At 36.3% G+C, this 72,089-nt stretch overlaps 4 protein-coding genes across 6 annotated transcripts; 2 read left to right on the plus strand and 2 right to left on the minus strand.

Moving 5' to 3' along the window:
• The first annotated feature begins 11,627 nt into the window (after nucleotides 1-11,627).
• Nucleotides 11,628-13,441, plus strand: LOC140887980 (NAC domain-containing protein 1-like). Its single transcript, XM_073295635.1, has 3 exons — nucleotides 11,628-11,992; nucleotides 12,424-12,704; nucleotides 12,806-13,441. Exons 1-3 carry the CDS (start codon nucleotides 11,824-11,826, stop codon nucleotides 13,208-13,210), a joined length of 855 nt encoding a protein of 284 aa, XP_073151736.1. The 5' UTR covers nucleotides 11,628-11,823; the 3' UTR covers nucleotides 13,211-13,441.
• An 18,519-nt stretch (nucleotides 13,442-31,960) lies between these two features.
• On the plus strand, nucleotides 31,961-36,315 carry LOC140874270 (uncharacterized). Its single transcript, XM_073277545.1, has 4 exons — nucleotides 31,961-32,452; nucleotides 32,549-32,668; nucleotides 32,753-33,382; nucleotides 36,265-36,315. The coding sequence occupies exons 1-4, from the start codon at nucleotides 31,961-31,963 to the stop codon at nucleotides 36,313-36,315; spliced, it is 1,293 nt and encodes a 430-aa protein (XP_073133646.1).
• A 4,769-nt stretch (nucleotides 36,316-41,084) lies between these two features.
• Nucleotides 41,085-44,522, minus strand: LOC140875753 (casparian strip membrane protein 1). Of its 2 annotated transcripts, XM_073279539.1 has the most exons (4): nucleotides 43,541-44,522; nucleotides 43,209-43,443; nucleotides 42,981-43,104; nucleotides 41,085-41,369 (listed from the first exon to the last, which is right to left on the minus strand). In XM_073279539.1, exons 2-4 carry the CDS (start codon nucleotides 43,418-43,420, stop codon nucleotides 41,148-41,150), a joined length of 558 nt encoding a protein of 185 aa, XP_073135640.1. In that variant the 5' UTR covers nucleotides 43,421-43,443; nucleotides 43,541-44,522; the 3' UTR covers nucleotides 41,085-41,147. The 2 variants fall into 2 exon arrangements, with proteins under 2 accessions (XP_073135640.1, XP_073135639.1); XM_073279538.1 differs by having other exon boundaries at nucleotides 43,209-44,519.
• A 3,986-nt stretch (nucleotides 44,523-48,508) lies between these two features.
• LOC140888845 (RNA-binding KH domain-containing protein RCF3) lies at nucleotides 48,509-52,302 on the minus strand. Of its 2 annotated transcripts, none has more exons than XM_073296556.1 (7): nucleotides 52,183-52,302; nucleotides 51,119-51,689; nucleotides 50,313-50,708; nucleotides 49,976-50,230; nucleotides 49,539-49,805; nucleotides 49,218-49,279; nucleotides 48,509-48,756 (listed from the first exon to the last, which is right to left on the minus strand). In XM_073296556.1, exons 2-7 carry the CDS (start codon nucleotides 51,686-51,688, stop codon nucleotides 48,744-48,746), a joined length of 1,563 nt encoding a protein of 520 aa, XP_073152657.1. In that variant the 5' UTR covers nucleotide 51,689; nucleotides 52,183-52,302; the 3' UTR covers nucleotides 48,509-48,743. The 2 variants fall into 2 exon arrangements, with proteins under 2 accessions (XP_073152657.1, XP_073152653.1); XM_073296552.1 differs by having other exon boundaries at nucleotides 51,119-51,710.
• Nucleotides 52,303-72,089: the final 19,787 nt, after the last annotated feature.

Genomic DNA, 72,089 nt, shown 5'->3' on the forward strand with positions numbered 1-72,089 from the left:
AATGGTCCTATTCAAAATCTCCTCTCCCGAGTGCCAGATTTCAAATAAATATTACAAATCAATTATTGATCAGATAATTGAAAAGACAATCAATTCTAGAAAAAACAATTAATCTAGAAGAAACTCAATTCAATAAAATCAAAAATTCATGAAAGTGTCTACACCAGGTTCCATCCGACCTCTAGATTCTAAAAATTAGTTCATAACGAAATTCTGAATAAAACAATAATTCATAAATCGAGACATAAATTCAGAATTAAATAAATAAAAGATAAGAATCAAATCCGTCGTTGACGCCGTGTCCGGACTATCGATCTCCGTCTTCGTTCTTCAGATAAGCCCAGAATTCTTCCAAAATCTCCCGATCAATTCACAAATATTTCTCTGATACGTATTGTGTGTGTGGCGGCTTTCTTCTCTAATCTGATAAAAAAATCCTTTTTATATCTCTCTCAAAAGCCCAAGAATAAAGCCCAAGAAAAGAAAATAAAGACTTTCCTTCCCGATAAAAAATTCCCACAATTAAATCTAGCCACGCACAAGCGCTCCACAATTCAGGCGGGCGCGCATAGGGTTCTGGGATTTACTTTCTAGCCTTCACTAACTTAGCGCAATAGCGCTTTCTCAATCTCTTCTTTAGCACCAAAGATAGCGCTAAACTTTTGGCCCAAATAAGAAAAGTCCATCTCTGTTCCTTCTCTTCTTTGTCTGATCGTTTTTTTTCTTCTTTTTTTCTCCTTCTTTTTATTTTCTTCTACTAATTTCCCTTTTAAATTCTTATTTTCTTCTCTTCCACACATAAATTCAATAATTCTCTGCAACCACAAAAACAGCAATACACAGGAATAAATCTGCTCGAAACAAATATTTAACAATTAAAAACATATATAAATTAAGTGTATAAATTACACTTATCAAATACCCCCAAACTTAGACTTTTGCTAGTCCCGAGCAAACAATTCAAAACCAAAAAATTTCTAAAAACTAAATTGATCAACAACTCACAAGAATATTCAAAAAATATTATGGAGCAATGACATCATCAATGATTTCAAAGAATTTTCAAATCCAATCATATAACACCCAACTAACACTTGAAAATTTCAGCCAATAACAAAATAACCGCATAAACTCACAATCTCCGCAACTCATGTTCAAAACACCATTCTCCAAGTTCAATTCAAACATTCATAGATCATGAGGACTTTTCAAGGTAACAAGGGATCACATTCAAGAAGGATATTAATAAAAAACACTCACAAATAGGTAAATGCAAAGAATAATAGCGTGTGCGTGTTTCGATCAAAATTCATAATCATTAAAAGTATCAATCAACAGTCCATAGGCTAAATTCTCGCAACTCTTCTCCACTAGTATATTGGGCAACTGAGACTCGATCAATAGGACTTAATTAGCTTATAATGTAAGGTCTGGCTTATGGCTACAAATGAAGGATAAGAATTCAAAATAAGGAGTAATTCATATTCATGCTCAATTCTAACTTCAACTCCTTTTCAATCACAATATCACACTTTATTCTTTTTTTTTTTCACATCAGTGATTTTTCATATTCTCACAACTTCTTTCACAACCTTTTTCAACACAACTTTTTTTCTTTTTTCTACTACCTCTTTTCATCTTTTCAATTCATCCACCACACCATTCCATTTTTCACAAATAAAACTAGGAGCATATAAAATTTTAGCATTCAAATTACTCCCTTAAAGGTAGGAATTAGTGTTTAGGCTATTCAGGTAGTCAATGTAGGACCTTGAAATAATGACGAATGAGGGTTTAATCACACGTTTACACGCATGTCATTCGATTTTCAATAAAGCTCAAACGAGGTACTAGGGATAAAATAAATAATGGGTAGCTTGAAAGGCTCAAACGAATTCAGAAAAATTGCCTAAATCATTCTTAATCTCAGTTTTGCCCGTATTTCGCCTCGAAGAGTGTCCGAACTAGTTCTAGACAAGTCTCAATCCACAATTAAATTATAAAATTCAACCAGTGCCGAAAAGATAATCATAACGATGATTTTCACAAAACATTTCAGATCATGTACCTCAATGTACTCATATATGTGTAAGCTCAAATGGGCAACTAAAGATTAGGCCCAAAAATTCAAACAATGCCTCAATCATATTTATTTCTATATGTCTCAAAAATCAGATTCAAGTATTAATCACAGAGTATATAGGAAATTATTCATTCACTTGGTTTCATTTTTTTCAAAAATATTTGTCAGATAGGCAGACAATCATGGATTTCAGTTATAGCACAAAAAATATTTTTCATCATTGGCCATGCATCCATTTATTTCTTGACTTCTTTTCAAAACTCAACTCAACTCACTTAAACAATAAATAAACTCAACAAAAAATTTTTATCTATGAAGCACACAGTAAAACTCAACTACTCAACTATGAACTAACCAACTAATTCACCCCCCCCCCCCCCCCAAACTTAATGTAATCATTGTCCCTAATGATTAAAAAAACAATAAAAAAAACAAGGGACTCGTACCTTCGACACCGAGCATCAGGACTCGGCGTCATCATCATCATCTCCATATTCATGGTGAAACATAATTTGGCAGCCACAAGACCACGGTTAAGATGGTTGAAAATCACCACATGAACATCAAAATGATCCTGAAAAAATAATATATGCACACCATAACACACAAAAGTAAAATCATAGCAAGCAAGATCGCAAGCCGCTCGAAGTGCACTCGCGCAAGGTGGAGAAGCGCGTTAGCGCAATGAAGCTGCTCTCTTCTTTAGCGCGTTAGCGCTATGTGTAGCGCTATAAGGATGCGCGTTAGCGCATCAGGGCGTGCCAATGGAGAGTTGGTTGGGAGCGCGATAGCGCTAGGTAGTCACGCTAATGGTGTTGCTTGTTAGCGCAAGGTAGTGATGCGCGATAGTGCTTAAGTCTGCGCTCTTGGATTGCACGATAGCGCAAGGTGTAGCGCTGTTCGTGTATCAGTGAAGCAAAGGGGAAGCGCGGGCGCGCCTATTGCTCGCAAATTTCTTTAGGGTATGGCGCGGGCGCTCAGATTAATGGGGCGGGCACGCCGTCTCCTCGAATTGAGATTTCTGGAGCCTGAAAATTTTTGAAAATTAAGAAAAATTAAGCTCAAAAATTGAAAATAAAAATACTTAAAAACATCTAAATAAAAAAATTTAAATAAACTGAAAATAAAAGCAAATAAAATAAAAGAAAATAAAATGCTCGGGTTGCCTCCCAAGTAGTGCTTGGTTAAGAGTCGTCAGCCCGACTTTCACCGGTGTTAGATCTTCCCTTTCTCTTTAACTCGCCAAATCAATTCCAAGAACCGCCTTTTAAATTTTGCTTTCTTCTTCTTCGCGGTTTTCTTTGTCGATAAATTTGGCGCTTTACTATTGGATTCAACCTCAATATCGGCTCTTGGATAGCTCTCCAACTTCACAACCGGCTCAATCAAACACAATTCTTCTATGGTTTTCGTGAATAGATTGAAAATTACTCGTTCGCACTCCACACCCATCGACAATTCACCTTTCTTTACCTCTATCTTTGCATCCGCTGTAGCCAAAAACGATCGTCCAAAAATCAGCGGAGCACCATGATCCGCTTCAATATCCAAGATCACAAAATCCGATGGAAAGATAAATTTATCCACCTTGAATAGAACATCTTCAACAATTCCTAGGGGATATGTAATGCTTCGATCCGCCAATTGCAATGAAATATTAGTCGATTTCATGTCTCCCAACTCCAATTCCCTGTAAATAGATAATGGCATTAAATTAATATTGGCCCCTAAATCACAAAGTGCATTATTAAAATAAGAAGAGCCAATAGAACAAGAAATAGTAAAACTCCCTGGATCCTTAAGCTTTTGTGGCATCTTCTTTTGAAGTACCGCACTGCACTCTTCTGTCAGATTGACAACTTCATTCTCTAGCAGCTTCCTCTTCTTGGACATGACCTCCTTGATGAACTTCGCATAGTTCGGCATTTGCTCCAAAGCTTCAGCAAAGGGGATGTTGATGTGAATTTTCTTGAAAATCTCCAAGAATTTGGAGAATTGCTCATCCAACGCCTTCTTCTTGAACCTCTGTGGGTAGGGAAGAGGAGGCTTGTACATCGGTTTCGGCTCAGTTTTAAGCTCCTTCTCTTCGACTTTCTTCTCAAATTTCTCCTCTTCAATAGCAGGTTCTTGGACTCCAACTTCTGTTCCACTCCTCAACTCTATGGCATTGCACTGCTCCTTGGAATTTACCTCAGTGTTGCTCGGAAACTGGCCTCTGTTATTATCCCTCAGTGCGTTCGCCAACTGCCCTATGCTAGTTTCCATGGATTGAAGTACAGCACCCATGTTGTCCATGTGCATCTCCAAGCTGTCAAGGCGAGACTCAGTTCTCGCCATCCTCTTACCTGATTCCTGCACAAAGGTACTAACAACATCCTCCAAAGACTGCTTACCCTCATCCTTGTTTCCATTGAACCCCGGAGGATTCAACACATTTCTATTGTTAGCATACGAAAAATTTTCATGATTACGCAAGCTAGGATGATAAGTATTTGGGACAGGGTTATCTCGATAGCCTCCATAACCTCTCTGATTTATGTACTGGGCTTGTTCATGATAGTCTGCTGGTTCTATAACACACACTTTATTCAATGCAGCTACCTGTGTAGTCAGTGCAGATAATTGAGCAGTGATGAATGTGAGAGGATCCACTGCATACACTCGAGCTGGATTCTTTACTCCCATACGCTCAGATGGCCATTGAAAAATGTTGATCGTCATCTGTTCCAGCATCTCGTAGTCCTGTACATGGTCCTTTGCAAAAATAGTATCTCCAGCCGCAGAATCCACATTTATCCTCGTAGGCGCATTCAGTCCGTTGTAAAACCACTCGATCTGTTCCCAATCTGCAAAATTGTGGTTAGGACAACGTCTAATTAATTCTTTGTACCTTTTCCATGCCTCGTATAGCTGTTCAGAATCCATCTGCCTAAATGTGCTGATTTCTATCTTCAGTTGGGTGGATTTGGCAGGTGAAAAATATTTCGCAAGAAATTTTTCTGCCATCCCCTCCCAAGTAGTGATGCTTCCTAGCGGCAGCGTTTGCAACCAACTTTTGGCTTGATCCCTGAGAGAAAACGGAAACAAGCGTAAGCAAATAATATCCTCAGACACACCATTTATTTTTACCGTATCGGTTATTTCTAAGAAGGTGCGTAGGTGTAGGTGAGGATCAGCAGTGGTGCTCCCATTAAATTGGTTCTGTTGAACCATGTTGATCAACGGCGGCTTCAGTTCAAAATTGTTGGCATTGATAGTTCCTCGAGCGATTCCAGAATAGTGAGCCTGGATCGTCAGTCTGAAGTGATCTCTGATTGGCACCAAGGGAGCTTGTTGTGCTTCTTGTTCAGCCATTCTTTCAATTTCTTCTCTTCTAGCTCTTCTTAAAGCACGTGCATTTCGTTCGATCTCTGGATCAAAAATTAGAAAATTCGCACTTTGAGATCGTCGCATAGACTGCAATAAAAAATAAGAAGAAATTAATTAGTAAATTAAAATAAAATAAAAAAACTCTAAATTAAAATCTAGACTAATTGGTAACAAGAATAAAAAATAATCAAAATTTACTCTCCGGCAACGGCGCCAAAAACTTGTTGTGAAAAATACTCGCAAGCGTACGAGTGTCAAGTTTTAATATAGTGATAAAATCAGATATCGATCCCACATGGAGTAAATTGAAAATAATCAGTGCTTGTAATTAAAATAGTCCAAACTTTATCTAGAAAATCAAACTTTGAGAGATTTGCAAAAAAATAAAATAACACGCACACAACTTTCAGAAAACTCAATCAGAGAAAAATGGTCTAGAGGTTTAGATTTTACCTGGTTTCAACAACAGTCAATCCTAATTAATTTAGTTTCATGAATTCCAATCAATTAATAGCCAAGAATATTTAAGTTTATTATTTCCCTCTCCCGAGCAACAAATAATTTTTATCAACTACAATTCAATTTCAATATGCCTATTAAGAATTTATCGCAGTGATCTATCACAAAACAATGTTCTTTTTAAAAGCTCTGTTAAAATTATACACTCTCCCGAGCTGTATAAATAATTAATAGTGTATTTTCCAATGGTCCTATTCAAAATCTCCTCTTTCGAGTGCCATATTTCAAATAAATATTACAAATCAATTATTGATCAGATAATTGAAAAGACAATCAATTCTAAAAAAAACAATTAATCTAGAAGAAACTCAATTCAATAAAATCAAAAATTCATGAAAGCGTCTACACCAGGTTCCATCCGACCTCTAGACTCTAAAAATTAGTTCATAACGAAATTCTGAATAAAACAATAATTCATAAATCGAGACATAAATTCAGAATTAAATAAATAAAATATAAGAATCAAATCCGTCGTCGACGCCGTGTCCGGACTATCGATCTTCGTCTTCGTTCTTCAGATAAGCCCAGAATTCTTCCAAAATCTCCCGATCGATTCACAAATATTTCTCTGATACGTATTGTGTGTATGGCGGCTTTCTCCTCGAATTTGATAAAAAAAATCCTTTTTATATCTCTCTCAAAAGCCCAAGAATAAAGCCCAAGAAAACAGAGACTTTTCTTCCCGATAAAAAATTCTCACAATTAAATCTAGCCACGCGCGGGCGCTCCACAATTCAGGCGGGCGCGCATAGGGTTCTGGGATTTACTTTCTAGCCTTCACTAACTTAGCGCGATAGCGCTTTCTCAATCTCTTCTTTAGCGCCAAAGATAGCGCTAAACTTTTGGCCCAAATAAGAAAAGCCCATCTCTGTTCCTTCTCTTCTTTGTCTGATCGTTTCTTTTCTTCTTCTTTTCTCCTCCTTTTTATTTTCTTCTACTAATTTCCCTTTTAAATTTTTATTTTATTCTCTTTCACACATAAATTCAATAATTCTCTGCAACCACAAAAACAACAATACACAGGCATAAATCTTCTCGAAACAAACATTTAACAATTAACATCATATATAAATTAAGTGTATAAATTACACTTATCAGTTATGCCGTTTGGGCTCAAAAATGCTGGGTCCACTTATCAAAGATTAATGGACAAAGTATTCAGACAACAGATAGGCAAAAATATTGAAGTGTACGTGGATGATATTCTAGTCAAGACCCGAACCTCTGAGCAATTCATTGCCGACCTGACTAAGACATTTCAGACATTACGCGATTATCGATTAATGCTAAACCCGAGCAAGTGTACATTCGGAGTTCAGACAGGGAAATTCCTTGGTTACATGGTCACAAGGAGTGGAATTGAAGCTAACCCGGAAAAAGTCCAAGCCATTATCTCTATGGCATCACCTAAAAATATTCAAGAAGTATAGAGGTTGTCAGGGAGGATTGCTGCCCTGGCTCGGTTCATCTCGAGATCGGCAGATAAAAGTTTTCTTTTCTTTAAAGCACTCAAAAAAACTAATAATTTTGAGTGGGACGAACAAAGTGAACAAGCTTTCCAAGAATTGAAGACATATTTGAAAGGGTTACCGGTGTTAAATAAACCAGTACAGGGGGAAGAGCTCTTTGTGTATTTGGCCGTCACGCCTCGAGCTGCCAGCTCGGTTTTGGTTAGAAAGGATGGAACTCATTTGCCTGTCTATTTTGTCAGTCATGCCTTGAAGGGAGCAGAACTCAATTACATGACTCAGGAAAATTTAGCTCTGGCTCTCGTCATTACAGCCAGAAAACTGAGGCCTTACTTCCTATCTCACCCGATCACTGTTCTTACCAATAGTGCCTTGGGAAAAATCGCGGTCAACCCAGATACATCGGGGAGATTGATCAAGTGGATCACATAGTTAAGTGAGTATGACATAAAGTTCGAGCCCCGGACTGCTATCAAGGCTCAAGACCTAGCTGATAACTTGGCTTCTGTCTGTGCAGAACTCCGTCGTGCCCGACCTGACCCGATTTATTGAAGATTTGGAGATCCACTCTACCAGACCGAGCCCGATGGAAAAAATCGATATCATCAGAGACTATTGTCAGCAGGACCAGTTACCATGGCAGCTAGGACTCTAAACCGCCTTAATAATATAGTTTCAATCCCGAGTTTATCGGGATCTCCCTTTATCTTTTAGAGATCTATTAGTATTTCCAATATTCTCATGTACCGAAGCTTCCCTTGTTGGGTCAGGTCGGCCTTTTTCCCTTCCCAGTCACATGGCTCAGCCATAAATCTATCTTTTCGGATTAGTGTACCATTTGGGCCTTCATCAGACTTGGGCCTTAATGCAATGGGGTTTGGTAGATTTGGAAAAACTCTCCCGGATATGGGCTAATGGGTTCAGTCGGATCAAACCCTAATATTTTTAGGGGCATCATATATATATATATATATATATATATATATATATATATATATATAAATAGCATGCATAATATTATATAACATATATATATATATGTATGTATCGAATTATTATATTAGCATGCATAATATTATATAATATTATATATATATATATATATAAATATATATATATATATATATATATATTAGAGAGGATATATATATATATTATAATTAAGTGAACTTGGAAGTATAAAGACAAACCAATTAGACGAAACCAACGATTGAAATCCTCATTTGATGGAAAGAAAAAATTCGATGAATGACTCAATAAAGACAAACCCCCACTAACCAATACGCATGGCCAACCATAAAGATAATGTAATTAAAAGACATTTATGGAAACAACAGCCAATAATATTAAAAAGCTATACTTCGTTTATCTTGACTCCCATAAGTTTTTTCTTAAGAGCACAATTCAACCACGCCACGTGTTGATAAGATCATACCCAAAATATTTCTTTAATTAAACCTTTATAAGCATCATCATTAATCTTACATAATATCATAATTAAAACCTACTATTTAAGCTACTATATGCTTGTTTTCAAAAAAAAAAAATCTATTATATACTTGAAAATCTTGATTATTATACATTTAATAGCGTGCAAAGATTCCATTCAAAGATCGAAATGAAATGAATCCCCGGTTGGTGACCAATACCAATGAAAAATTCGATCCTATCTGTAGGGCATGTCGATCAGATGGTCCAAATTATTCAAGAAGATCTACGCATGTTTTTACACTCATATCAAAATATATAATATTAGATTGAAACTACACAAAAGTTCCTCTAATATATTCTTATGAGTCAATTTGGTGAAAATGATCTTCTATTCAAACTGATTGATCATGAACAAACATTAATTTTTTAGCCAAAAGAATTAATTTTTATTGTAAATATAAAATGAGTCATATATCTCAAAGATATAAATATATAAAATCGTCTCATAAAAGATTTACTATTACGTACAACTAATAGAAATCTAAGCGGTGAAGTGGCCAAATAAGAACCACAATATTGAAACCGATCCATCATTTTCCAATGTGCAGTATCATTCATGAAATTAAGGACACGAGTCATCATTCTATATAAAGTTTTCTTTGAAAAATTTATAACTTTTCCAGAATGATCGACAACAAATTTTGGTTCATAGTATTTAGCTTGCCGCGTCAAATATGCCTTGAAATTGTGGCAATACAATATATACATGTACTATCGAAAAATTTCATGCTGCTCTTAAGATAATACCTTTAATATATATCTAAATATGTACGTTTATATTTTTCACATGTGAAGTTCATTGAAAAATATGGATTCGATATATTGATAAATTTTTATAGTTAGATGATCTTTTAGAACAATATACAACTGAAACGATGAAAGGCCAAACCTATTTATTAAAATTGTCTTTTAGTTAATTAATAGCTAGCTGCTCTTGAATTAAAATACGTACAGGCCTGGTAGACACCAAAATTCAAAGGGACAAAATTGTATTTCCATAAGAAGTTCTTTTCATCTTTTGACTAGAAGAATTTAGAAGAGCCTAGCAAGAAAGTTTGTTAAAGAACCATAGAAATACAATAATATAAAATATATTATATATATATATATTAACTCTAATATTATCCACAACTAAAAAAAAGACAAAGAATTATGGCATGCATCAAACAAATTGCTGTGGGGTCAACATACTAGGTTGGCCATATCAATTATATATATAAATAAATTAAATAATTTATTTTTAAAATTCAGATTAAAGCAATCCGAGTCATCCAGGGAATATCTAGCTATCCTTTTTATTTTTTTTTATAAAAGGAATATCTATCTGTCTACCAATATTCATGTAGATATATAATTATTTAATAAAATTAATACTTGGTCATATAAACTACAAGTTATTTGCACCAAATGTACACCAAATGTACTGTGCGATATCGAAAATGCTTATTTTACTTTATAAAATTAAATAGCATTTAAATTCTTGATATTTTATAAAAATTACACGATTTATTTTTGTTAACGCATTTTTTGAACACATACTCTTGTGCGGCTAAGAAATCATTGTGAAGCTAATATTGAGTTGAGATTTCCTGTACAAGAAACCGTAAAATCATGTTCAAAGATTCCATGGTTTCACGTTAAAATATTTCATGGTTTTTCGCTCAACTTTTATGTGTTGATATGGAAAATTATATCTTCGATGGATGTATTAATATATATGGATCTAGAAAAAATTATATAAAAAAAACTATTTATATAAAAAAACTATTTTTGTACATTCAACGTAATATTATTTAATTTTTTTAAAGCTGAAATATGAGCGCATGTTCAAAAAATATAAGGTAAATCATACAGTTTTTATAATAAAAAAAATCAAGAGTTGAGACGTTTATTTAATTTTCATAGGGTGAAATATGCTATTTGATATTTCACATGAGATTTTTGTGCAAATAACTTATATATATGACCTTCATTTTTTACTTTATTTTTAGTTAACATACAATCTTACGTGAATAATTCACACATTTTTTTTGGTCCTTTTCATCACATCATAGCATGTCGATGTGACACCAAAAAAAATAACTATGTTATCAAAAAAATATTATGATATAATTGGCGTTTTTGATTTCACGTTCAGTGCACCAATTAAATTAGTAAGAACTTATAAATTCTAAAAAAGTGCAGATTAATTAATGTACAAAAATTGTAATTGGTCAACAACATAACTATTTTTTTTTTAAAGGTGCAAATTACATAACCAAAATTATTACTATATTTTTTGTCCATTCTCTAATGTAGTATAAACTTATTAATAATTCATATCCACACATAGCACATTCTCTAACGAAATTATAATATAATAGTAACGACTCATCCTTTAATATAGTGTAGTCTAAAGTTTGATTGGGTATTAATTTTCATACCATATATCAAACCATCGCCCATTCCCTAAAACAAAAATCTTTTGATTTCCAAGTTGATTAATTTGACCCAATCCCACCAAAGAAAACATGGCATGCATAGGTATCTCCGGTCATCCATTACGTAAACATACATATATAATACTAGCTAGGATATATATGATCGTAAAAACCATGATGTAATCATAATAATAATGCTTACATAATAAGACAAAAAACCCTCCAATATAAAAAAGCCAGCCCTCTCCTTGTAAACATTTCAAACACTCCCCTTCTCCTCCTCATCTTAGCATTCTTCTTCTTCTTCTTAATTCTTATCTCCAATATCCCACCCCACCACTTCCCTCCAACCAACCAAAGAACCCAAAAAATTATATTTTGAAACTCTATACTTTGTCATTTTTTGTGGGTTTTTTTTTTTTTTTTTCTATTACCAACTCATTTCACACAAAAGAAAGAAAGAAATTAGAAAATGGTAGGAAGAAATTGCAACGAGCTTCCTCCTGGATTTAGATTTCATCCCACTGATGAAGAATTAATTATGTGTTATCTCCGAAACCAAGCTACATCCAGGCCATGCCCTGTTTCCAATATCATTCCCGAAGTTGATATCTACAAATTTGATCCTTGGGAATTACCTGGTTAGTGTGTATTAATTAATTTGTAATATATATTCAAAACTCGATCGTACTTTAGTCTAAAACTTCAATCTTAAGGTATTTAAAGATATTTGTTAACATTAGTTATTGTAATATTTTTTTTTTTTGAGCCAGAGTTATTGTGAATATTATATTTGCCTTATAGTGTAAGCATTTAATGATTTTGGCCATACATATCATGTGGATTTTTTTATTGGTTAAAATAAATATTTTCCTATTTTGGGAATTGCGTCACTTATATTAACCAGATAATGGGCCGTTGAGACCAAGCAAATCTTGTGAGTTCATTTGAGGGGACGTTCCAAAATTATAATAAATAAAATTTAGAAATTCAAATATGTGCATGTATATAAAATGGTTAATTATGTTGATAGTAACATATATATTTAATTTTCACCTTCCATAATATGTAGAGAAAGCCGAAGTTGGAGAGAACGAATGGTACTTCTTCACCCCGCGAGACAGGAAGTATCCAAACGGAGTGCGCCCGAATCGAGCCGCGGTTTCCGGGTACTGGAAAGCCACAGGCACAGATAAAGCCATCTACAGTGGATCAAATTACGTTGGGATCAAGAAAGCCCTTGTGTTCTACAAGGGCAAGCCACCCAAAGGTATCAAGACTGATTGGATCATGCACGAGTATCGATTAAGCGACTCGAGATCGCTACCCCACAAGCAAAATGGATCTATGAGGGTAACCTAACAACTTCTTTCTGAGTTGTTTTAAACTTTAAATATATATACTAGCGGATCTTGACACGCAATTTGATCTTTTGTTTTTTTTAAATGTTTCAGCTGGATGATTGGGTGCTATGTAGGATCTACAAGAAGAAGAACTTGGGAAAAAACGATGATCAAAGAGTTGAGAACACATTGATCACTCAAATTCAAAGTAGCAATAATGAGCTTCAAATACCTCAAAAATTGTTTCCAAGAAACTTTTCGCTAACCGATCACTTGTGGGATTTCGATTACATAAATTCAATCTCCGAACTTATGCATGAAAACTCGTACAATTTGTCCTTCAATGTTCAAGAAACAACTAGCAACAACAACGTCGTCGCCGGGAATGTCGCGCATGAGGTCGACGTGAAGCCTCAAATGACGACACAAGTGCAACATCCATACACAAGTAGTGCAATGACTTATCAAGGGAATCAGCAGCCAATTTTTTTGAACCCGGTGTACGAATTCCAGTGAAAAAGAGATGGGAATTTGATTAGGATAAGCCCGCAACTGTGAAATTTGAAGGGGGGGAGAAATAAAAGGGTTGAATTTGAATGTAATATTTAATTTGTCAAGGCAGAAATGTTTTACTAGATAGATAGCTTGGTTGTAGAAATTAGTTTCATGTTTAAAAAATATATATATATATTAAGGATTGCTTGTAAATTGATTAAGGTTAATATTGTCTTGTTTTGAAATGATAAAGACGAAGTCCTTTTAATTAATTTGTGCCCAATACAAAGCATGTAGTGATGTTATATTATACTAATTAATTCGATTGACATTATAATTGTGATCAAAGTTAAACATCTTATAAAAACGAGAAATAAAATACTTTATAAAAAAAATTAATTATCATAAAGTAAAATTTGATTTTTGTAATCAATAAGTATTTGAAGAACTAATTTATCAAACTGAGACGTGAAGTAGTGAATTGGTCAGAGTGGGAGCTGTGTTTTTGGTTCATTAGTAGTTGGGGATGAGAAGAATAATATAGAATTTTTTTAAATATTTAGAGTTAAAAAAGAAAAATCAATGTAAAACATGAAGGATAATTGTGAAAAAATATTTTGGTATGTTCTTTGACCAAAGTAGTTTCCATAATACCCACAAATATTATAAAATAGAATAGATGTAATCATGACCACGGTCCCACAACACTGATAATTCACACTAAAGTTGCACTTGTAATTATAATTAGCCAGTACCCAAAATAAGTTGTACACAAAAATCGTATAAAAAATAATTTCACGAATCAATTTTGTGAAACAAATATTCGATACGACCTAATTCATAGAAAATTGTTATTTTTATGTTAAAAATAATACTTTTTACTATAGATATGGATCAAGTACTCGACCCGTCTCACATCGTTAGACCACTTACAATAGATCTACTCAATATTATAATGATATATTCGTTTTTACAATATATCTACTCAATATTGTAATGATATATATATATTCGTTTAGTTAGGTTGATGAGAACGTATAGATACATAATATCGATATCTTACTATATTATATTATAATAATAATATTTTTTTGACGGTATAATAATAATATTATTAAAGAATATCACAACTTAGTAATTAAATTAGAATTAATTTGATGAAAGACAAAGACGAAATATTTAAAATATTTTTAAAAACAAAAAGAAAAAAGAAAAAAAAATTTCTATCTTTATTTTAAATTTCATGTGTTCATAATTTTATCCTTTTTTTGTGCCTCCATTTTAATTTTAATTTTAAAAAATAAAAAATAAAAATATAAAACAACAAAAATAATAATAAATATTTATGTTTTTAACTTTTAAAAACACACGCATTGCTGGATGCGACTAGTCACTAGTATTAATATATTTAAGAAGGATTTAGACTTGTATTGAATTAATATATATGGTTTGTTTAATAAAATTTGAGATACCATGATAAATTACAATGTTGTCAATGATGAGATTGATATAGATAAATATTTAATAATTTGATTAATATTGGATAAATAAATAATCAAATACATGAATATTAACCAAATATTTGATTGGATTAGATTAGATTCGATTAGATTATTGAACATATCGATCCAATCAAACACAATAAAATATAATAATATTTTTTTATTAAAGCTAAGTATTAATCTTATTAAGTGAAATCCAACTTGCGCCGCCATATTTATTTATTTATTTTTTATTATTTTATTTTATTTTATTTTTTAAAAAAAAGCCATTTCTTACATAATAATTAGACATATAATTGGCGGTTAATTATAATTCAGTCCCCAAATTTAAACAAAAATTAGTGATCAGTCCATGTCAGAAAAAAACTTTGTTTAAACTCCCTGACCCACATGTTTTGTTTCGGATAAAATTCGGTACAAAACATGAAAAACATGGTACAAGTACATGATATTTGAGTATCGACTGTTTCAAATCTAGTACTAATATATGATTTTCGAGAACTAAAAAAATAGTGATATTAATAAAACATTTATCTTATTTGGACGGAAATCGGTACAAAACATTAAAAATATGATACACATATATGATATTTGAGTACCCAATATGTTAGATCTGGTACAAATATATGATTTTTGAGTACTCAAACATATGTTTCAAGTTTACATTAATAAAGATGTTTAGATTTTATATTCAAAATCTTATTTTTTTGTACTCGATCTTGAACAATTAGTGCTCAAATATCATATAATTGTACCATATTTTCAATGTTTTGTACTCAATTTTATCCCAAAAAAATAATGTGGGCCCAAGGAGTGCAAACAACTTTTTTCTGACAAGGGACTGATTTTTAATTTTATTTTTGGTTTAGAGACTGAATACCAATTCACCCTATAATTGGGGGATGGGCTGCAATTGTCTTGGATTAGCATCGATACGAATTCCTAAAAAAGGATATTCTGCTTGAGCAAGTCAACAAAAGTATATTATTTATGTGAAGAGAGAACAATAATTGGCAATCATGCATTCATACCCATCAAGTCTATAAATTTTTTATATACAAATTATTATTTTAACATGATAACAAATAAAATTAATTTATAAATATGTGTGCATTGCATGTCAAGTGTTATTAAATCTATTGTAAGACGATATCACATGAGCATTTAATATCTATAACAACATATATAAATAATAAAAAATAATATATATTTTTATAAATCGTATCGGATAAGATATCTGTAAACCGTAAAATTTTCGAGATCGAAGGATAAAAGGATGGGAATTGGTCCCCAAAACGTGGCGGTTTAGTGAATAGCTTATTAACTACGACAGAATACACGATTGGTTGGTCAAAGTATTTAAATTTAAAGTTGACCAAGTCAAAATCATAAGTCACGACTTTTATTTTCACGGCGGATCCAGCTAATGTAGACAACGTGTTAATAATACTGTAATAATCATATGTATGAAGATAATTATGATATTAAAATCATCTTAATTTTGTAACATTTCTCTGCTAATTATATATGTTTGGATCATGTGATATATAATTTAGAGATTAAAAATCTCAGATATCATGTGGCACTATTCTATTGGACCTAAAATTTATCACATCCAATAAAATAGTGTCACATCATTGGTGGGCATGGTGGTTGGCATGATAGGTGGGCACTTGAAAGAAATTATATATATATATATATATATACATATATATATATATATATGATACCCGAAGGAGGAAATCACCTCAGCTCCTCGATGACCCTAAGATGAAAGCTCGTCCCTAATCAACTAGGACCAGCTCAGGAGCTCGGGAGCCTCGGGAGCTCGGCCAAGCTCCCCCACTATAATTACCAGCTCGGGTCGGGAGCTCGACCTCGGGAGCTCGGCCAAGCTCCTTCACTATAATTACCAGCTCGGGTCGGGAGCTCAGCTCGGGAATTTGGGAGCTCAGCTCGGCCCTGATGTCAGTAGGGAGTTAGCTTGGTAGATTGGTTCGGCAACCTTGGCGAGCTAGCTAGGATGTTAGGATCAGTGTTTAAAGTGACTCCAAGGAGAGCAGCAATATAAAGTCCTAGTGATTACAGTTCAACTCGGATAAGATGTACAGATCAATAGTTCCTTTATCGAATGAGATTCAGACGAGATCTCCGCCTATATATTCGGGATCGTGATCCCGGGATTCTCGGGTTCTTGATTAGGAAGGTAAGCGCAATGTCCGGAGCCCTCTCCTATAAATATCAGGTTTATTTTCATTGTTGATCTTAATTCTTCACTCGTGTGCACACACTACTCTCTATATTTCGCTATCCTAGCATCTGACTTGAGCGTCGGAGGGGATATGCCGGAACACCTTCCGGCCCCCCCTTTACACTCTTGTTCGTGATTTCAGGCCAGGAGAATCTCATCATTCATTGGAGGAGTTTCGTTAGCTCATCCAAGAAGATCACATTATTGAGGTATATCAATTGGCGCCGTCTGTGGGAAGTTCGAGTTAAGGCGTAGATATGGCAGGAAGAGGAAGGGGAAGAGGGAATTGTTTGAAATCGGTGTTCAGATCAATTAGAATTGATACCCGGTGCAGCGGAAGTTTAAAAAATTTATTTTATTAATATGGAACGATTCCATATCTGGGTATCAAAACTTTCACGATTAAATTTGTGTAAGTAAAATAAATAATCACAATTAAATATTTTACCTTAAAATCTCGAAGCGAGATTATGGACACCAACATAATTTAATCTGCTCTTGTTTTATATCCCCGGAACTGATGAACGAACGTTTCTTCAATCAGGTCCACGAATAGAAAACAAAAACCCTCTGATTGACTGCACTAGAAATCAATCAAAAGTTTGCGTAGAGAATAAACAGATATGATCTGTTAATCCGGATTGTAATTTTTCACAAAAATCACAAGATCGAATTTTCTCCAAAAGGGACAAGGATTTTCGAAAAACCCTTAGAAAATAATATGTGTGTGTTCGAAAATTTGATGAATGAATTCTCTCCAATTTTCGAACCCACTACATGTATTTATAGATAATTTCTAGTTATAATTGTATCAAGACTCTAACTCCTTAAAGCCCACAATCCATAACTTAAGCCCAACAAGCCAAGCCCGTTGTTATAGAAATTAATATAAAATTCACCGTGACTCCGATTGATAAACTGATTTCACCAATGTGCACAGAAACCATTTCTGCATCTTTTAGAGTCAAGATAATTTTTCTGAATCCGAATTCAGTGATTTCCAAAAATGCCCATCCCTATGTCATTTTAGGAAATCCCACTCCCTTTAGTTAAGAAGTCCAACTTCTCTTTCATTAAATTTAACTCTTTAAATTTAACTATCTCTACGGGGTTTTAGTAATCCATTACTTGTGTAACCCTCAATGGTTCAGGAATACAGCTAGCCGTGGGCTCACAACTCCTTGTGACTCGGAACAACAATTTCCGACTTACCCATCGAATCATGGTAAGAGCGCCTAGCAACATCGCCCCATGATTCCCTAGGTATTACTGATAGTGCCTGCAAGAACCAGTAGATTTTGGTTAGCGTACAGTACGGTCCCTTCAACCATATATCCCGATCGAATCAACAACCATTGGTATATCGAGAGTCGTTCGAGATTCGATAACTATGCATAACATCTTGGAGATCAAATAGTGACATCGCATGTGTTACTAGGAAAACCCATTAACCTAAAACACATCATGTACTCTGGCCAAAGATTCGTCACACTAATATCTCCTCAGATCGCATAGGATATCCACACTCGCAAGTATGTGGTGAATCCTTGACAACAAAGCATCGACTCCTATATGTGTCGTAACTGTACCCAATCCCGACACCTGATGACCCCAATAGAGTTGGTAAATGAGTCAAAGTACAGTACTAGCATATAGAGTCTCAATGATGTTTCAAGTAATAAGGACTAATGGTGTACAACCAAAACCGCGGACTTTATCCACTCGATAAGTGATAACCACTTGGAAAGTCCGAATAGGGTAGTTCGATCATTCATCATATGAATATCTATTTGCATGCTTTGAACATCTCTATGTTCCATACCAATGAAACGTGGTACTCGGCATCGCAAATGCTAGTCTCAATCTCGAGCGATCCTTATCTTTATTTGCGGACGGCTCAATTGACTAGGAACAGTTTAGAATATACAGTGACTATAAGATGTGTTTCATGATAGCCATCCCCATGTGCTACCACATCGTATATACACTATAGTATATTCAAGGTCTTTATCAAAACAACAATATTATATCATAATATAATAATATGAAGAAAGATAAAGTCAATACCATTATAAAAGTGTAAATTATATTAAACAAAAGATTGTTTTACATAGAGTCATAAAAGCCCTTAGCCACAAGTTGGCTAACCGGGCACCTACTCTTTCAATCTCCCACTTGCCCTAAAGCCAACTAGTCATACTACGTAATCCCATTGCTTCGCGATGTTTGTCAAACAATGGTCCTGGCAAGGGCTTAGTAAGCGGATCAGCGATATTGTCTGTAGAGGCCACTCTCTCGACACTGATGTCTCCTCTTTCCACAATCTCCCGGATGATGTGGTATTTCCTCAGTACGTGTTTGGACTTCTGATGAGACCTTGGTTCCTTTGCCTGAGCAACGACACCCGTGTTGTCACAGTACACCGGGACTGGACCAACAGCTTCAGGAATTACACCCAACTCTTGGATGAATTTCCTTATCCAAACCGCCTCTTTAGCAGCAGCTGATGCTGCAATGTATTCTGCCTCAGTGGTGGAATCCGCTGTGGTGTCCTGCTTGGAACTCTTCCAAGAGACAGCACCGCCATTGAGCACGAATACAAATCCAGAGGTTGATTTCGAGTCATCCACGTCACATTGGAAGCTAGAGTCGGTATAGGCTTCCAACTTCAATTCTCTTCCTCCATAAACCATGAACACATTCTTAGTCCTTCGCAAGTACTTAAGAATATCCTTCACGGCTTTCCAATGCATTTGACCGGGATTGGCTTGATATCTGCTCGTGACGCTCAGAGCATAGGCCACATCCGGTCTGGTAGATATCATCCCATACATGATACTACCAATGGCTGACGCATATGGTATGTGTGTCATCTTCTCTATCTCTTCGTCAGTCTTGGGACACATAGACTTGGATAAAGAAACTCCATGACACATAGGTAGATGTCCTCTCTTGGACCCATCCATTAAAAACCTTTTCAATATGGTTTCGATGTAGGTTGATTGAGTAAATCCTATCATTCTCTTAGATCTATCTCTATAGATCTGTATTCCTAGAATATAGGATGCCTCACCTAAATCCTTCATCGAGAATCTACCTGATAACCATATCTTTGTTGACTGCAACATCCCTACATCATTCCCCATGAGTAGGATGTCATCAACATAAAGTACTAAGAATGTTATCGCATTCTTAACTACTTTCTTGTACACGCATGGTTCCTCCGGGTTCTTGATGAAACCAAAATCCTTTATTGTTTCATCAAATTTCTGGTTCCAACTTCTTGATGCTTGTTTGAGACCATAGATTGATCTCTGAAGCTTGCATACCTTATGCTCGCTTCCCATGGATGTGTATCCCTCAGGCTGCGTCATATAAATCTCTTACTTAATGTTTCCATTAAGAAATGCAGTCTTTACATCCATTTGCCATATCTCATAGTCATACCATGCTGCTATGGCAATAAGGATTCTTATGGACTTGAACATTGCGACTGGTGAAAAGGTTTCATCATAGTCAACTCCTTGTCTTTGAGTATAACCTTTTGCCACCAATCGTGCCTTGTAGGTCAATACCTTTCCATCAGGCCCAAGCTTTCTCTTGTAGATCCATTTGCACCCAATTGGAACAATTCCATCGGGAGGATCTACTAAAGACCAAACTTGGTTAGAATGCATCGAGTCTATTTTCGATTGCATAGCTTCAAGCCATAAATTCGAATCCGCATCAGAAATTGCTTCCTTGAAGTTTCTTGGATCACATCCAATGACGGGTTCACTTTGATCCCCTTCAAGAAGAAGACCATATATAATAGGAGGCCTAGAAGTCCTCTCGGATCTCCTAGTAATAGGCGTGTCTTGTGATGATTCTTGAGGTGTAGGATCGCTATTTTGTATCTCGGGTTCTTCTCGAATTTCTTCGAGTTCCATCATCTTGCCTTTCTTATCCAATAAGAACTCCTTCTCCAAGAAGGTGGCATTCCTTGAAACAAACACTTTTGTTTCAGCAGGATGATAGAAATAATATCCGATTGAATTCTTCGGATACCCTACAAAATAACATAAAGTGGATCGACTATCCAATTTATCTCCCACTGTCTGCTTCACGTAAGCAGGACATCCCCAAATCCTCAAGTACGAATACTTAGGAGCTTTGCCATTCCATAACTCATATGGTGTTTTATTTACTTCTTTAGTGTGGACGTTGTTTAACAACAATACCACCGTTTCAAGCGCGTAGCCCCAAAACGAAGGTGGGAGCTCAGTGAAGCTCATCATGGATCAAACCATGTCCAACAAAGTTCGATTGCGACGCTCCGAAACACCATTAAGCTGAGGTGTCATAGGAGGAGTCCACTGAGAGAGAATCCCATTCTCTTTTAGATAGTCCAAAAACTCGGTACTTAAGTATTCTCCACCTCGATCCGATCGAAGTGCCTTAATACTTTTACCTAGTTTGTTTTCTACTTCAGCCTTGAATTCTTTGAACTTTTCAAATGCTTCAGACTTATATTTCATTAAATATAAATACCCATACCTAGAATGATCATCAGTAAAGGTAATGAAGTAGGTGTTGCCACATTTAGTACCAATCCTAAATGGACCGCAAACATCTGTATGGATCAAATCCAACAGATTTTGACTATGCTCAGGTTTCCCTTTGAAAGGAGATTTAGTCATTTTTCCCTTCAGGCAGGACTCACAAGTAGGTAGAGAGTTAATATCAGACATATCAAACATGCCCTCTCCCACTAGCTTGTTCATCCTCCTTGAGGAAATATGACCTAGCCTAGCATGCCAAAGGTTTGCCTGGTTTTGACTATCGTCCTTCCTTTTAATTGTTGTTATCGGTTTATCAATATTATTAATTGGAACGTCTTTTAATTTTAAGCTATATAGATCATTTTCAAGTTGTCTATTTCCAATCAAACATTCATTCTTGTAAATATTGCAAATCACATTCACAAAATTGCAAGAAAAACCATCTCTATCAAGCATAGAAATAGATATAATGCTTTTGACCAAATCCGGAACATATAAAACATCTCTTAAAAATAACTTAAAATTATTCTGCAAAACTAAATAAATGTCTCCTATAGCTTTGGCTTCGACTCTAGAACCATTCCCGAGCCTTAGCTGGGTCTCACCCATCCTTAGCTTACGACTTCTTGTCATCACCTGCAAATCATTGCAAATGTGAGATCCACATCCGGTATCCAATACCCAAGAAGAAGTATTAAGCGAAACATTTATTTCAATGTAAAACATACCCTTTGCAGTTCGCAACTGTTCGAGGTATTCCTTGCAGTTACGTTTCCAATGACCGGGTTTCTTGCAGTAATGGCAAACGTTTTCATCTTTTATCTCAATTGAAGCCTTGGCCTTTCCCTTCTTATTTGGTACAATCTTCTTGGGCGGGGCAGAACGTTTCTTACCATTTCCACTTGGTCATTTCTTAGAGTTAGAAGATGAGCCAACCAAGAGTACCGGTTTATCCTTCTTTAGTGTGGCTTCATAAGTCACAAGCATATTGACCATCTCTTCAAGGGTGGCCTCTGAAAGAGTGGGTGCCCGGTGAGCCAACTTGTGGCTAAGGGCTTTGATGACTCTTTGTATAAACAATCTTTTGTTTAATATTATTTACACTTTTATTAATGGCAATGACTTTATCTTTCTTCATATTGTTATATTGTGATATACTATTGTTGTTTTGATAAAGACCTTGAATATACTATAGTGTATGTAAGATGTGGTAGAACATGGGGATGTCTATCATGAAATACATCTTATAGTCACTGTATATTCTAAACTGTTCCTAGTCGATTGAGCCGTCCGATAATAAGGATAAGGATCGCTCGAGTTTGAGACTAGCATTTGCGATGCGGAGTACCACGTTTCATTGGTAGGGAACATGGAGATGTTCGAAGCATGCAAATGGATATTCATAGGATGAATAATCGAACTACCCTATCCAGACTTTCCAAGTGGTTATCACTTATCGAGTGGATAAAGTCCGCGGTTTTGGTTGTACACCATTAGTCCTTACTACTTGAAACATCATGGAGACTCTATATGCTAGTACTGTGCTTTGACTCGTTTACCGACTCTATGGGGGTCATCAGGTGCCGGGATTGGGTACAGTTACAACACATATAGGAGTCGATGCATTGTTGTCAAGGATTCACCACATACTTGCGAGTGTGGATATCCTATGCGATCTGAGGAGATATTAGTGTGACGAATCTCTGGCCAGAGTACTTGATGTGATTTAAGAAATGGTTTCTTAGTAGCACATGCGATGTCACTAATTTGATCTTCAAGATGTATTGCATAGTTATCGAATCTTGAGCGACTCTCGATATACCAATGGTTGTTGATTCGATCGGGATATATGGATGAAGGGACCGTACTGTACGCTAACCAAAATCTATTGGTTCTTGTAGGCACTATCAGTGATACCTAGGGAATCATGGGGCGATGTTTCTAGGCGCTCTTACCATGATTCGATGGGCAAGTCGGAAATTGTTGTTCCGAGTCACAAGGAGTTGTGAGCCCACGGCTAGCTGTATCCCTGAACCATTGAGGGTCACACAGTGTAATGGATTTTTAATCCCCGTTGAGATAGTTAAATTTAAAGAGTTAAATTTAATGAACAAAGAAGTTGGACTTCTTAATTAAGAGTAGAGGAGTAAGATTTCCTAAAATGACATAGGGATGGACATTTTTGGAAATCACTGAATTCGGATTCAGAAAAATTTATCTTGACTTTAAAAGGTGCAGAAATGGTTTCTGTGCACATTGGTGAAATCGGTTTATCAATCGGAGTCACGATGAATTTTATATTAATTTCTTAACATGCGGGCTTTGCTTGTCGGGCTTGAACTTATGACTAATGGGCCCTAAGCTGTTAGTGGCCTACATTATAAATAAGTTATTGCAGTACAGAAATTACATACAACAGGTCACAATTTTCGAAAACCTAAGTATTTTCTATCAATAGTGGCCGCCGCCCCCCCCCCCCCCCTCCCTCTCTACTCGGTAAAATCCAGCCTGTGATTTTGAATTACAGTCTGGTTTAACGGATCAAATTCGTTAATCTCTTCGTAGAAACTTCTGATAGATTTTCTAGTGCAATCTATCAGAGGGATTAATTATCCGTTCGTGGGCCTGATTGAAGAACAGTACGTCCATCAGTTCCAGAGATATACAACAAGAGCAGAGAAATTTGTTGGTGTCCAAAATCTCGATTCGAGATTAAAGGTAAAAATTTTATAATCGTTATTTAATTTTTACACACACAATTTAATCGTAAGGTTGATACCCATTATGGAATCGTTCCATATAAAAATTTTAAACTTCCGCTGCACCGGGTATCAATCCTAATTGATCTGATCGCCGCGTTCTTCAACAGCCTCTATCTTGTTCATATTGAAGTTCATCACAAAGCCGTCAAACGACGAAGGAAGTGAAAGAAGCAACAAGTCCACATTGAGTTCATGCTCTAATGTCAGTTCGAGTTTTACCAACTTTTCAATGAGCCCAATCATGTGTACCCCATGCTCACGGACCGAAGTCCCATCTTGCATGCGGCATGTCATGAGCTCTTTGACAGTCGCAAATTTCTCGGCCCTTGACTGAGCTCCAAAAAGTTCCTTGAGTGCGCTGTGAATGTCAGCAGCATTCATCGGATCCTCAAATCGCCTATGGAGTTCATCAGACATTGATGCTAGCATATAACTCTTTGCCTTGACATCATGGTCCCACCAATCGTCAAGCTTTTTCAACTCTTCCGGACTAGTGTTAGCCGGGGTTTCCTTCGGAGGACGCTTCTCTAACACGTAGAAAGCCTTCTCCGAATTTAAAATGATTGTTAACTTACGGAACCATTCCGTATAGTTAGCGCCAGTCAACTTGTTTTGATCGAGAATTGAGAGTAGTGGATTACGCGAATTCATAGTAATGAAATACTGAAAAGGAAACAGACAATAATCAGTGATTTGTTTAATTAATTTACTAAGACATAAAATATGGCGAATTTCATTTTATGAATTACACTCCCACTATTTTGACGATTTCACTACCCTCTAGTGAAAACGAGAAACATTTTTTTTAGTGGGAACATGGAGTCCAATTGACAAACTATGGTCCCAAATAATATCAGTCAACCATAATTTTCAAAAGGTAGAGCCCAATTGCTTCCAAAGCAACCTCCATGTTTTTACCTCATGTCCAATAAGGTCCCAATAATATGACGCCGTTTATTGTGACATGTCAAGATGACCCATCAATATTAAGTTGTGATGGACGGTCGCCATGTGGATCCCCAATAATATGAGCCAATCCCATGGGAGTTCCACCCAACTTACAACATGTGTCGATCCAATGTACAGCTTTCCGACGAACGGGCCCCCCAATAATATGAGCCGGACCGTATCCGCGGGTAGCATCACATACATTGATCGTTGATGGAAGGTAGGAATATTTAAACAATATTTAAATTCCCTTTTGTTTATCTTGATATCAATTTTAAATCATATTTAAAATGAGGGATTTTATTTTTGAAAATTTGTCTCATCATGCAAATATATGTATGCTTGCGGGTTCATACAATTTTGTCTAAACATGCATACATCAATAATATCATATATTATTAAAGGATGATCGATCCCATTAACTATTCGACCCGTGGTTGCCAATCACGAGTCTAAGTCCAATCCTAGGTGATATGCAAGTATGCAATGCAATCCTATTACATTGTGCTTCCAATTTACATTTCTTCGGTCTTCATTGTCTGCTGGGCCCACCATTTCTTCAAATATTTGTCTCCCACTAAGTCTAATAAATTTACAATAAATTTCGATGACAAATATGAGATACATTTTTAGGGGTGGGAACGGGCCATAAACCAGACCCACTTTTATTACATATGACAATCATATTGGGCTATAAACCAAGCCCATTAATAAACACCAACAACAATAAGACAAATGTAAATCACCTAACATACACCTAAAATATTGGTCATGGCAATCGATCATCCTTTATCCATTAATTAATTCAATAATTAAATAATTGGATAAACATGCAATGACATCATAATTTAAAAGATAAAATCATATTTTATCTTATCCATCCATAAGATCATATCTTATCATCAATTGTACCAAAATAATTAATTTTATAAAATTTAATTTAACGGATAAAATTTATAAATTTTCCAAAAATTCAAATTTATCCAAAAATCAATTTTAAAAATTTCGAATTCGAACAATTCGATCCGATGCCTCGTGATCTAATCAAAAATAATTTTTGATCGAATCAAACACAAGAATTTCAAAAATTCAAAATTTTTTAAAAAATTAAAATTTTAATTTTCCGGGCTGCCCGGGACAATCCCGGGCAGCCCGTGCCCCGACCGGGGCTCGGGCTGGGCAGACGATCGCTGCCCATTGGGCAGCGACGATCGCTGCCCTTGGGCAGCGATCCAATCGCTGCCCGTGTTTTGCCCGTCAAAAATTTAATCTTAAAAAATTTGTTTTGTTTCAAAAACCGAGGCTTAAAAATTTTGTACAATCGATTAATTTAATCGTTTGATCTGAGCAACCTGGCTTTGATACCACTATTGGAAATCGGTGTTCAGATCAATTAGAATTGATACCCGGTGCAGCGGAAGTTTAAAAAATTTATTTTATTAATATGGAACGATTCCATATCTGGGTATCAAAACTTTCACGATTAAATTTGTGTAAGTAAAATAAATAATCACAATTAAATATTTTACCTTAAAATCTCGAAGCGAGATTATGGACACCAACAAAATTTAATCTGCTCTTGTTGTATATCCCCGGAACTGATGAACGAACGTTTCTTCAATCAGGTCCACGAATAGAAAACAAAAACCCTCTGATTGACTGCACTAGAAATCAATCAGAAGTTTGCGTAGAGAATAAACAGATATGATCTGTTAATTCGGATTGTAATTTTTCACAAAAATCACAAGATCGAATTTTCTCCGAAAGGGACAAGGATTTTCGAAAAACCCTTAGAAAATAATATGTGTGTGTTCGAAAATTTGATGAATGAATTCTCTCCAATTTTCGAACCCACTACATGTATTTATAGATAATTTCTAGTTATAATTGTATCAGGACTCTAACTCCTTAAAGCCCACAATCCATAACTTAAGCCCAACAAGCCAAGCCCGTTGTTATAGAAATTAATATAAAATTCATCGTGACTCCGATTGATAAACTGATTTCACCAATGTGCACAGAAACCATTTCTGCATCTTTTAGAGTCAAGATAATTTTTCTGAATCCGAATTCAGTGATTTCCAAAAATTCCCATCCCTATGTCATTTTAGGAAATCTCACTCCCTTTAGTTAAGAAGTCCAACTTCTCTTTCATTAAATTTAACTCTTTAAATTTAACTATCTCTACGGGGTTTTAGTAATCCATTACTTGTGTAACCCTCAATGGTTCAGGAATACAGCTAGCCGTGGGCTCACAACTCCTTGTGACTCGGAACAACAATTTCCGACTTACCCATCGAATCATGGTAAGAGCGCCTAGCAACATCGCCCCATGATTCCCTAGGTATTACTGATAGTGCCTGCAAGAACCAGTAGATTTTGGTTAGCGTACAGTACGGTCCCTTCAACCATATATCCCGATCGAATCAACAACCATTGGTATATCGAGAGTCGTTCGAGATTCGATAACTATGCATAACATCTTGGAGATCAAATAGTGACATCGCATGTGTTACTAGGAAAACCCATTAACCTAAAACACATCATGTACTCTGGCCAGAGATTCGTCACACTAATATCTCCTCAGATCGCATAGGATATCCACACTCGCAAGTATGTGGTGAATCCTTGACAACAAAGCATCGACTCCTATATGTGTCGTAACTGTACCCAATCCCGATATCTGATGACCCCAATAGAGTCGGTAAACGAGTCAAAGTACAGTACTAGCATATAGAGTCTCAATGATGTTTCAAGTAATAAGGACTAATGGTGTACAACCAAAACCGCGGACTTTATCCACTCGATAAGTGATAACCACTTGGAAAGTCCGAATAGGATAGTTCGATCATTCATCATATGAATATCCATTTGCATGCTTTGAACATCTCTATGTTCCATACCAATGAAACGTGGTACTCGGCATCGTAAATGCTAGTCTCAATCTCGAGCGATCCTTATCCTTATTTGCGAGCGGCTCAATTGACTAGGAACAATTTAGAATATACAGTGACTATAAGATGTGTTTCATGATAGCCATCCCCATGTGCTACCACATCGTACATACACTATAGTATATTCAAGGTCTTTATCAAAACAACAATATTATATCATAATATAACAATATGAAGAAAGATAAAGTCAATACCATTATAAAAGTGTAAATTATATTAAACAAAAGATTGTTTTACATAGAGTCATAAAAGCCCTTAGCCACAAGTTGGCTAACCGGGCACCTACTCTTTCAGGAATGTGGTGGACATGACTGTAGATCAGCTCAGCCAATTCATCACTCAAACGGTGCAAGCGGCCATGGGTCAGAATCCACCACCTCCACCCGTAGGTCAGCCAAACCCAATGGATGCGGTGTGGGAAGAGATCAGGAGACTGGGTCGTCAAGTCGGAGGTCGGCCTTGTCCTATACAGAGGGAAAGCCCTTTTGCTCGGGCTATTCTAGATGAAGAACTCCCTGCAAATTTTAAGCAGCCTACTTTAGGGGAGTATGATGGGAGCTCAGATCCGGAGGAGCATTTGGGAAGATTTGAAAATGCAGCTCTGTTACATAGATATTCGGATGCAATTAAATGTCGGGTTTTTCTCACTACTCTGGTAAGATCAGCTCAACAGTGGTTCAACCTCCTACAACCTGGTAGTATTCGGAGTTTTAATGACTTCAGTTCAACTTTTCTACACCAATATGCGAGTAGCAAGAAATATTTGAAGACTTCTCTCAGTTTGTTTAATCTAAAGCAAGCTGAGGTGGAACCCTTGCGTGAGTATGTTCAGCGCTTTAACACAGCAGCTCTGGAAGTACCTGCTGCCACTGCTGACACCTTGGTGAATTCTTTCACGCAAGGGTTGAGGGGAGGGGAGTTTTTTAAATCATTGGTTAAGAAGCCTCCTTTGACTTATGATGAGCTCCTTAGCCGAGCTGAGAAGTATGTGAATTTGGAGGATGCACAGAGACAAAGAAGGCAGAAAGGAACGTCTGGGAGTAAGTCTGGAAGTAAATCAGGAGTAAAGGCGGAAGGTAGAGTGGAAATTGGGAGAAAGAGGGCAGCGGAAGAATCAAGCAAAGGAAAAGGGCCTTATCCTTATGTACCTCTTTCAGTGAGCTAGGAAAAAGAGATGCAGGTATGTGAGGAAAGACAAGCGCTTGCGAGACCCCGGAATGCTGAAAGAGGCCCGCGGCTGCCAGAGGCTAGGGGAGGAGGTGCAAATAATTATTTCTGAAGATGCTCGAATCTGGGCTGAGCTGACTCGGAAGCAAACCCTCCTCGTCAAGGCCGAGCTCCTCAATGGAGGAACCAGGGAAATGAGGCAAGGGGAAACCAACCTGATCCTCAAAGAAGAGCTCCACAAAATGGTCAGGAAGATAGAGTTGAGAAAATTTCAAATCACCCTCATAGGGGCATGATCAATTTGATTTCAGGAGGCACTACGGATGGAGATTCAAGAAGGGCTCGCAAAGCCCATGGGCGCAGGTTGGAAAATTTTGAGGTAAGTGCTTAGCTCGGCTGTCCCGCTGATCCAAACATCAGTTTTGGAAGGGAAGGTTTAAAGGATGTGGTGATACCTCATAATGATCCTTTATTAGTCACATTGACCATAGCTAATTATGATGTGGCTCGCATCTTTGTGGATACTGGGAGCTCAGTGAACATTATCTTCAAAGAAACCCTTGACCAGATGAAATTGGAAGGATTTGAGTTGGACCCAATCACCACGGCATTGTATGGATTCACGGGCCATGCTTTGCAACCCCTGGGAAAAATTGTGCTCCCATTGTCTCTTGGAAGTGGAGAGCAGAGAGTAACCAAGATGGCTTGCTTCACAGTGACGGATGCACCATCCTCTTTCAATGGAATCTTGGGACGCCCTTCCCTAAGCGATTTTTGAGCTGTGGCTTCCACTTACCACCAGAAGTTGAAGGTTGATGCAAAGAGAAGTAGGAGGGAGGTAGGAATGGTTTCAATAGGCCGGGCACCAAGAGTGTTTGGTCAAAAAGTGTTTTTGGTGTCTGAAGAAGGTCATGAGAAGGTTGAGTTAAGTCCTGGAGCTCATATTGTGAAGTTAGCTGCAGATCTCAGCTCCTCAGTGAAGCAAAGCTTGGTCGATTGCTTGAAGAAGAACAAATATGTTTTTGCTTGGTCTGTTTCAGAGCTCCAAGGGGTTAGGGCAGACATTATGGTTCATCGACTCAACATTATTGCAGGAGCAAGGCCGATAAAGGAGAAGAAGAGACACTTTGGACCTGAAAAGGATAAAGTTATTAAGAAAGAGGTGGATGAGCTCCTTAGGGCAAGTCACATTAGGGAAGTGCAGTTCCCTACTTGGTTGTCGATTGTGGTCCTTTTCCCTAAGAGTTCAGGCAAGTGGAGGATGTGTGTTGATTTTCGAGACTTAAATAAGGCGTGCCCAAAAGATTGTTATCCACTTCCTCGAATTGATCAGTTGGTTGACTCTACGGCAGGTCATCAATATTTGTGTTTCATGGATGCATATCAAGGGTACCACCAAATTCCTTTGGTAGATTAAGATCAAGATGAAGTAAGTTTCACCACCTCTCATGAAAATTTCTGTTACAGAGTGATGTCTTTTGGTTTAAAGAATGCAGGGGCTACTTATCAGAGACTCATAGACAGAGTGTTTGCTTCCTAGGTAGGAGAAATGTGGAAGTCTATGTGGATGATATCCTGGTAAAGTCTCAAGATGATGAGGGTTTGATTACTGACTTGAGGGAAACCTTTGCCACGCTCAGGTCTTACGGAATAAAGCTCAATCCTGAGAAATGTGTGTTTGGAGTAAGAGGAGGCAAGTTTTTGAGATACATGGTTACTGAAAGGGGAATTGAGGCTAACCCAGAGAAAGTGCAAGCTATCCGATCCATGTATCATCCTAGAAATCTGCAGGAAGTTCAAAGGTTGGCAGGGAGGATAGCGGCTCTATCTTGGTTCATATCCAGATCAGCTCATAGAAGTTTACCTTTCTTCAGGGTTCTTCGGAGAGCTAAGAAGTTTGAGTGGGATGCTGAATGTGGGAAGGCGTTTGAGGAGCTAAAAAATTATTTAGCCGAACTTCCTGTGTTGGCTAAGGCAGTTCCGGGTGAACCATTGTACATCTACCTATCGGCTTTGGAAGGGGCTGTCAGCTCAGTCCTCATCAGACAGGAGGGTACAGTTCAGTACCCCATCTACTTCTTCTCACACGCTCTTAAGGGTGCTGAGCTCCGGTATTCAGAGGTCAAAAATTTGGCCCTTGCTCTTGTTATGACGGCCAGAAAGGTCAGACCTTATTTCCTATCACATCCTATTGTAGTGTTAACTAATAGTCCTATTGGAAGGATATTAACTCATGCTGACATTTTGGGACAATTGGTGAAGTGGACTACTGAACTCAGCAAATATGATATTCAATATGAACCAAGAGCAGCGATTAAAGCTCAAGCATTGGCTGATTTCTTAGCTGAAACAAAACACATGGAAGAACAGGGCTTATGGAAGGTGCATGTTGATGGTTCTTCTAACAGTGAAGGATGTGGAGTGGGGGTGCTGCTGATATCCCCTCATGGAGATGAGATCAGGTTAGCAGTTAGGTTGGATTTTCGAGCTTCTAATAATGAGGCAGAATATGAGGTCGTGTTAATTGGCCTCCGAGCAGCTAAGCAAGTTGGAGCAGCTAGGGTGCACCTCTAATCTGATTCACAATTAGTAGCTCAGCAGGTGAATGGAACGTACGAAGTTAAAAATGAAAAGTTGAAGGAATACATGAGAATGATAGAGGAAGTTCGGGGTCTCTTTGATGAGGTAATGTTTGAACAAATTCCGAGGGAAAGCAATGAAAAGGATGATTCTCTTGCCAAGATGGCTAGCTCACTTCATAACTGGAAAAACAGAGAGGTAGTCGTGCAAGTGGAATTAACACCCTCTGCTGAGCTCACACCATTAGCTCATGAGGGGAGTGACTGGAGAAAAGAGCTCTTGGAATACATGGAGAAGGGTGAATTACCAAAGGATCCAAAGAAGGCATACCGGTTGAATCAGAAGAGTTTCCGCTTTGTGAGGATGGAGGGAGTTCTTTATAAGAGGTCATTTTTTGGACCTCTTCTCAAATGTTTGAGCCCTAAGGAAGCTCATTATGTCCTGAAAGAGATACATGAGGGGTGTTGCGGTAATCACTTGGGTTCTTATTCTCTAGCCCGTAAAGTGCTCTTAGCAGGATATTTTTGGCCTACTATTCTAAAAGAGGCTCTATCCTTGGTGACTTCCTGTGATAGTTGTCAGTGACATAGCAGACTTCAGCACCAGCCAGCGGCATTAATGAAGGGGATAGTGGCAGCATGTCACTTTGATCAGTGGGGAATTGAAATTGTTGGTCCTTTCCCTCCAGCTCAGAAAAAATTCTTATTGGTTGCCATTGATTATTTCTCCAAGTGGGTAGAGACGGAGGCCTTGGCGCGAATTACTGAAGGAGAAGTTCTGAAGTTTCTTTGGAAAAATATCGTGTGCAGGTTTGGAGTACCTTGAAAGCTCATTTCTGACAATGGAAGACAATTTCAGGGAGCTCGGGTACAAGCCTGGTGTAAAGAGATGAAAATTCAACAGCACTTCACATCTGTCCATTATCCTCAAAGCAATGGTCAAGTGGAGGTGACTAACCGGTCTTTGGTGCAAAGCTTGAAGACGCGCTTGGGAAAAGCCCAAGGAAATTGGGTGGAAGAGCTCCCTAGTGTGTTATGGTCATATCGTACTACACCGAGAATTGGGACTAGAGAGACTCCATTTACTCTGGTGTATGGAAATGAGGCAGTCCTACCAGTAGAGATTGGAGAAGAGTCAGCTCGGATCATTTTCTATGATGAGAAAAATAGAGAAAGGAGAATGGAAAACTTAGAATTTCTGGAGGAAAAGAGAGAAGTTGCTGCCATCAGAATGGAGGCATACAAGAGCAGGATAGCTCGATCCTATAATCGTCGGGTGCACAAGAAGGGATTTCAGGTAGGAGATTTGGTACTCAGAAGAGTTCAAGATGCGGCTGTAGGGAAGCTTGACCCTAAATGGGAAGGACCATACAAGGTGGTGATGAGGCTCATTTCGGATGCTTACTACTTAGAAGATTCAAAGGAGAAGATGCTAAAGAGACCTTGGAGTGCTTACAATTTACGCAAATATTATTCTAAAGAGAATTTGGTTCAGCTCATCACCTTAGTCACGCCTCTTAGGCCCCTGACTTTGGTTCAGCTCATCACCTTAGTCATGCCTCTTAGGCCCCTGACTTTGGTTCAGCTCATCACCTTAGTCACGCCTTTTAGGCCCCTGACTTTGGTTCATCTCATCACCTTAGTCACGCCTTTTAAGCCCCTGACTTTGGTTCAACTCATCACCTTAGTCACGCCTTTTAGGCCCCTGACTTTGGTTCAGCTCATCACCTTAGTCACGCCTTTTAGGCCCCTGACTTTGGTTCAGCTCATCACCTTAGTCACGCCTTTTAACTGAAACACATCTAGTACTTGGAACATCAGACAGTACAGGTCGGGAGCTCATTCAAGCTTTCGGGTAACATAAGCCAGGTCAGGTCGGGAGCTCATTCAAGCTTTCGGGCAACATAAGCCAGGTCGGGTCGGAAGTTCATTCAAGCTCTCGGTAACATCAGTCAGGTCAGGTCGGGAGCTCATGCAAGCTCTCGGGCAACATCAGTCAGGTCAGGTCGGGAGCTCATTCAAGCTTTCGTGCAACATAAGCCAGGTCAGGTCAGGAGCTCATTCAAGCTTTCGGGCAACATAAGCCAGGTCAGGTCAGGAGTTCATTCAAGCTCTCGGGTAACATAAGTCAAGTCAGGTCGGGAGCTCGGCCAAGACTCCCTGGCATATTTGCCAGCTCGGCTCGGGAGCTCAGTTCGGCTCGGGAGCTCAGCTCAGCTTGGGAGTTCAGCTCGGTGCAGGAGCTCAGCTCACCTTCGGGAGTTAGCTTATTTTTGAAATTTTCATTTTACCTCCCTTCAGGGAGCTCAGCTCAGCTCACCCTCGAGTGTTAGCTTATTTTTGAAATGTTCATTTTACCTCCCTTCAGGGAGCTCAGCTCAGCTCAGCTCACCCTCGGGTATTAGCTTATTTTTTAAATGTTCATTTTGAAAGAGTAGGTGCCCTGTTAGCCAACTTGTGGCTAAGGACTTTTATGACTCTATGTATAAACAATCTTTATTTAATATAATTTACATTTTTATATTGGCATTTACTTTATATTTTATCATATTATTATGTTGTGACGTACTATACGATGTTTAGAGAAAGACCTTGAATATACTAGAGTGCATGTAAGATGTGATAGTATACTTGGATGACTATCATGAAACACATCTTATAAGCACTGTATATTCTAAAAAGTTCCTAGTCAATTGAGCCGTCCGCAAATAAGGATAAGGATCGCTCGAGATTGAGACTACCATTTGCGATGATGAGTACCACGTTTCATTGGTATGGAACATAGAGATATTCGAAGCATGCAAATGGATATTCATATGATGGATGATCGAACTACCCTATTCGAACTTTCCAAGTGGTTATCATTAATTGAGTGGATAAGTCCGCGGTTTTGGTTGTACACCATTAGTCCTTACTACTTGAAACATCATGGAGACTCTATATGCTAGTACTGTATTTTGACTCGTTTACCGACTCTATGAGGGTCATCAGGTGTCGAGATTGGGTACAGTTACGACACATATAGGAGTCAATGCTTTGTTGTCAAGGATTCACCACACGCTTGCGAGTGTGGATATCCTATGCGATCTGAGGAGATATTAGTGTGAAAAATCTCTGGCCAGAGTACATGATGTGCTTTAGGTTACTTGGTTTTCTAGTAGCACATGCGATGTCACTATTAGATCTTCAAGATGTATTGCATAGTTATCGAATCTCGAACGACTCTCGATGTACCAATGGCTGTTGATTTGATCGGGATATATGGATGAAGGGACCATACTGTATTCTAACCAAAACCTACTGGTTCTTGCAGGCACTATCAGTGATACCTAGGGAATCATGGGGCGATGTTGCTAGGCACTCTGACCATGATTCGATGGGTAAGTCGGAAATTGTTGTTCCGAGTCACAAGGAGTTGTGGGCCCACGGCTAGCTGTATCCCTGAACCATTGAGGGTTACACAAGTAATATATTTCTAATCCCCGTTGAGATAATTAAATTTAATAAGTTAAATTTAGCAAATGAGAAGTAGGACTTCTTATTAAAGAGTAGAGGGAGTGAGATTTTCTAAAATGACATAGGGATGCCATTTTTGGAAATCACTGAATTCGGATTCAGAAAATTTATCTTGACTTTAAAATATGCAGAAAAGGTTTCTGTACACATTGGTGAAATTGGTTTATCAATTTGAGTCACGATGAATTTTATATTAATTTCTGAACATGCGGGCTTTGCTTGTCAGGCTTGAACTTATGACTAATGGGCCCTAAGCTGTTAGCAGCCCATGTTATAAATAAGTTATTGCAGTACAGAAATTACACACAACAGCTCATAATTTCGAAAACCTAGAGTGCACTCTCCTAGGGTTGGCCGAAATTTTGTCTCCCAAAATTCAAAAATATCAGTCTGCAATTTTCGAAATTGCAGTCTGATTTTACATATCAAATCTGTTAATTCTCTTTGTAGAAAATTTCTGATAGAATTTCTAGTGCATTCTGTCAGAGGGATTAAGAATTCTGTTCGTGGACCTAATTCAGGAGTTGATCGAGCGAGTCATCAGTTCCTGAGATTTACAACAAGAGCAGATTTAATCTGTTGGAGTCCATAATCAAGCCATAGCTTGAAGAGGTAAAATTAAAATTGTTATTATTATTTTACTTGTTTAATTTGAATCGTAAGGATTTGATGCCCATGATCTGGAATCGTTCCAGATCAAAAAATAAAAATTTTTAAACTTCCGCTGCTCTGGGTATCAGATCTGACTGATCTGAAAACGTGTTCCAACACATTTTACCTCCCTTTAGGGAGCTCAACTCAACTCACCTTCGGCTGTTAGCTTATTTTTGAAATGTTAATTTTGCCTCCCTTCAGGGAGCTCAGCTCAGTTTACCTTCGGGTGTTAGCTTATCTTTGAAATGTTAATTTTGCCTCCCTTCAAGGAGCTCAGCTCAGTTTACCTTCGTGTATTAGATTATTTTGAAAAGTTAATTTTGCTCTCCTTAGGGAGATCAGCTAGGGCCCCCTTCGGGTGTTGGTTTATTTTTAAGTGTTTATGGTGTCTCGTATCATGGAGTTTAGCTAAGCTCGTCTCCAAGGACAATTATTTGGGAATACTTTGAGAATCCCTTTGGTGAGGTCAGCTCAGAAATAATAGTAATAATAAAACAAGGGCACTCATAATAGCAGAAGGAAATCAAAAGTGTTTACATCCACTAGTACAAAAAATTAATGTTCATTTTCACCCTCACCCTCGCCCCTCTCAGCCTCGCCCTCATCCTCCTTTGCTGCCTCTCCGGAAGTGACAGCCAGGGCAAACCCATCCAAGTCGAGGAAGTCTAAGGAGGTCCCTTAAGAAGGATAGTCAGCCGCCCTGAATTGGTCGGTGCAGCCCTGGAATCCTTTGGCCAGATAGCTGTAGGCTTGGACAGCCACTTCGTCCATATACTCATCTGACTTCAGGAAGATTTCCTTAAAACCCTCAATTCCTTTGGTCAGCTCAGTCCGGGACGTTTCCAATTCTTGAACGGCTTGGGCGAGCTGATCCTGTGATCCTTTGAGTTCCCCTTTGAGGACTTCCTTCTGCACTTCAGAGACTCGGAGGTCACTCTGATACTTCAGCCTCTCGGCCTGGAAACCCATCCTCATCTCCTCCAGCTGAGCTTGGAGATTGGCCACCTTCTTGTCATAAGAGAGGTTAGTGTCCTCCAGTTTTTGGGTCAGATCAGAAACATGAGCCTCGTAACTTTTGGTGTCCTTGATAAGTTGCTTCCGAGCAATAGAAGCTCGGAGGGACACTTCGGCATTCAAAGCGGCAGCCTGGCATAGGAAAAAGAGCAAATGTTATGAGCTGAGTATAAAGTACTAAACAAAGTGAATAAAGTATAAGTCACCTCAAAAGAAGCAGTATTGGAGCATTGTAAGAGCTCAGCCCAACCAAGGTTCTTTACATAGTCAGCATCGGCTTGAGAAAGCATGTCTCGAAGGACTGAGCCTGCTGTTGGGGTAGGGCCTACCCCCACTATCCGAAGTTCATCATGATACATGTCAAAGAAATTGGAGCCGCATCGGACCACGGGGGTTTGGGGCTTCTCCGACCTGAACTGTCGAAGAGGCGCTACCTCGGGAATAGTAGATTTTCCCAAATCCAGCTCTACTACTTCGGGGTGGGGGCTGGAGGTAGCACGCCTCTTGGAGCCTTTGGAAAGAAAATTGGAAGGCTAGGAGACATCAGCAGCAGCTCGAGAAGAGGCAGCTGTGGGTTTGGCAGAGCTTCCTTCAGCCTTTCTCCCTGGCTGAGCTGTTGTTTTCTTCTTCTCTATCATTCTCTTCATGGCAGCATCCATGACCCTTCTTTCTGAATAAAGAAAAGGGAAGGTCAGTAAAAATAACAATAATAACAGAAAGGGAGCCAGGGCAGGGGAAGGGCCGTACCTAAGTTTCCTCGAACCGAAACGTCGGCCGAGCTGAGCCCATGGTGGCAGAGCAGATCCTCCGCCAGCAGGGCAGCAGTATCAAAGCACCTTCCCCCGATAGCCCTTAGGGCTCCAGTGAACAGTTCCCCCTGCCAAAAGCCCGGGGCGGGGACAGGTAAGAGGGGGAGAGCATCCCTCCAGACCGAGCATATATCCCAGTCATCAGAGGGATGAACAAAGAAAAAGGAGTTCTTCAAGTTCTTGTTTGAGCTAGGAGAACCCTTGAAAAATTTACAATTGGGACGGCAGGAGAAATAAAAGAGGCCCTCTTCGGAATGTTTGGGGAGCAAAAAATTACAGATAGTAAAATAAGTTACTTCGAAGCCTAGTGTTCTAAAGAGAACTACAAAACTGCACAAGGTTCGGAAGGAGTTGGGGGTGAACTGCCCTAAGTGAAGCTCGTAGTAACGGCTGAGCTGTTGAAAGAGGAGGGGCAAGGGAAACCTCAGGCCGGCTTCTAACTGATCTACATAAAAGGTGTAGTATCCCTCTAGGGGATTATCAGCTCGATCATCGAGATCAGGGATAATGAACTCGTAGTCCGCAGGAGCATGGGAAAGAGCCCTTATTTTACCCTCGTCCGAGGCATCTAGCTCAGAAGGGTATAGCTCAAACCACGGCACCACGGGGACATCAGGGTAATTGCCCAAGTCATCATCCTGAGATGACATGGAGGGGTGAGCAGGGTCCTGGCCTAGGGGCTCTCCTGCGGGAGTAAGAGTGAGGGAATCAAATTGATCCACCTCACGGAACACTTCGTCTGAGCTCCCAAAGTGAGCTCGGGAAGAAGTAGCCATGAAAGGTATTTACTTACGTAGGAAGTTCGGAAGGTGGTGAGGAAAGGGTGGTAAGAGATTGAGGGAAGCTCGGAAGTAAAAGTTAGAAAGAGAAAATATGCAAAGGGAGCAAAAGCAGATGTGAAAATAATTTTTTTACAGCAAGGCCTATTTATAGAAAGCCCAAATCAATTTAGACCGTTGATTTTAGGACAGGTGGACGGCTCAGATTCTTTGGAATTCAAAAAGTTACCATTACATAGTACTTATCAGAATGACAGCTGGGCTCGGCGGGGCACTTCAGCTCGGCATTCGCTTGGGGTCATCTCAGAATAAGAATAACGAACTTCGAGTCTTTGACCTCAGTTTGACTTTTGAGGGGGGGACTTGTGATACCCGGAGGAAGAAATCACCTCAACTCCTCGATGACCCTAAGATGAAAGCTCGTCCCTAATCAACTAGGACCAGTTCAGGAGCTCGGGAGCCTCGGGAGCTCGGCCAAGCTCCCCCTCTATAATTACCAGCTCGGGTCGGGTGTTCGGCCTCGGGAGCTCGGGAGCTCAGCCAAGCTCCCCCACTATAATTACCAGCTCGGGTCGGGAGTTCGGCCTCGGGAGCTCGGGAGCTCGGCCAAGCTCCTCCACTATAATTACCAGCTCGAGTCGGGAGCTCGACCTCGGGAGCTCGGCCAATCTCCCCCACTATAATTACCAGCTCGGGTCGGGAGCTCAGCTCGGCCCTGATGTTAGTAGGGAGTTAGCTTGGTAGATTGGTTCGGCAACCTTGGCGAGCTAGCTAGGATGTTAGGATCAGTGTTTAAAGTGACTCCAAGAAGAGCAGCAATATAAAGTCCTAGTGATTACAGTTCAGCTCGGATAAGATGTACAGATCAATAGTTCCTTTATCGAATGAGATTCAAACGAGATCTCCGCCTATATATTCGGGATCGTGATCCCGGGATTCTCGGGTTCTTGATTAGGAAGGTAAGCGCAATGTCCGAAGCCCTCTCCTATAAATACCAGGTTTATTTTCATTGTTGATCTTAATTCTTCACTCGTGTGCACACACTACTCTCTATATTTCGATATCCTAGCATCTGACTTGAGCGTCGGAGGGGATACGCCGGAACACCTTCCGGCCCCCCCTTTACACTCTTGTTCGTGATTTCAGGCCAGCAGCAGCTCATCATTCATTGGAGGAGTTTCGTTAGCTCATCCAAGAAGATCACATTATTGAGGTATATCAATATATATCCTATTATATTAAATTGTTAGACCACACCAAATTGGTACGTTGGTGTTGCCTCTTTGTTCTTTTAAATTTTTTTAAAAATTATTTAATATTTTTTATAATTATTTAATAAAAAACGGATTGTACGTACAAGCACGCAACGTATGTACGTAAAAATGCAATGTATAAGCACGTAACGCGTGCAATTTGTTTTTTTCAATTTTTTTACAATTATTTAATATTTTTATGTTTTATTTACAATTATTTATTAAAAAAACGAATTGTACAAACACGTAATGTGTACGTAAAAACTAATTGTACTATCACGCAACATGTGCACGTAAAACAAATGCACTATTGCGTGCAATTCGATACTATTTATTATTATATAAGCTCAAAGCTTCTTTTAGATCGCCGAGGTTGAACCAAAACTTTTAACTTCATAAACTCGTTTGGATAGACTAAATTAAAGTGAAATTTCAAATTCAATATATATGTAGACTATTTTCAATAATAATTGTGTGATTCAAATAATAATAATAATAATAATTGTGATGGATTTCAAGTATGCACGAATTTTTTTAAATTCATCATGCCATATAACAAAATTACGGACGATAAACATTTAATATTATTTTATTGTACACGAGCTGCACTCAATCTGCGAGACAGAAAGGTTGGCTAAAGTTGCCCGCCCGAGCGGTAAAATTTTACCGCTCGAGCGCGACGTTTGTGTTCCGAAAAGGTACGTCTTTTTTTGGGCTTTTTTTGGCATGAGTTGCATCTTTAGGCCATAAAACGTGTTTTTTGGAATCATAGTATATATATATGACTGTTATAACGCAGATATAAGGACTTTGAAATCTGATAACGTGAAACATCAGATTTTAGATTCTCTGCAAAGAATTTCTCCACACTCTCTCTCAAAGAAAGTTTTGCTTATTTTAATTCGCTGAAGTTCGAGATATTTTCTGTGCTGATATATCTCGTTCGCAAAGCCGTTGTATCTTAGAGACGATTGTCGCCAACGTTGAGCACTGTTAACGGACAATTTCGTCTTGCGGATAGAAAGAATCTCCCGCCTCGACTTGTTCATTGCTGTTGTTGCTAACTTGTTCTGAATTTGGAATACATATCATCTAACAAAGTATATATTTGATTTGCATTTAAATCTAAAGTTAATAAAACTTTAAAATAAATAGCGTTGGTAGATACTAGTTTGTGATTGAAAAACATATAAAACTTGATCAGATGCATACGTGATTACGGTCTAAAATCAGCGGCAGCGCATGGATAGCGTTGCACCGGACAAAGTGATCAACAAAACGAAGATTAAAACTGCGGCGAAAGATCCGATTAAAGATCCGGTGATGCGCTGGCAGAAGTTCTGGTACTGTTGGCAAATTGCAGACCAATTTGCAGAAGCATTGCCTTTATGTGCTAAATACACTATAGCTGCTGCTGCTGAGGCTCCGGCAGCAAGCACACCAAGCATTATCTGCAGCACGTACATTAAATTAAAGAAATTAATGGTTTATTTTTTGGAATTAATTTATATTACTTTCCAGTTTCGTTCGTGCATGCATGTCCTTTGAATTGGTGTGGGCGGCTGTTAATTTTCTAGAAAATTTAGAGAAAATAGACAGATCAATTTTGGTTTCCATCCCATAATTTATTGTTAATTATTCTTGTTATTATTATTTTTTTTAAAATTATAGTCATATTTCGTAATTTGAATGTTGTGGATACTGAATATTTATTTAGAGATGTTAAGTGCTACGAAATAGGTCAAAAACAAAAACAAAAGTTAACATATGGGACAATAACCAAAATTTGACTAGTTAATTAAAAATCAAAATAAAGAGCAGACTGTTGAGTTCATGCTAGAATGAGGGTATAGTACTCTAATGTTGAATTCAATGGTTAGCAATTGATTTGGACATATGAGATCCATGAAAATATATAAACGACCTCGTATAATCAAATTAAAATTAGATAATTGAATATAATGTCAGATCACTACTCTGCTGTTAGCTAGGGTCTCATCTACCATAACAAACCAATGATTTTAGCACTTTTCCCAAAATAAATGATATCCAAATTTGAGTTTTTTAGAGAAATATTTTAATAAATAACTTTGGTCAAACAAGTTTTTTGAAAACTAACATTCCTCAAGTGTATTTGAAAACTAATTTTTTTGAAAACTAACCTTCCTCAAGTGTATTTGAAGTGTTTCAAACACAGTAAAGAAGGTTCGTTATCAAAAAAATAAAAGTTAATTTGAGCAAGGTTATTTTTTTAACTGTTGTTTGCCGCTTTACCAAAAGCTAAAATTGATGATAATGATGCAAGTTCTAGCACTTCGATTGTTTTACCCAACAGGAACAATTATTGTACACCAACAATATCTACAGGGGCGGACCCAGAAATTTTTTTCAGGGAGGCGCAATTAAGAGCGAAGCCACGTGTTGCTCCGTCGGGTGGTAGCTTAGGTGACCACTTTGTTTTCTTTATTTTATATACATTAAATTTAGTTCATTTTTTCAATATGTGTGTTAACAATTTTAAAAATAAAAAGATACAAGCTAAATACATTAAAAAAAATTGAGATATCAAAAAAATGCAACTCAGGAAAAAATAAAAATCTAACTATGTTAAACGATACAATTCATAAAAAAAATCATGAATGCATAATTTATATCATTAAATGGCAAACAAAAAATTTAAAATAGTGTCATCAATACGTAATAATTTATTATATTATTTGATAAGTTCCTAAATAATTTTATTTTTCAATATATAACACAAATATGAATTAAAATTGATATGTGTTATATTTTATTTTATTAAATAAATAATACAAATATATAATAAAAAAAATTTATGAAAAATTGAGGGGGGGCCTGTGCCCCCTGGACCCTATATGGGTCTGCCCCTGAATATCTACATACACGATTACACATAACAATTACAAAATTATCTCAATGAATAGATCTTTTTATTACTACATTCAGGATAATTTTGTAATTTGAAATGTAATGTATAATATATCGTATGTGATAGTATATCTACTTATATACTAAGTTTAAACAAAATTAGCATAAATTACCGAGTCCAAGAAGATCAGCAATGCCCTACTCTTTGCTGCTTTGATCCTTATAACATGATAGATCGACATTGGAAGAGAGAAAGCAAGGTATCCACATACGACTGCATTCAATATCACAAAAACCCTTTTTCGCCACATAACATGAGATTAGAAAATGTAAAACAATGTATAAATATCATTTCATATACATAACAAAAAAAACATAACAAAATTTTTACTACAGATTACCTAAAGGCCGATATATCGTTATACTGTGCTTGGAATAACACGGTCTGTGTCGAAAATGGGAGCGTTTCGTCTGTCGTTCCCATCGCCACTGCGCTTCCTAACGTCCCGACTATTGCAACCACTCTTAAAACAAGATCAAGAATGGAAATCCCTCTTATCACCCCCTTCTCCTTCGGCGTCTCACGGGCGTCGATCGGCTCTTCTTCTTTCATTCTTTGTTATTATAAATTTTCACCTTTGTTTGTGGCAATGTGAGAAGATTTCAGGTAGTTGATATTCTAAAGATTTGATCAAGAAAAACGTTGGATTTATACAAGGGCTTGATCAAGTACCTGAACAAATTTGCATGCCAAAGCAAGTTTGGATCTTCCCAAGTAATCTACCAATGGGGGTTTAGAAGAGTGGATATTAGGTTTTGCTGGCTTGTTCTTTTGTATTTTGCATCCGTCATGAGATTATATTGTGTAATGATTGTCAATATTTTCCTCTAAGTAAAGTATGTTGTCGAATTTTTTATACTCATATCTTACCTGCTCTACTATTTATTTGTAGTTATTGAGAAGGGGAATTCCATGTTTTGTTGCGGATTAATTGGGACAAAAAATTAAAGAAATGGTAGAATATTTATGGGCAACAAGGATCTGTACGAGTTATGCCAATAGATTGAACCAATGGGTTTTTCTTTAATTAATCAACTCGAATATCATTTGATTCGTAAGTTAATGAGTAATTAAAGTTGGTCTATTTTAGAATAATATATAGTCTTGTTACTTGTTATTGGTTTTTATCCAGTACGTAATTAACTTGGATTTTTTTTCAGTCCTTTTTTCTACCGGAAACCCATTAAACTCATGGAGTATTAATTGTTGAGAAAATAGCTTTTTTGGTCCTGTAATTTTGTCACTTTGCGATTTCAGTAATCTATAATTTTATATTTCGGTTTTAGTCCGCTATCTTTGTTTTCTTAGAAATTTTAGTCATTTTTCCGATGTGGCGCTGATGTGGCACCAATGTAGTGCTGATGTGGAGCTGACATGCATAGTGTCACGTAAGCATTTTTGAAGAAAAAAAGACTAAAATTATCAAAAATCAAAACACGCAGGACTAAAACTGAAATATGAAAATATAGAGGACCGAAATCGCAAAGTGATTAACATATAGGACTCAAATTGCAATTTTCTCTTTAATTGTTTGTTTGATATTTAATATCTCCTACGTACATGGTTCATATCATGCAAATAAATCTCATGTTATACATTAGAATTCATTTAAACAAAAATATAGGCCTACACATTTTAGGAATATATTTATTAATAATTCATACATATGGATAATAAAACCGTTTATACTTAGGCTGCGTTTACTTATGTTGATAGGATTGTGAAAATATAATTTATTAGGTGATTATTAAACTAATTAGATATGATATAGAGTGTTATAGACAAATAATAATTTGTTTACTGTGATTGATTACGATTGTGATTAAAATTGTGATTAAACAAAAATTCACAATTTTGCCCTTTAAATATAATAAAAATGATTAGAAATAAGGGTATATTAGGAGCTTTCTAATTTTCTTTCCATTTATACAAGTCATAGATTATTCATCATTAATGAAATTGAGGATTAAAAATCATGCTCAAATTTAATTATTAACGGGCCCTTGAGTTTATGAATTTTTGTAAATTTTTAAGTAAACATGGGATGAATTAGTATTAATAGTCTTATCACATGATAATCACCTCAAGTAAACGCAGCCTTAATGTATATAGAAACTGATAACAATGAATAATTATAAAGGTACATCCAATATATCGTACAACGATATTTACAACAATTATATTCTGAAATTTTGCTATTATGTCGTGAGATTTTGCTACTATATCCTGAGATTTGGTATCAGTATGTCATGAGATTTGATAAATAAAATATTTTTATTGATTTTTTATTATAAGAATTATTGTACAGTTTTCGTTGAATAAATGAGAACACATATTTTTATAGACCTCACATATCCAAATCAATTTTGAACTATTGGATTCAGCGTAAAAATACTACACTTATGCTAGTATGAAATGATCAATTGCTTTTGTACCCAGAATTCTTACTCGAACTCGATAAAATTCAGCCTTAAATGAGGCCCAATGCCCCTTAAATATTGTATTTACGGCAATTTTAAATGTTTTCCTACCTTCTCTTGAGCTAAACTTCTAAATTCAACCCTCAATATATTTAAAATTAAGAAATTAATACTTATTTTTGGATGATGAGTGATACAATATATTGGTATTTGTGATGGCGAAATATAGTAATATACTTACGTTTAGTCAAGGGTTGAGAGGATTAAATGTCTTAATAATCCATCCACTCATCCAACTTTTGGTTACAATTTTATGTATGGATTATTTAATCTCGCATCAATCAAATAATTAATTTTTATTACATTTCAAATTGATTGAGAAGTTACCATATTATATCTTTCACATGCTTCTTTTATTTATTTATATTCCCATCAGTTGATTATTCAAAATGAAGAAATTATAATTTATGCATCTTATCCAAATTTAATCAATGAAACAAAATATATTATGATCATTAATTAATAATTCAATACTATTCCACATATCATGCAATCAAAACAAAATTATAGGCATCTAAAATCACGATCATAGACCTCATATTTTTCCTCGATTAATGTTTTGATTGCATGATATGTTTGCTATTTACAAATTGGGACAAAATCTAACAAGACCCTCTTGATTATTATATTTCATAAATATGAATATTTCAAAAATCTTATGGCCGTAAAATGTGATTGTTTTCCATTCTTATAACTTTAGACTCATATAAAAAAAAAATTCTGCAAATGATGTAAATGAAAAACTACAGCATTACTTGTATATCTCATGCACATTTACATGCAACAAAGTCGAAAAGACTTGCAAGGTTTATAACATAATTAATCTCATCTCTCAAATAAGTTTTCCAATATGATTTTTGTATTCATAATTCTTTTTTTAAACAAAACTTTTTTTATCGGCAATAAATGATTTCAAAAGAAATAATTGATAAATAAAACCTTTTCTCACACACTTAATTGCAAATGATTTATATATGTTAATTAGTATGCACACAAACACACACATACATATACACGCCCATCTCAGATGTGCTCACACACAATCAGTACTGCATAGCGTATTATATATGTGTGTGTGCGCGCGCGAATATATATATCTATATATATATATAGAATCAATGCAAATTGAGCATATATGAATTTAAGGGTAACATTGAAAAACAAGGGAAATAATTGGTACCTGTCCATCACTTTTCCTACTACATACTCAAAGTTCCTCGCAAGCAGATTGAAAGCCATGCGGTTGATTTATGTCACACAGCGATCTAACATCTGAATATGACATCGAAATGTAGCCAAAGACGACTTGCCGAACAGTAACACAAAAAAGAAAAATCCTTGAATTAAACAAAGCATGATTCAGAGATATCACCGGCAAGTCATCCTTGGCTGCACAACCAAAACATCGTATTCACATGCAAGATCCATGGTGATTCCAAATTAAGCACATGAGTATATCATAACATGAAAAATCAAGGGTTCGATTCTTCCATTTGAAATTCTTTTGAAAAAAAAAAATAAAATTGGTTTTCTTTGTGTGTTTGATGTGCAGAATAAGGAATATTTCAAATCCGTCCATAGATTTAGAAGAGAATATGAAGGGATATATATATACATATTGTAAGTTTGGAGCTGTTACAAAGGTGACATCTTATCACCATTGAACGAATTTTGTTTTGGATATTAATGGATAAGGGATTGGAAAGTGATCACTTCTAGGCAATTTGCTAGCTAGCTACACCTTTCCCACCACACTTTTGGATATCTTCTAACTTCCCAATTGAACATGCTTGTGTTGCCTTTCCCAACAAACTATAAAATTCACAATATAATAAAATTAACATACGTATAACATTTTAAATTTTAACAATACTTATATAATATATATAGATATATATATGTACAAAGAAGTTTATTTCATCTAATTAAAGTAAATCATTGTTCATTAATTTTCCCCCATCTATGCTTTGGTTGGATTGGGGGATTGGATGACTCCATGCATCTTGTGGCCCTTGAACATTTTGGGAGCCAATGGGAGGGACATTTGCACGTGTATATATTTTGTTGGCATATGTACATATAATTGGTGGATACCTGTAGGCACAAAATAAGATTTCCTAGGTATATATAGTAATAACCAAAAAGTTTCATCGATATATGTAAATTTTGTTAAAGAGAAGTTGAGAAATATTTCTTAGAAACTCTTCCAAACACTAGCTACAATAAGGTAGTGGATGGATGGATCGATCCATTTGAAATTATTGATTTTAACATCACTATTTTAAATATTCCATGGCACTAACATTGTGTTGATTAACACCCCGCAAAAAATTACTAATAATATTACCAAAAAAAATTACAAGATATAGATGACTGAACTAACATACACACATAAGATCGAAATTGTTGTGATTTTTCCAATAAAAATATTTTTTCTAAGTTGTTGCAAAGTAGTTAGAGAATTCCGGAGTCTTCAACCTATCACCCCAAATATTGCGTCACACCAACTAATCTGGTGCCTTATTTCCCTCTAACAAAACGATTAATACGCATTTATATTAAAAAAATTCCAATATTTTTATTAAGTATAAAATTATTTTTTCCCTAAATAAAAAAATGTATAAACTTATCCAATTATAAAGATAATCATAACACGAAGATGCAAATAAATATCCCATTATTTTTTGGGGCTGCCGAAATTGAATCGTTTAGTAGAAGCTCCAGCCCAAAATACTTGTTTCTCTCGATCCCATTCTTACGAGGCCCAAAAACAACTTATGCCATTAAAATAGCGTATTATTCCATTTTACCCATACAAAAACTCCAATAAAACCGTATCTATTTTGTGAGATGGGTCTATAACTCAACTCGATTTATTAAAAAATATTTTTTTTTTTTTTATGTATATATGCACTGAGCTAACCAATATCACATGTATAAAGCAGTAATATATTACTATGTATCAAATATGTATATATATATATATATAACACCTTTCTTTTCTTTTCTTTTTTGAATTAAAACACTTTATTAAAGTTGCTAAACAATAAAACTGTTTAATGGATTTATATTTCAAGCAACATGTTTGACACTAAAGGCAAAGAAGGGAAGAAGAAACACAGCAATTTGATGAAAATGACCAAAAAAAAATAAAAGAATAGACAAGGCAAATGGTTAATAACAAATATTTTCTGTTTAGAAATAAAGATTAATCAGTGTCGGATTCATCTAAATCATATAAACAAAAGACCATATATCCAACTAATCAGTTTCATCCAACGGCTACACCGGCAACCTCGAAAGGTCAAGTGGAACACATTTTCGCTTGTTTGCTGGTGTCGTTTCATCTTAATACTGACTTGGCGAAAGGGGTGGTGATGCGATGGCTCCAAATATCATGCACCATAGCTGTTTAGCGGTCGCAGAGAACAGAAACAAAACATGTAAGTGCCACATGCCACTCAAGACTGAAACCTTTTACATGAGATAAAGCAATCCATATCACACTGAACATGGAATTCGCTGATCCATGAAGCCAGTGAGAAGGACCGGGAAGTTCATGAAATCTTTTGCAGAGTATGGTTTGATCACATGATTCGGTAAAAAAAACATGTTGAAGTATCTTTCCTAACGAGTTGGCAGTTCGCATGGATGTTTAGTTTGGTTTGATAGGGGCTCGCATCATTTCAAAAAATGTGTGATATCAAGAAGCACGTAAGTCCTAAAACCATAAAAACCCGAAAGGAATGGTGCACTGACTGGATAGGATGTCAAAGAGAGAAACAGATTAAGAATCAAAAGCGTATCCAGTAAGTAAAACAATCATAAGCAATGAAAGAGCTACGAATTCCAAAGGGCTAAAAATTTACCTGGCACCACCAGAGTGACCGGGTGAGTAATTGGTGTACGCTCCATAACCACTTCCACTAACCTGGATGAAGAACTTGGATCAGCTAGAAAAGGAAAGAAAAAGTCGCATAGTAAAACAACTAACCCCCCGCCACAACAGGGGGCTTTCTTTAAAAAAAAAAAACCTTAAATGCTAGAATATAAATACTTTACGCAAGAATTTCAGTTCAAAGATGGAAATACTAGTCGATCAGGTATCAAATTGGCAAATATCAGTAATCAGAAAGTTTGCTGCCGCTTGTAATGTCGTTGAAATTTGTTGAATTAAAAGTAAAAACTACCTGTGAATCATCATAGTTCCCATAACTGTCAGCCGAAGGCAAGGTTTTCGAGTTGTACCCTCCAGCATAGTTTGAATATCCTGGATTACGCATTCTGTTATCACGATTATCATAATTCGCACCTTCAAATTCCCCAACTGATGCTGGAAGATGGAGAGCGGGTCGTGGTAATATTGATGAACTTCCCCCATTCTCAAACAAGTTAGCTCTCAATCGTTGCAACACTTGATATAATGCACTTCTAGCAGCATTCAGGTCTCCTGTTATCTGCTTAGATTTATAATATATGATTAACGTGGTACATTTTTAAAAAAATTATTGCTGAATTTTGTTTTTATATTATATGTACGCAAAGTAATTTTTTCAAAGAGGCTGGTACATAGATACAGGACAATGAAAAATCGAATCTCGATATACACAAGCACAAATTCATTTACCTGCACCATCTCATCGTCTTCGGATGCAACTTTAGGAACATTGTCATTGGAAAAAATGCGAATGTTTGCTCTGGTGGTATTTCTCATCTCTTTAATGATAGCCCCACCTTTACCAATAATACATCCAATTTTAGAGGCTGGTACAAGTAAACGAGTTGTAATCACGAGATCACCCGAATCCTTTTCTATTTTCTCACTGCACCGCTGTTGTAACCGCATTATCGCATCAATAGTTCGAGATGGTCCTTCAAACATCTACACAAATTCACAACTGGATTGGTCACATTGATCATACCTTGGTTAACAATAGACGTAAAATTACATAAAGCATGCCTACCTCCTTCGCAGAAACGGATACGACGCAATCATCTCCATCAGCACCAGCACTATCGACTACTACAAATGCTCCTGATTCCTGTCTAATTTGTTTAATAATAGCACCACCTTTCCCAATCACAGCCCCAAGATTTTCAGTTGGGCAAACTAAACGAAGTGAAAATTCCTTCGGGGCAGAGGACCATTCTGGGCCGTCGATTTTGTGATTCATATAAGGACCCATTAAAGAGGTCGCACCCACAACTGGGGCACTGGTGTTTGAGTTATTAAATGAAATCCCAGATCTATAAATGCTAGGTGAACTCAATAGTGAATGCTGTGATCGCGAGGGATTATCATGAAGCCTTGATGCTACTTGGTAAAGAGCATTCATCACAACACTGGCTTCCCCAGTAATCTGAGATTTAGAATGCAAGCAAATCATCTTCAAGTATATCGGAATAATGCGAATGTAACATTAAAAGCATCATTGAACTGAAAATATCAGCTCAAATTACAATCAATAACATGGACGTGCATGGACAATATTCCATCAATCAACAAAAAATTACATTTCTCATTAAAAACCCACCAATGACCAAACAAACCATTACGAGTAATGAGATACTAATTAGAAGGTACGACTCAGTTTTGGAAATGCAGAACGCCGAGAGACTAATGTTCGAATTCCGACAAACCATTAGTAAAAATATAAACTATATCATTCAATTTAATTCGTAGGATGCAGAGTTAAAGAACTAACAAAAAGAACCAGTCCACGCATGTTTAGGAAATTTATTTATGGAAATACCAAAGTTGTAAAAGTACCTGGATAAGCTCATCGGAACTCAAAGCACAAGGAGGTAAATGCTCACTGCCCAATATCCTAATCTGAGCATGAGTGTCGCTACGTATGTTTTGGATTATTTGCCCCCCTTTCCCAATCACACAGCCGATCTGATCTGACGGCACAAGCAAGCGGACTGTAACTTGGAGAGGTTCATCGAATGTGCCATTGACCGGCAACTCCTCAGACACCACCCGTTCATGCACCCTAAACAGAGCATCTTGCGCAGGTGAAACAGCCTCATTGTCATAGCTATTGGTTTCAATGCTAGTACTGTAAATGGTGACTACACGTTCCTCGCATCCTGGAATTGTTTCACTAATTCGAATCCGAGCCTGAGTCTGGGCTCTCAGTTGTTTAGCAATATCCCCACCAATTCCAATAATGCTCCCGATTTTTCTCAACGGGCACAAATAACGGTAAACGGTATCATCGGGCCCAATATAATTAGCTTCTTTTTCATCATTTCCAGAAATTCTTCTCCCTCCTTCATTTCCAGAGTAATCAGAGAGTATTTGAGACCGTTTTCCATAATCACTCCGCTGACCCATTCTACAAAAGAAGTGAATACATCTACTCCACCGGAAAATCCAATCAATTTCCCCATCATACGAGGCGGCAATAAATCAAGAATCCAATTTCAACACAAAAGGCCAAAATAAAGATGCACAGCCTATCCACTCCTAAACACGAACCACCACACACACACACACACACACACACACAAAATAGAAAAGATATGAAACATAAAACATCAGCGTACGAAACAAAATTCATGGTCTGGCCTGGGAAAACAAGCTAAAGAACCATTTTTATTTCTACATTTCTTATCCCAAAAAGGTGCTAAGTTTTCCATCAACAGGAAAAATCCATTAAAGTAAAAAATTCTAATTAAGCAAAAACAAAAGCTGATTCAAGAATTCACGAAAATAGCAAAAAGATTGCTCCTTTATGAAAACAAAACATAATTTCCCAGATTTATTTCATATTTATCAATCCGTAGCATGAAACTGTCAAATTTGATCAGAAAGAAAGATTAACTTACAGTTCTGATAGCTAACGAGTGTGCTCTCGCCGTTTAATTCCTTCGGAGGCGCAAATGTTGTATGGAACCAGTACTACGTTGTACTGTGTGTTTCTGTGCCTAACCGCTTCCGAAAATACCCCATTTTACCAGAAATATTATATTATATTTTTTAAAATATATCTTCTGATTTTTTTTCTTTTGTTATTTCGAAAATATCTTAAAATAGCTGGTAAATATAATTTTCTGGGGACTAAAAAAAAATACATAAATAAATTGGCCGTGGAAGATAATATTAAAATAACAATCTAGAATATCCAATTGTCCATTTTGTTTATTCGTTTACTCTTTATTACTAATATTTTTGCAATTTGAAAAGAAATAAAGTAATTATTTCTTCTAGCTAGCTAGGAGTCTGTTTGGTTACATAGGCGTTTGTTTACAAAAGCATTTTTTTTTAAAAAAAAAACTTATTTAAATGCAAATAAGTGTTTTTTTAAAAGTCAATAAATTTTGGTTTTTTGACTTTTATTTCTGTTTTTATTTTTTAAAAAAATATTTTTTAAACATTTATCTAAACATTAAAACCACTTCTGTTTTTTTTTTTTAAATAAAAACACTTTAAAGTGCTGAACTTATTTAAATATTTTTTTAAATCAATGTCATTTGTATCTAAACTAGCGCCTATAGAAGTATTTAGAAGCAAAGTTAATTATTAATCATTTGCTTTTTATGATAGGATTTTGTTTTTGTCTACGATTATGATTTAATTCAAATATTTGAATAGCAGATAACAAATATGATAAAAAAATAAAAATTGACAAATAAATTTTTATGATATAATTGATAAAATAATTTATAGTTTATCATATGTTTTTTTAAAAAAATAACTTTACACAATCGCAAAGTTTTTAGTTTATAATTTTGTTACATTAATATATATAATACATTTAAAATAAATGAAATTCATTTCATCAATAAATTTAAAAAGTATTTCAAATAAATTTATTATTTATGTCAAATAATTATTATTTCAAAGAAAAAAAATAAAAAAATAAGATATATTAAAGATACAAATTTATGTAATTGTATGAAAAGTTTACAAATCTCTATAAAAGTCATGCAAAAGTCTACAAAGAATCCACGGAAATCTGTTTGTAAATCCGTGAGATTCTATAAAAGTCAATAAAAATCCATAAATTCCACAAAAGTATATCATTTTAAAAAGTCACTGAAAGTCATTAAAACTCTGGATTGAATATTATAAATGGAAAGAAAAAACAAAAAAATAATAATTTCTAAAAATAAAATTTTCTAATTTTTTTTAACAAGACAATATAATCAAAAAATTGTTTTTTAGTCCGTTGATTTCTCCAACTAAACGCATTCTTTCTATTAACAAGAAGTAACACACACGCATTGCATGTGTAAAATAATATATAGATATTATTTGTTGTGTGTATATTATATAACATTTATTTTTAAAATGTTTGATTTTAATATGATAGGCATTTTTTTATTTGACACTTTTATGGGATTTTCTTTGCAATTTGAGGTTGAGCATACCAAGAGACCAACTAAGATGTTCTTGTTTAATATAAAGTATATAATATATAATAGTAACTAGCGTATCTGCACACCCGTTGTTTGTGATGAAAATTTTTATTTTTTTATTAAAATTAATTTTGGGAAAAAATCTAATAAATTTATGAGAACAAAAAATGAATGTTTCTTAAGTTAAATATTAGTCATAAGTCTATGAGAGTAGTTAAAACTTAAAATATCATGAATTATATATTTATATTAGTTATTTCCACCATTTTACCAAGTTGATTTTTTCTAAAGTTCTCTCACTTAATAAATTATAGATGATATTAGCGTCGCATGTACACTATGTATAATTGTATATATGTATACATTAATTTTTTCTCAATACATAAATTTTAATATTAATTAATTTTCATATCAGCTTTAATAATAAAATATTCAAAATTTTAAATTAAGATAAAAAAATATTTCCAAAAATATTTTAAAAACAGATAAGATATATAATTATAGATAAATTATAAATAAGTTAATTAATGTTATACTCTTTAACATTATTAATATTGTATGGATGAAAATATAATTGTAACTTTAATTTAAGGTTCATCAAATTAATTGAAAATTGGTTTATACAGTGTATATATTTTTAATTAAATTTAATTAATTACATACTAAGATCTTTTTTAAAAAAACTTGTATAGGGTATAGATTTTTAATTAAATTTAATTAATTATATCGTAAGATCTTTAAAAAACGTGGAACAGGTCAAAGATTTGTCGAACTTGTGCAATTTAAAACTTAGGTCTGACTTTCATGATGACAAAAACTCATATGAGACGGATCAATTTTGTGAGACGAATGATTTGGGTCACCAATAAAATCATATTACTTTTTATGTCAAAAGTATCTTTCAATAATAAATGTGAATTTAAGTTTTAATTTACTGTTACGGTGTAAATAAATATTCTAACATGTCAATTATGGTTCTCATATAAATGTTTAAATTTTGAATTGTTTTGAGACCATACAAACATACATCAAGATTGGAGATTTTGGAATATATATGATATATCCTCACGAGATTTTGCTATCCTGCACTTCCATAGTTTATCCCGTTATCTCAAATTTATCTGTAAATTTTAACTGAATCCGATTTCAAAAAATCTCCGATCATTCCCCTTGAATTCTCGAATCGTATATTTTTCGTAATTGTGCTTGCTTGATTTATTATTATTTTTAAAAAAAAGAAAAAGACGCGCATATCCTTAGATTTCAAACAACTAATCTGAACCATCATTTACGTTTAGATTAAAATTAAAAAAAAAACACTAATAAGGATTTCAAATTTCTTATTATTTTCTCAATGCATTTTTCTATGGAAAGATGTGAAACGATAATTAATTACGTGTCATATTACATCCATGAATTGTTTGAATTCAAATCCGTTTTTCTAAATCAAATCCTCTCGTTCAAATATAATATAAGAGTTTTAACACTTTGCATTTCAAGGATTGATTGTAATACAAAGAAGTAAGAACCAATTCGATGAAGTTATAAAAATTATGTAAGTAGGCGAGATGTCATGTCTCAAGCTCAGGTCCACGACTGCATAATCAGTTTCTGTGTGAACTATTTTGTATTCGTTTTACGAAGATGATCGGATGATGATTCTATTTTTGTAGCAATATTTAAAGTTTTATAATGAGAATGTTTCTATGAAAATGATATGAGGATCTTATTTTTGTAAAATTATTAGAGTTTTATGAGAATATAATAGAAGGATCGATGGTTCATGTATATTTTAGTGGTTGAACGTGTCTTTTGAGTTAATTTATTTTATATTTTAGCATAAATGTTTGTTAGGGGCAGGAATAACAGGATTAGAATTCTCATATGTATTTTAATGGAAATGATTGGTTGGGGACATGGAGTAAACTTTAAAATATGTTCCATCAAAAGTCAGAAACAAAACATCGATTGGGGAAGGATTTTCAAATGCAATCTAATTTTTTTTAAATTAAAAAACAACATTTTTTAAAAAAAGAATTCTATAATTGGGACATTTTTCTACATTGTACCATCCAATTATTTATTTGGCACAATACATGCACCCTACTCTTGTATCCTCCATTCCTCTCACATTTGTAACTAAACGTACGTCAATTATTAGCCCCTGCAGTTTCATAGCTTTTTACAAGACATGTTTTCATCTATTTAAGATCGAGTCTTTTGAGAAAATAATTTGTTTCTGCCTTCTGGTCTTTTGGTGATGGAATTATTTTTTAGTTTTTAGGTAAAAAAAATTTAATGTTTTAAATATGAAAATTTTCTCGTTGACTCGAAGAATACTTCAATGTTGTAGTGTGGTAAAAAGTGACGAAATTGTCCTCGTACAAGGTCATGGTATTGGTAGAAAAAATTTAATTAAACCATAAAAAATATGAGGTTTTTTTTTTGAGTCGTGTAGTGTGACCCGAGTATCATTTTAAGTTAATTAAATATTAAACGTGATTAAAAGGTCATTATTTAAGCAAATCAAGTTTAGAACTAAGAGTACAGACTTCGAAATCACCGAAGATTTCGGAAGATCCGAAGTATAGTTCGAAAGCACCGAATTGATTAGTGTGTAGTTCCAAAGCAGATAGTGAGTTCAGAACGTCCGAACTGAGATCGGACCTTCCGAAGTGAGTTAGACCTTGTGCACAAATGAAATGGCAAAGGTGCACATGACATGTGGAAAATTGGAGCTTTCGAAGCTGGGATCGGAGCCTCCGAAGACAGCTGTCCATTTAGGTGCCAAGACGCAGATGACACGTCACTGCATGCATGCGGTCGGAACATCCGAAGTGTTGATCGGAGCTTCCGAAGTCTGCCGTCGGAAGTGTGTCACACAGGGGCGGAGCCAAGATTGAAAAGTACCTGGGGCTGGCTCCGCCCCGTGTTAGACAATATATATATGTATGAAAAGTCACTTAAAATCAAACCAAACTTTCTAAAATCGGATTAATTTTTTTTCAATAAAACAAACAGATCGAACTTTACTATGAAGACCAAAAAAATCAAATAAAAAAGAATCTATTATCTTGATCAGTAACAAATTAAACGATATTTTCGATCTTTTAGAATTTTTTTAAAAAAAATCAAGTTCTACCTCAAAAATTTTAGTTAAAGAGTGAATTATATAAATTTAAATTATTTATTAAAAACTATATTTTCAAGTCTTGTTCTATTGTCCAATAAAATTTTATAAGAAAATTTAACAGTGTTCAAATTTTTTTTTTTATAAATATTAGGTATGTTCATTAACAAAACTATCATATTAATTAAAATCCGAAACCAAAGCGACCTAACCATTATTTTTAAAATCTAAAACCGAACTTTTGAATAAACTGAACCGATTATTCAGATGAATTCAACTTGGTAAGTTATTTCGATTGAACTTGATATTTTTTGCTTACCCTAGACCATGCAATTGATGTATGCCCCTAATATGTTTATATATATGCTCTTTCAGTTTAAAATTAACTTTTAAGATTTTATTTTCTTCATTTTCTAAAATAACAACTAGAAAATTTCAATCATCCCAAAAAGTGACAACAAACGGTCATTTTTCAAATCTCATAATTATTGAATTTTCAGTTATTCTAACGAGAAAAATCACAATATAAGCTCAGTAATAATTATAAAGTTAATAATTTTCAAATACTTAAATTTTTAACCAATTTATTATTTTTCCTAAATATCGCAACAATAGTATTTAGTGTAAAAGTCCAAACTTCAAAATTCATATGTATCCTAAATCAATATTATCGCAACTAAATATTCGACAAAATTTTAGAGTTGTTGAATTAATCTCAAATCGCATAATTTTAAAACCTACGACAGTAAATCAATCAAAAAAAATGTATAGAGCGTTCTATTTTTAATTTTTTTTACATGAGGCTGAACATTTTTTCAAAAAATTTTAAACTACTAATTTTTTTTTAAAATGGGTGGGGCTGGAGCCCACCCTAGCCCAAGGGTGGTTCGGCCCCTGGTGTTACAGCATGCAAGTCGGACCTTTCGATGTAGGGATTGGAGCTTTCGATCGTCGCCTATAAATAGGCCATATGAGATTCATTTATTGGTTATTTCCAATTTCTCCCTCTCGTAATTAATAAATTATGTAGTGTTTTTTGCCATTTTATCAAGGGTCGGACGATAGTAATGCGCTTTCGGAGACATAATAGAGTTGTGCTTAAGTTGCAAGGCCTTCGAAAACAAGCTGACGACAGACCCTTGTATAAGTTTAGACTCTTATTAGCTTTTGAGAGTAACTATATATTAGTCTAGTTAATACTTTTGATAAATTATTATAAATGATATGAATATGTGATATTCATTTGATTATAGGCTTGGATCCTCGACCTAGTGCATCTAGGTTGCTTGTTAGAGGTACGAAAGTACTCTCTGAAATATCCTAGTTGAGTATGCATTTTTTTGTGTTGCATTTTATATGATATATTTATATGTGCATATCTTATGTTACAATTATTATGTTGCATGCATCACATATCGAGCTTATATTCTTGAGACAACCTGTTAGTGAGGGTAGCTCAGCCCTACTTTCTCTGAATGGTTGGTTGGACTCGTTATTATGTGGACATTGAAAGAGTGGGTGCCCGGTGAGCCAACTTGTGGCTAAGGGCTTTTATGACTCTTTGTGTAAATAATCTTTGTTTAATATAATTTACATTTTATTAATGGCAATGACTTTATCTTTCTTCATATTATTATGTTGTGACATACTATAAGATGTTTAGATGAAGACCTTGAATATACTATAGTGTATGTAAGATGTGGTGGCACATGGGGATGGTTATCATGAAACACATCTTATAGTCACTGTATATTCTAAACAGTTCCTAGTCGATTGAGCCGTCCGTTAATAAGGATAAGGATCGCTCGAGATTGAGACTAGCATTTGCGATGCCGAGTACCATGTTTCATTGGTATGGAACATAGAGATGCTCAAAGCATGCAAATGGATATTCATACGATGAATGATCGAACTTCCTATCCGGACTTTCCAAGTGGTTATCACTTATCGAGTGGATAAAGTCCGCGGTTTTGGTTGTACACCATTAGTCCTTACTACTTGAAACATCATTGAGACTCTATATGCTAGTACTGTATTTTGACTCGTTTACCGACTCTATTGGGGTCATCAGGTGTCGGGATTGGGTACAGTTACGACACATATAGGAGTCGATGCTTTGTTGTCAAGGATTCACCACATACTTGCGAGTGTGGATATCCTATGCAATCTGAGGAGATATTAGTGTGACGAATCTCTGGCCAGAGTACATGATGTGTTTTAAGAAATGGTTTCTTAGTAGCACATGCGATGTCACTATTTGATCTTCAAGATGCATTGCATAGTTATCGAATCTCGAACGACTCTCGATTTACCAATAGTTGTTGATTCGATCGGGATATATGGATGAAGGGACCGTACTGTACGCTAACCAAAATCTATTGGTTCTTGCAGGCACTATCAGTGATACCTAGGGAATCATGGGGCGATGTTGCTAGGCGCTCTTACCATGATTCGATGGGCAAGTCGGAAATTGTTGTTCCGAGTCACAAGGAGTTGTGAGCCCACGGCTAGTTGTATCCCTGAACCATTGAGGGTCACACAAGTAATGGATTTCTAATTCCCGTTGAGATAGTTAAATTTAAAGAGTTAAATTTAATGAACAAAGAAGTAGGAATTCTTATATCAGAGTAGAAGAGTAAGATTTCCTAAAATGACATAGGGATGAGCATTTTTGGAAATCACTGAATTCGGATTCAGAAAATTTATCTTGACTTTAAAAGATGCAGAAATGGTTTTTATGCACATTGGTGAAATTGGTTTATCAATCTGAGTCACGATGAATTTTATATTAATTTCTAAATATGCAGGCTTTGCTTGTCAGACTTTAACTTATGACTAATGGGCCCTAAGCTGTTAGCAGCCCACATTATAAATAAGTTATTGCAGTGCAGAAATTAGACACAAGTCTCATAATTTTCAAACACTAGGGTTTTGAGACCTAGAGTGGCCGCCCCCCTCTCTGTGTTTTTCTCTCTGAAATCCAGTCTGTGAATTTCGAATTTGCAGTCTGGTTTAACGGATCAAATTCGTTAATTTTCTTCGTAGAAACTTCTGATAGATTTTCTAGTGCAATCTATCAGAGGGATTCGAATTCTGTTCGTGGACCTGATTGAAGAATTGTTCGTCCATCAGTTCCTGGGATATACAACAAGAGCAGAGTTATCTGTTGGTGTCCATAATCTCGTTTTGAGATTCAAGGTAAAAATTTAATTGTTATTTAATTTTTACACGCACAATTTAATCGTAAAGTTTTGATACCCATGATATGGAATAGTTCCATATAAAATTTTAAAACTTCCGCTGCACCGGGTATCAATTCTGATTGATCTGAACACCGTTTTCCAACAGTGGTATCAGAGCCAGGTTGCTCAGATCAAGCGATTAAATTAATCGATTGTACAAAATTTTTAAGCCTTGGTTTTTTGAAACAAAAGGATTTTAAAAATTTAAAATTAATGGGCAAACCCGGGGCAGCGAACGTCGCTGCCCAAGGGTAGCGATTGGATCGCTGCCCAAGGGCAGCGAGTCCATCGCTGCCCATGGGCAGAGCACGGCGCTGCCCGGCCCGATCCCCTTTTGGGGCGCGGGCTGCCCGGGATCGTCCCGGGCGGCCCGGGAAAATTAATTTTTATTTTTAATTAAAATTTTAATATGTTAAAATTCTATTTTTGGTCCGATCGAAAATTGTTTTTGATTGGTCCACGAGGCGTCGGATCGAATTGTTCGAGTCCGAAAATTTTAAAATTGATTTTTGGATAAATTTGAATTTTTGGAAAATTTATAGATTTTATCCGTTAAATCAGATTTTATGAAATTAATTATTTTTGGTACAATTGATGATAAGATATGATCTTATGGAAATATTGAGTAAAATATGATTTTATGTATAAAATTGGATTTTATATGTAAAATATGATTTTATTTGATAAAAAGGTAAAATATGATTTTGTATGTAAAATAAGATTTTATATATGGAATATGATTTTATCCTTTTTAATTTAATTGTCATTGCATGTTATCCAATAAATTAATTTTGAATTAAATATTATTGGATAAGGATGATCGATTACCATGACCAATTTTGTAGGTGTATGTTAGGGAATTTACATTTGTTTTTATTGTTGTTGGATTTATTAATGGGCCTGGTTTATGGCCCAATATGAATTGTCATATGTAATAAAAGTGGGCCTGGTTTATGGCCCGTTTCCACCCCTTAAAATGTATCCCCTACTTGTCATAGTTATTTATTGTAAATACATTATACTTAGTGGGAGATGAATATTTGAAGACGAAGGTGGGCCCAGCAGACAATAAAGACTGAAGAAATGTAAATTGGAAGCTCAATGTAATAGGATTGCATTGCATACTTGCATATTACCTAGGATTGGACTTAGACTCGTGCGGATTCAATCGGACGACGAATTCTTGCGTGGTCCAAGGAAATCAAAGGTCCGCTTCCAGAACTCCATTCCAGGGATGGAAAGTACGTGGGAAGAAGACTTGCCTGCCTCTCCCATGACTTTCCGGACCAACCAACCCGGATCGGCGGCTAGGGGGGAGAGGGGCTAAGGGCTGCCTTTTCGATTAGAAATGGAATCGATCATCCTAAATAATATATGATATTATTGATGTATGCATGTTTTAGACTAAATTGTATGAATCCCGCAAGCATACATAAAATGAAAGATGAGACAAATTTTCAAAATTAAAATCCCTCATTTTAAATATGATTTAAAATTGATATCAAGATTAAAAGGGAATTTAAATATTGTTTAAATGTTCCTACCTTCCATCAACGATCAATGTATGAGATGCTACCCGCGGATACGGTCCGGCTCATATTATTGGGGGGGCCCGTTCGTCGGAAAGCTGTACATTAGATCGACACATGTTGTAAGTTGGGTGGAACTCCCATGGGATTTGCTCATATTATTGGGGATCCACATGGCGACCGTCCATCACAACTTAATATTGATGGTCCATCTTGACGTGTCACAATAAATGGCGTCATATTATTGGGCCCTTATTGGACATGAGGTAAAAACGTGGAGGTTGCTTTGGAAGCAATTGAGCTCTACCTTTTGAAAATTATGGTTGGCTGATATTATTCGGGACTATAGTTTGTCAATTGAACTCCATGTTCCCACTAAAGAAAATGTTTCTCATTTTCACTAGAGGGTAGTGAAATCGTTAAAATAGTGGGAGTGAGATTCATAAAATAAATTTTGCCTATTTTATGTCTTAGTAAATTAATTAAACAATCACTGATTATTGTCTGTTTCTTTTCAGTATTTCATTAAGATGAATTCGCGCAATCCACTATTCTCTATTCTCGAACAAAATAAATTGACTGGCGCAAACTATACGGAATGGTTCCGTAAGTTGAAGATTGTCTTGACCTCGGAGAAGATGTTCTACGTGTTAGAAAAATCTCCTCCGAAGGAAGCACCAGCTGATATAAGTCCGGAAGAGTTGGCCAAACTTGATAAATGGTGGGACCATGATATCAAGGCCAAATGCTATATGCAAGCTTCGATGTCTGATGAACTCCAGAGGCGATTTGAGGATACCGTGAATGCTGCTGACATTCACGTACAACTCAAGGAACTTTTTGGGGCTCAATCGAGAGCTGAAAGGTTCGCTACTGTAAAAGAGTTAATGACGTGTCACATGCGTGAAGGGACTTCGGTCCGTGATCATGGGGTACGCGTGATTTGGCTCATTCAGAAGTTGGTAACGCTTGATTTGGTATTGGAGCATGAACTCAATGTGGACTTATTACTTCTCTCTCTTCCTTCATCGTTTGACGGTTTTGTGGTGAATTTCAATATGACAAGATAGAGGCCTCCCTTGAAGAGATGGTCAATATGCTTGTAACTTATGAAGCCACTTTAAAGAAGGATAAACCGGTTCTCTTGGTGGGCTCCTCTTCTTCTACTAAGAAGGGGCCAAGTACAAAGGGTAAGAAACGTTCTGCCCCATCCAAGAAAACCGGACCCGAGAAGAAGAACAAGACAAAGGCTTCAAACATGGAAAATTCGAAGGATGTTTGTCATCACTGCAAGAAACCCGGTCATTGGAAACGTAACTGCAAGGAATATCTAGAGCAGTTGCGAACTGCGAAGGGTATGTTTTATATTGAAATAAATGTTTCACTTAATACTACTTCTTGAGTATTGGATACCGGATGTGGATCTCACATTTGCAATGATTTGCAGGTGATGACAAGAAGTCGCAAGCTTAGAATGGGTGAGACCCAGCTGAGGCTCGGAAATGGTTCTAGAGTTGAAGCCAAAGCTGTGGGAGACGTTTATTTAATTTTGCAGAACGATTTTAAGTTACTTTTGAGAGATGTTTTATTTGTTCCAGACTTGATTAAAAACATTATTTCTGTTTCTATGCTTGATAGAGATGATTTTTCTTGCAATTTTGTGAATGAGATTTGCAATATTTACAAGAATGAATGTTTGATTGGAAATGGACAACTTGAAAACGATCTATATAATTTAAAATTAAAAGACGTTCCAATAAATTATGTTGATAAACCGGTAACAACGAACAAAAGAAAAATCGATAGTCAAAACCCGGCAAACCTTTGGCATGCTAGGCTAGGTCATATTTCCTCAAGGAGGATGAACAAGCTAGTGGGAGAGGGCATGTTTGATATGTCTGATATTAACTCTCTACCTACTTGTGAGTCCTGCCTGAAAGGAAAAATGACTAAATCTCCTTTCAAAGGAAAACCTGAGCGTAGTCAAAATCTATTGGATTTGATCCATACGGATGTTTGCGGACCATTTAGTATTGGTACAAAATTTGGTCACACCTACTTCATTACCTTTACTGATGATTATTCTAGGTATGGGTACTTATATTTGATGAAATATAAGTCTGAATCATTTGAAAAGTTCAAAGAATTCAAGGCTGAAGTAGAAAACAAACTAGGTAAGAGGATTAAAGCACTTCGATCGGATCGAGGTGGAGAATACTTGAGTACCGAGTTTTTGAGCTATCTAAAAGAGAATGGGATTCTCTCTCAGTGGACCCCTCCTATGACACCTCAGCTTAATGGTGTTTCGGAGCGTCGCAATCGAACTTTGTTGGACATGGTTCGATCCATGATGAGCTTCACTGAGCTCCCACCTTCGTTTTGGGGCTATGCTCTTGAAACGGCAGTATTGTTGTTGAACAACATTCACACTAAAGCAGTGAACAAAACACCATACGAGTTATGGAATGGCAAAGCTCCTAAGTATTCGTACTTGAGGATTTGGGGATGTCCTGCTTACGTGAAGCAGACAGTGGGAGATAAGTTGGATAGTCGATCCACCTTATGTTATTTTGTAGGGTATCCGAAGAATTCAATCGGATATTATTTCTATCATCCTACTGAAACAAAAGTGTTTGTTTCAAGGAATGTCACCTTCTTGGAGAAGGAGTTCTTATTGGATAAGAAAGGCAAGATGATGGAACTCGAAGAAATTCGAGAAGAACCCAAGATACAAAATAATGATCCTACACCTCAGGAACCATTGATTGACACGCCTATTACTAGAAGATCCGAGAGGACTTCTAGGCCTCCTATTAGATATGGTTTTCTTCTTGAAGGGGATCAAAGTGAACCCGACATTGGATGTGATCCAAGAAACTTCAAGGAAGCAATTTCTGATGCAGATTCGAATTTATGGCTTGAAGCTATGCAGTCGGAAATAGATTCGATGCATTCAAACCAAGTTTGGTCTTTAGTAGATCCTCCTGATGGAATTGTTCCAATAGGATGTAAATGGATTTACAAAAGAAAACTTGGGCCTGATGGCAAGGAGTTGACCTATAAGGCACGATTGGTTGCAAAAGGTTATACTCAAAGACAAGGAGTTGACTATGATGAAAATTTTTCACCAGTCGCAATGTTCAAGTCCATAAGAATCCTAATTGCCATAGCAGCATGGTATGACTATGAGATATGGCAAATGGATGTGAAGACGGCATTTCTTAATGGAAACATTAAGGAAGAAATCTATATGATGCAGCCTGAAGGATTCACCTCCATGGGAAGCGAGCATAAGGTATGCAAGCTTCAGAGATCGATCTATGGTCTTAAACAAGCATCAAGAAGTTGGAACCAGAAATTTGATGAAACAATAAAGGATTTTGGTTTCATCAAGAACCCGAAGGAACCGTGCGTGTACAAGAAATTAGTTAAGGATGCTGTGACATTCTTAGTACTTTATGTTGATGACATCTTACTCATTGGGAATGATGTAGGGATGTTGCAGTCAACAAAGATATGGTTATCAGGTAGATTCTTGATGAAGGATTTGGGTGAGGCGTCCTATATTCTAGGGATACAGATCTATAGAGATAGATCTAAGAGAATGATAGGACTTACTCAAGCTACCTAAATCGACACTATATTGAAAAGGTTTTCAATGGATGAGTCCAAGAGAGGACATCTACCTATGTGTCATGGAGTCTCTCTATCCAAGTCTATGTATCCCAAGACTGACGAAGAGATAGAGAAAATGACACACATACCATATGCGTCAGCCATAGGGAGTATCATGTATGGGATGATATCCACCAGACCGGATGTGGCATTTGCTCTGAGTGTCACGAGCAGATATCAAGCCAATCCCGGTCAAATGCATTGGAAAGCCGTGAAGGATATTCTTAAGTACTTGAGAAGAACTAAGAATGTATTCATGGTTTATGGAGGAAGAGAACTGAAATTGGAATGCTATACCGACTCTAGCTTCCAAAGTGACGTGGATGACTCGAAGTCAACCTCTGGATTTGTGTTCATGCTCAATGGCGGTGCTGTCTCTTGGAAGAGTTCCAAGAAGGACACCACAGCGGATTCCACCACTGAGGCAGAATACATTGCGGCATCAGCTGCTGCTAAAGAGGCCGTTTGGATGAGAAATTTCGTCCAAGAGTTGGGCGTTATTCCTGAAGCTGTTGGTCCAGTCCCGGTGTACTGTGACAACACGGGTGCCGTTGCTCAGGCAAAGGAACCAAGGTCTCATCAAAGATCCAAACACGTACTGAGGAAATACCACATCATCCGGGAGATCGTGGAAAGAGGAGACATCACTGTCGAGAGAGTGGCCTCTGCAGACAATATCGCTGATCCACTTACTAAGCCCTTGCCAGGACCATTATTTGACAAACATCGCGAAGCAATGGGACTACGTAGTATGACTAGTTGGCTTTAGGGCAAGTGGGAGATTGAAAGAGTGGGTGCCCGGTGAGCCAACTTGTGGCTAAGGGCTTTTATGACTCTTTGTGTAAACAATCTTTGTTTAATATAATTTACATTTTATTAATGGCAATGACTTTATCTTTCTTCATATTATTATGTTGTGACATACTATAAGATGTTTAGATGAAGACCTTGAATATACTATAGTGTATGTAAGATGTGGTGGCACATGGGGATGGTTATCATGAAACACATCTTATAGTCACTGTATATTCTAAACAGTTCCTAGTCGATTGAGCCGTCCGTTAATAAGGATAAGGATCGCTCGAGATTGAGACTAGCATTTGCGATGACGAGTACCACGTTTCATTGGTATGAAACATAGAGATGTTCAAAGCATGAAAATGGATATTCATACGATGAATGATCGAACTACCTTATCCGAACTTTCCAAGTGGTTATCACTTATCGAGTGGATAAAGTCCGCGGTTTTGGTTGTACACCATTAGTCCTTACTATTTGAAACAGCATTGAGACTCTATATGCTAGTACTGTATTTTGACTCGTTTACCGACTCTATTGGGGTCATCAGGTGTCGGGATTGGGTACAGTTACGACACATATAGGAGTCGATGCTTTGTTGTCAAGGATTCACCACATACTTGCGAGTGTAGATATCCTATGCAATCTGAAGAGATATTAGTGTGACGAATCTCTGGCCAGAGTACATGATGTGTTTTAAGAAATGGTTTCTTAGTAGCACATGCGATGTCACTATTTGATCTTCAAGATGCATTGCATAGTTATCGAATCTCGAACGACTCTCAATTTATCAATAGTTGTTGATTCGATCGGGATATATGGATGAAGGGACCGTACTGTACGCTAACCAAAATCTATTGGTTCTTGCAGGCACTATCAGTGATACCTAGGGAATCATGGGGCGATGTTGCTAGGCGCTCTTACTATGATTCGATGGGCAAGTCGGAAATTGTTGTTCCGAGTCACAAGGAGTTGTGAGCCCACGGCTAGCTGTATCCCTGAACCATTGAGGGTCACACAAGTAATGGATTTCTAATTCCCGTTGAGATAGTTAAATTTAAAGAGTTAAATTTAATGAACAAAGAAGTAGGACTTCTTATATCAGAGTAGAAAAGTAAGATTTCCTAAAATGACATAGGGATGGGCATTTTTGGAAATCACTGAATTCGGATTCAGAAAATTTATCTTGACTTTAAAAGATGCAGAAATGGTTTCTATGCACATTGGTGAAATTGGTTTATCAATCTGAGTCACGATGAATTTTATATTAATTTCTGAATATGCAGGCTTTGCTTGTCAGGCTTTAACTTATGACTAATGGGCCCTAAGCTGTTAGCAGCCCACATTATAAATAAGTTATTGCAGTGCAGAAATTAGACACAAGTCTCATAATTTTCGAACACTAGGGTTTTGAGACCTAGAGTGGCCGCCCCCCTCTCTGTGTTTTTCTCTCTGAAATCCAGTCTGTGAATTTCGAATTTGCAGTCTGGTTTAACGGATCAAATTCGTTAATTCTCTTCGTAGAAACTTCTGATAGATTTTCTAGTGCAATCTATCAGAGGGATTCGAATTCTGTTCGTGGACCTGATTGAAGAATTGTTCGTCCATCAGTTCTTGGTATATACAACAAGAGCAGAGTTATCTGTTGGTGTCCATAATCTCGTTTCGAGATTCAAGGTAAAAATTTAATTATTATTTAATTTTTACACGCACAATTTAATCGTAAAGTTTTGATACCCATGATATGGAATCGTTTCATATAAAATTTTAAAACTTTCGCTGCACCGGGTATCAATTCTGATTGAGCTGAACACCGTTTTCCAACAGACAGGTCATCGATAACCAAATATTTTGGTGTGGGAGACACCTCCTGGTCTGGGGCAGCCCTGTCCTAGGGCGGGCAAGTACCATGCCCAGGGCTCACCATTGGTGGGGCCCAAAATTTGTTAAAAAAATTTATTATACATAATTACATATATATTATAAATATTAAATATTATGTATTTAATGTTGTTTAATTAATTATTATTATTATTTTATAATAGTTATTAAAAAATCAAAGAATACTTAGGCATCGTCAACAACAAAGTTATCATCAAAACTGATATGTTTAATCTTCGCTTCATTCATCACCTCTCAGTTTGGTGTCGTTTGTCGTCGAGGATCACTTTCCATCGCCTCTCCTTGATCATCAACGTTCTTAGCCTTGAGCTTTATAGCTTGATGTTCGACCAATTTCTTCTCGGCATCTGTGTGCGTTAAAATTTGACTTATGACTCGTTCAATTTAATTTTGATTTAATGTTAGATTTTAATATTTATGGTTAATTTCATGTCGTGGTTGAAAATTTATGAATTGAAGTTACGAATTTCGAAACTTAATTTTGAAAATTGGGAATTTTATTTAATTTATCTTTGAATGACTAAATTAAATTAACACTTAAATTTTTAGTTTTGATGATTCAATGTGATTTTTTTGGATAATTTCATAATTATATTCACAAAATATGAGATAATTTCGTATTGCTCGAGTATATTTGATTTTTAAATGAGAGTTGATATTTACACTCCATTTTATATTACCTACACTCCACTTTGATGTGTAAAATGAAGTGCAAATATGAAGTACAAATAACAAAAAATGGAGGGTAAATATCAACTCTTTTTTAAAATTAATGTAATTAAAAAACTCTTATTTTAATCTTCGCCTCGGGTCTCATTTTCCTTTGGACTGCCCCTGCTCTTGGTGCGACGACACATAATGCTACATACCACGACACTTACAGACTGAGCAGAGTTGATTAGTTCTGATCCTTGGGACCCGTTCACTTGCATACATGCATTACACAGTATTTGTGATGATATGATAAAAAAAATCATATCATATCTTTATTTATATTTTAGAGATATATCAAAATATTGCATAGATATCCATAATTTTAGTAGAATTATATAATAAAATTCTACATGGACAGAGATTTTCTTGTTATAAATAAAGGTATTTAACCCTTATTACGGTAACCTTTTTTTTACACATCTTATTTATGTCTTTTACACGCCTTTTACATATGTTCTATCCCTTGAAATTCTCATACTTTTTCTATTGAATCCTATATTGACTTGAGCGTCGGAGTGGCTTCACCTTCGGACGAGCCATCTCACATGTTTTCTTTGATATACAAAAATATTTTGGGATCATTTGGCTCGGTTTATTGAAGAATTTGGTTCGAGGTAATTTATTTTATGTGAAATTTTTGAACGCATCAATTGGCGTCGTCTGTGGGAACGAAATTTAATCCCATGATTTGATACCACATGTTGAGTTTAAGATGTGAGAAAAATATTTTGACGGATGAGCTCGTATTTTCCGATCTATTTCTGAGTTTCGTTGATCTACAGTCTATTACAATACAAGGGGAATACAAAGCCTTGTGAAGTTGTGATCCCCTCACCTTAAAAATCTTGTTTCATCTTCATCCCAAATTTTGGGATTTCAAAGCCTTAATCATCCTTGTTCCCTAATACTTACACAGACCCATCTAGATTTTAATTTCTTCTGGAGATTCATATGACTCCAATACTTAAGTGTAGCCCAATCAAGCCATCAATAAAAAAACAAAAAAAGAATCCCTAATTAGAGCCCGCTTCAGGTTCGCTCAATCGCAAGTTCCCTGCCTCAGTGAAAGCTGTAGATCGCTGCTCTTTGGGCCATCATCCATTGAATGTGTTCCTCACCAAGGGCTACCCCGTGGAGCACACCACCATTGCCGCCGCGGAGCACACCACCATTGCCACAAATAGAACTCGGCTATTAATGGAAAAATTGGAGAGGCTGAGCGGACTCTTTGCCTTCGGGAATTCCTTCACCTGGGCTCGTTCATCTTTTTTCTTGGCTCGATCACCTTGCAGTTGAAGGTTCATAGAACCATGTCAGTTTTGTTCCTCCCGAGGGCATAATTGGTTCGTTCACAAGCTTAGATATTTCGCATTCTACTAGGCAGGGAAGTTTCTTACCTTTGACTCCTCGATTTAATTCAAGAGGGGATTAATATGCTGGATTTATTATTGTTATCTTCGTCATATGGAACTCGAAACACAAAAAGTGTAAAAATTTTGAGTCTATCAACGTTTTTAGTGAGCACAAAAGATTTACTTTGGTTACATTACATGAATCCATCGAATCGGCGCGCATCACCGACATCATCTCAAGAAACATGGTGATATAATTTTAATCTTTATCTTACTCTTTCTTTGGTCGTGTTTCTTAGTTACGAAAATTTTATTCCATCAAATTAATATGTTATCTTTGCCATTATTTTATTTTCTAAGTCAATAATGACACAACTTGGGGGTTATTTTATGCATAGCTCCTGGAATTATATGTTCATGATTATGGAAAGCATAAAGGGTATCATGGGTGGACCTTGCCCGAATATTAATTCGGGATTGGAAATATTGTGCAATGACTCAAAAATAGTTTCGTAGGTTGGAATGTTTACTACAATTGTGTTCCTGCATGATGCTCTAGGCATTTTCTCCATGGCTTACTATTGAATTGGCTCCTCCGGAGCTTGCACTTCTATGCATTACATGATCAACAAAAGAATACCTAATTTCTTTGTTTACAACAATAAAATGTGAGTACATATCCTAATTTCTTAATAATATTTGGGATTTCTACTTTTATTTTGTAGGCACTCGCTTATATGTGTAACCTTGTGAACAAGATAACTAGGTGGCTTCGGTACCTCTTCAGATTTATTACATCAATTTTATGATCGTCCCAAAGGGTATTGGAGTATGCTTTGCATGGCCCATCCGTTCCCGGATTATCTTGACATACTGTGACAACCTACCTAGTCAAGCCTACTCGGCGCCACGAGAAATAAGATAAGTCTTCTAGTGTTTTTATTTTTAACAAATTATTCTTGTTGTGACACTGACACATTTTCAGATATCTCATAATAAATTTTTTATGTGAAGTCACAAATTTAATTAACCCAATATTATATTGAACTTCTATTGCCTTGTACTTTTATTTTGGTTTTTTTACAGATTCGGACATACAATCTTACTATAAGACCCTATTTTACGTCATTGGGAATGCAATCTCGCAGTAAGACCATATTCTGCCACATCGGACATGCAATCTCGCAGTAAAGCCTAATTATATCATATCGGGCATGTAATCTTGCTGTAAGGACCTATTGTACATCCATGGGAATGCAATCTCACTGTAAGACCCTATTTTACATCTATTGGGCATGCGATCTTGCTGTAAGACCCTATTCTACTATATTGGGCATGCAATCTCGTAGTAAGACTCTATTCTACTATATCGGGCATGCAATCTCACTGTAAGACCCTATTTTACATCTATTGGGCTTGCAATCTTGCAGTAAGGCTCTATTTTACATCCATGGGCATGCAATATCGCTATAAGGCCCTATTTTACGATATCGGACATGCAATATAGCAGTAAGGCCCAATATACGACTTGAAACTCAAAAGTTCGACCAAGCTCGACATATTTCACGCAATTCGTGGTTATCTTAAAACCCCGACCAAGCTCGGCACATACCACACTTTGTGGTCAAAACAAAAGCCTAACCAAGCTCGGCACATACCACACACTTCGTGGTCAAAATCAAAAGCCCGACCAAGCTCGGAACTTACCACGCACTTCGTGGTCAATTCAAAAGCCCAACCGATCTCGGCACATCCCACGCAATTTGTGGTCAATTCAAATGTAAGGCCCGAGATTATTTAATTTAATTCGAATTTATTTAATTTTAATCCGAGTATATTTGGTAGCGCTTAATCGTGTCACGCCCAAATTACCCGACTCAATCAGATAAACAAATAATGCAGTAGTGTGAGTAGGGATCGTTCCCACGAGGAAAGACAAATTTAACGCGTTCTCAATAAATAAAGGGGGTTTTGAGGTTTGAGGTTAACTACTAAAAACTTTAAGCAATGAAAATTCACTAACATGCAAGAT

The sequence above is a fragment of the Henckelia pumila genome, chromosome 1 (genome assembly GCF_033568475.1).
Source record: "Henckelia pumila isolate YLH828 chromosome 1, ASM3356847v2, whole genome shotgun sequence".
Lineage (NCBI taxonomy): Eukaryota > Viridiplantae > Streptophyta > Magnoliopsida > Lamiales > Gesneriaceae > Henckelia > Henckelia pumila.

Coding starts and splice junctions, on each gene's coding strand:
- LOC140887980 (XM_073295635.1), top strand. CDS start 11,824: ATGGTAGGAAGAAATTGCAACGAGCTTCCTCCTGGATTTAGATTTCAT. Junction 11,993..12,423: donor TGATCCTTGGGAATTACCTG/GTTAGTGTGTAT, acceptor CATAATATGTAG/AGAAAGCCGAAGTTGGAGAG. Junction 12,705..12,805: donor AGCAAAATGGATCTATGAGG/GTAACCTAACAA, acceptor TAAATGTTTCAG/CTGGATGATTGGGTGCTATG.
- LOC140874270 (XM_073277545.1), top strand. CDS start 31,961: ATGAGAATGATAGAGGAAGTTCGGGGTCTCTTTGATGAGGTAATGTTT. Junction 32,453..32,548: donor TAAAAGAGGCTCTATCCTTG/GTGACTTCCTGT, acceptor CACTTTGATCAG/TGGGGAATTGAAATTGTTGG. Junction 32,669..32,752: donor CGCGAATTACTGAAGGAGAA/GTTCTGAAGTTT, acceptor AGACAATTTCAG/GGAGCTCGGGTACAAGCCTG.
- LOC140875753 (XM_073279539.1), bottom strand. CDS start 43,420: ATGAAAGAAGAAGAGCCGATCGACGCCCGTGAGACGCCGAAGGAGAAG. Junction 43,105..43,208: donor AACGATATATCGGCCTTTAG/GTAATCTGTAGT, acceptor GTGGCGAAAAAG/GGTTTTTGTGATATTGAATG. Junction 41,370..42,980: donor TGCTGATCTTCTTGGACTCG/GTAATTTATGCT, acceptor TACGTGCTGCAG/ATAATGCTTGGTGTGCTTGC.
- LOC140888845 (XM_073296556.1), bottom strand. CDS start 51,688: ATGGGTCAGCGGAGTGATTATGGAAAACGGTCTCAAATACTCTCTGAT. Junction 50,709..51,118: donor GTTCCGATGAGCTTATCCAG/GTACTTTTACAA, acceptor TCTAAATCTCAG/ATTACTGGGGAAGCCAGTGT. Junction 49,806..49,975: donor AAGACGATGAGATGGTGCAG/GTAAATGAATTT, acceptor AAATCTAAGCAG/ATAACAGGAGACCTGAATGC.